This window comes from Budorcas taxicolor, chromosome 25, assembly GCF_023091745.1.
Source record: "Budorcas taxicolor isolate Tak-1 chromosome 25, Takin1.1, whole genome shotgun sequence".
NCBI classification, from domain to species: domain Eukaryota; kingdom Metazoa; phylum Chordata; class Mammalia; order Artiodactyla; family Bovidae; genus Budorcas; species Budorcas taxicolor.
Window position 1 is genome coordinate 41,022,626 of NC_068934.1, and position 54,960 is coordinate 41,077,585.

At 51.2% G+C, this 54,960-nt stretch overlaps 1 protein-coding gene across 1 annotated transcript; it reads left to right on the plus strand.

The window, feature by feature from the left end:
* The first annotated feature begins 15,235 nt into the window (after positions 1–15,235).
* Positions 15,236–51,375, plus strand: FADS2 (fatty acid desaturase 2). The gene is made up of 12 exons (XM_052662438.1): positions 15,236–15,488; positions 27,813–27,923; positions 29,388–29,585; positions 29,705–29,806; positions 35,225–35,350; positions 43,728–43,788; positions 44,174–44,250; positions 49,556–49,653; positions 49,921–50,017; positions 50,311–50,390; positions 50,838–50,963; positions 51,287–51,375. Exons 1-12 carry the CDS (start codon positions 15,282–15,284, stop codon positions 51,336–51,338), a joined length of 1,335 nt encoding a protein of 444 aa, XP_052518398.1. The 5' UTR covers positions 15,236–15,281; the 3' UTR covers positions 51,339–51,375.
* Positions 51,376–54,960: the final 3,585 nt, after the last annotated feature.

Sequence of the window (54,960 nt, forward strand, 5' to 3'; positions counted from 1 at the left end):
ATGCCGGTCTGTTTGTCCCTGATAAAGTGCAAAGATCACAAAGAATTCCTGACAAGATCCCCAAGAACTGTGGTCCTTGGTACTGCTGCATGCCAGGGTAGGGTTCTGTGGGGCTGGAGGATGCCATGGCAAGCTCATCCCTCTCCGAAATCACCCTAATTCCTGAAGGACGCTGTAGTCAGTTGGAAAACTGGGGATTTTCTCTAAGGGGACAGTCTCAGCAGTCCATCCAACCAGTGAGAGTAATGAATAATAGAGGAGGAGGTAGGTAGGGGCAAGGCAGTGATGCTGCAGGCTTCACCTTCTAAAACTCCCCCTTAGGGGAGTTCCCTAGTGGCCCCGAGGTTAGGACTTCAACCCACAGTCTTTCAATTGCAATCACACACTTCGTTTCAGGACTTAGTAAAGCTCAGACTCTTGATGTCTCATCACAGAAAGAATTCAGTGAAAAAGTGATAGGTAAGATGTGGATTTATTCAGAGCATAGAGAGCAACACAAGCCACAGACAGAGTGAGGGTTATCTCAGAAGGTGTATGGGTTGTCAATTTTTATAGGGGTGGGTAATTTCATAAGCTAATGACTGGGAAGCTCCCTGGTAGCCCAGCTGGTAAAGAATCTGCCTGCAATGCAGGAGACCCCAGTTCAATTCCTGGGTTGGGAAGATCCACTGGAGAAGGGATAGGCTACACATTCCAGTATTCTTGGAATTCCCTGGTGGCTCAGATGGTAAAGAATCTGTCTGCAATGCAGGAGACCTGAGTTCTCTCCCTGGGTTGGGAAGATCCCCTCCAGAAGGGAACGGCTATTTCCAACTGTTTTGAGTATGGGATGGAGATTTCCAGGAATTGGGCCACCTCTCCCTTTCTGACCTCTTATGGTTGGCCACAGAGCACCATGACCCTGGTAGGCATGTCATTCAGCATATGCTAATATATTACAATGAGAGTTTAATGAGGCTGGAAGTCTACTGGAAATCAGCTCACCTGCTATCTTGAACCTGGTTGGTTCTAACCAGGGTCTGTCATGTCATATGGCTATGTTACCTTGGGTTTCCCGCGTGGCTCAGTGATAAAGAATCCACTTGCCAATGCAGGAGACATGAGTTCAGTCTCTGGGTTAGTAAAATCCCCCACAGAAGGATACGGCAACCCACTCTAGTGTTCTTGCCTGGAACATCCCGTGGACAGAGGAGCCTGGTGGGCTACAGCCCATGGGGTTGCAAAAGAGTCAGACACTCCTGAGTGACTAAACAACAATGTCTATGTCCTTCTTTTAAAGGTTGTGTCTGCCCCGTTCCCTTGTGTTTCAGTTTTTTTGTCATGGCTCTGGGTTCAGTCCCTGGTCACAGAACTAAGATCCCACAAGCTGCGTGATGGGGCAAAAATAATAAAATAAAATAGAGTTCTCCCTTAGTGCAGACTCCTTCCCCTTCTCTCTGCTGGGATGCTGCAGTGCCTCTGAACGGATCTTACTTCTCGTAGGATGTCTCCCCTATATTCCACCCCAGCTCCAACTTGTCTCCCAAAGTCTCTTTCTACATCATAGATCTGGGTCTGTGATCTAAAGGTTTGCTGGGACTTCCCTGGTGGTCCAGTGGTTAAGAATCCACCTGCCAGTGCAGGGGAGGCAGGTTCAGTCCCTGGTTGGGAAGATCCCACATGCCATGGAGCAACTAAACCCAAGCACCGTAGAGTCCATATACAGCAATGAAGGATCCCAAGTGCTGCAAATCAGCCAAACAGATTAACTTAAAAATATATTTTTAAAAAAGACCTATGACCTTAAAAAAGACCTATCATAGATCATAGGTCTAGCACACTCCTACTTTAGGAGTTTCCCTGCTTCCTCCATGATACAGTCTTGCCATCCTTCCAGCACCCTGCCAGGCTTTTCCCAGTTTGAACCCTACACAGAGCAGTTCTTATCAGAACCCTCCTGGAGCCATTTCTCACTCTTCTTATATTCACTCATTCATTCGTGTCTTCATCAGATGATTTTCAGGGTCTACTCTGGGTAGTGGTTCCCAGAAATCTGCTGGGAGCCCCACCCCCTGGCCGATCCATCCTTCTTGCTCACCCCAAACGTGCTGGCTGCCTTTTAGGGCTTCAGCACCTTCTCATATGCCCCTTTCTCAGCCTGTGAAGCTCCCCCATGAGATGACCCTGGGTCTTCATTTAGCACTCCTTCCTCTGAGCTCCAGGACCTTTTTAACATTTTCATTCATCTTCCCCATGTATTGTGTTAATCCCCCTTTCAAAAATCAACAATATTGGTTACTGTTTCAGTAAACTTTTAAAAAAATATATTTTAAAATTAATCTGTTTGTTTGGCTGATTTGCAGCACTTGGAATCCTTCATTGCTGTATATGGACTCTACGGTGCTTGGGTGTAGTTGCTCCATGGCATGTGGGATCTTCCCAACCAGGGATTGAACCTACATCCCCTGCACTGGCAGGTGAATTCTTAACCACTGGACCACCAGGGAAGTCCCAGCAAACCTTTCAGTTCAGTTCAGTTCAGTCGCTCAGTCGTGTCCGACTCTTTGTGACCCCATGAACTGCAGCACGCCAGGCCTCCCTGTCCATCACCAACTCCCAGAGTTCACTCAGACTCACGTCCATCGAGTCCGTGATGCCATCTAGCCATCTCATCCTCTGTTGCCCCCTTCTCCTCCTGCCCCCAATCCCTCCCAGCGTCAGAGTCTTTTCCAATGAGTCAACTCTTCGCATGAGGTGGCCAAAGTACTGGAGTTTCAGCTTTAGCATCAGTCCTTCCAAAGAAATCCCAGGGTTGATCTCCTTCAGAATGGACTGGTTGGATCTCCTTGCAGTCCAAGGGACTCTCAAGAGCCTCCTCCAACACCACAGTTCAAAAGCATCAATTCTTCGGTGCTCAGCCTTCTTCACAGTCCAACTCTCACATCCATACATGACCACAGGAAAAACCATAGCCTTGACTAGATGGACCTTAATCGGCAAAGTAATGTCTCTGCTTTTGAATATACTATCTAGATTGGTCATAACTTTTCTTTCAAGGAGTAAGCGTCTTTTAATTTCATGGCTGCAATCGCCATCTGCAGTGATTTTGGAGCCCCCCAAAAATGAAGTCTGACACTATTTCCACTACTTCCCCATCTATTTCCCATGAAGTGATGGGACCGGATGCCATAATCTTCGTTTTCTGAATGCTGAGCTTTAAGCCAACTTCTTCACTCTCCTCTTTCACTTTCATCAAGAGGCTTTTTAGTTCCTCTTCACTTTCTGCCATAAGGGTGGTGTCATCTGCATATCTGAGGTTATTGATATTTCTCCCGGCAATCTTGATTCCAGCTTGTGCTTCTTCCAGTCCAGCATTTCTCATGAAGTACTCTGCATATAAGTTAAATAAGCAGGGTGACAATATACAGCCTTGACGTACTCCTTTTCCTATTTGGAACCAGTCTGTTGTTCCATGTGCAGTTCTAACTGTTGCTTCCTGACCTGCATACAGATTTCTCAAGAGGCAGCTCAGGTGGTCTGGTATTCCCATCTTTCAGAATTTTCCACAGCTTATTGTGATCCACACAGTCAAAGGCTTTGGCATAGTCAATAAAGCAGAAATAGATGTTTTTCTAGAACTCTCTTGCTTTTTCGATGATCCAGCAGATGTTGGCAATTTGGTCTCTGGTTCCTCTGCCTTTTCTAAAACCAGCTTAAACATCAGGAAGTTCACGGTTCACGTATTGCTGAAGCCTGGCTTGGAGAATTTTGAGCATTACTTTACTAGCATGTGAGATGACTGCAATTGTGCGGTAGTTTGAACATTCTTTGGCATTGCCTTTCTTTGGAATTGGAATGAAAACTGACCTTTTCCAGTCCTGTGGCCACTGCTGAGTTTTCCAAATTTGCTGGCATATTGAGTGCAGCACTTTCACAGCATCATCTTTCAGGATTTGAAATAGCTCAACTGGAATTCCATCACCTCCACTAGCTTTGTTCATAGTGATGCTTTCTAAGACCCACTTGACTTCACATTCCAGGATGTCTGGCTCTAGATTAGAGATCACACCATCATGATTATCTGGGTCGTGAAGATATTTTTTGTACAGTTCTTCTGTGTATTCTTGCCACCTCTTGTTAATATCTTCTGCTTCTGTTAGGTCCATACCATTTCTGTCCTTTATCGAGCCCATCTTTGCTTGAAATGTTCCTTGGTATCTCTAATTTTCTTGAAGAGATCTCAAGTCTTTCCCATTCTGTTCTTTTCCTCTATTTCTTTGCACAGGCATAAAAGTCAGTGTACTCTTCCCAAGTGTTTGCCTCATCTTCTCTTACCTTGTGACCAAGGCTTTAGGCGTGAATGTCTATGCCCAGTCTTCAATGCCAGAGAAGTCCATTCTCACCATCTGGAACTGAGACCAGCATGACATGACGTTGCTAGAGGAGGCTGACCACTGCAGGGATGGCATGCAAAGGACCCGCTGTGGCTCCCCCATTGCCCCGCCCTCCCACCTGTCGTCCAGTCACCTTCGTAGCCTCTCACTGCATCAGGCTGCACCCAGCAGTTTCCACAATGGCTCCCCCCACAGCCCTTAGGAGACAGGCAGTGTGAGGTCCATGCCACTTTTTGTCTTTCTTAAACTGCAGTCCCTCCATGTTTACGTAGCTATAACAGGGTGGATCCTGACCACCTTACAGAGTTGGGAGGAGATGCTAATGAGTGTGTGTGTGTGTTAGTCAGTCATGTCTGACTCTTCGTGACCCCATGGACTGTAGCCTGCCAGGTTCCTCTGTCCATCGAAATCTCCAGGCAAGAATACTGGAGTGGGTTGCCATTTCCTTCTCCAGGGAACATTCCTGACCCAGGGATTGGACCCAGGTCTCCTGCATTGGCAGGCAGATTCTTTACCATCTGAGGGTACCACAACTCAGGGACTTCGAAATCACCCCATTGAAATGTGAGGACCACTTACTCACTCCTAACTCAGTCCCTAAGCTGTCCTCCCTTCATCCCCATTCTTGCTACTATGGGGGAGCAAAAGTTGCCACCCCAAAATATGTCTCTTTGGCTGATTATTTTAAGAAATTGCAGACATAGGAGAAGCTCTGAAAACTTGAGTAGAAGTTACCCTTTGATAAGAGACATTCATGTGTATAAGGGAAATCTCCATTTATAAGGGTATCTCCCTCTGTGTTCTGGGAAAAGGATGATGACCTTACCTCTAGAAATTCTTATCAGTGCAGAAGAGGAGAATTCAATCTGCTGAAAAATCTAACCTTTGTTCACTGTGCTTTTCCTGGTGACCTCCCAAACTGATTCTTCACCACCAACACCTCTATTTTTTTTTTTTTTTTTTTTTTGTCTTAGCTGCCACCAAGGGCAAGAAGGATCTTAGTTCCCAGACCAGGGATCGAACATTCCCCTTGCTGTGGAGGCACAGTCTTAACCACTGGATCACCTGGGAATTATCTCTTTCAAATTCTTTTTCCCCCAACTCCTTTTGTCTTCAGCTGAAGATGATGTTTAAGATGAGGATTTCTGCCATTTTGGGGAGTTACTTATTTTTCCAGGGGATCTTCCACGTATACAAGAGGTGTTGCTGTTTTTTAGTTACTAAGTCATGTCCGACTCTTTGTGACCCCGGGGACTGTAGCCTGCCAGGTTCCCCTGTCCATGGGGTTTTCCAGACAAAAATACTGGTGTAAGTTACCATTTCCTTCTCCAGGGGATCTTCCCAACCCAGGAACTGAATTCACATCTCCTGCATTGACAGGCTGATTCTTTACCAGTGAGCGGCCAGGGAAGCCCCACACAGGAGGTATACATGTTCTTAAGCTGTTTTTGGTTTGCTTTTCTCCTGTTAATCTGTCTTGTGTGCTTGCATGCTAAGTCGCTTCAGTCGTGTGCGACTCTTTGCAACCCTATGAACTGTAGCCCGCCTGGCTCCTCTGTCCATGGATTCTCCAGGCAAGAATACTGGAATGGGTTGCCATGCCCTCCTCTAGGGGATCTTCCCAACCCAGGAATCAAACCCACTTATTTTATGTCTCCTGCATTGGCAGCTGAGTTCTTTACCACTAGCATCACCTGGGAAGCCCATTAATCTGTCTCGGTGTGTGTTCATCACTCAGTCACGTCCAACTGTTTGCGACCCAATGAACTGTAGCCTGCCAGGTTCCTCTGTCCATCGAATTCTCCAGGCAAGAATACTGGAGTGGGTTGCCATTTCCTTCTCCAGGGAATCTTCCTGACCCAGTGATTGAACCCAGGTCTCCTGTATTGGCAGGCAGGTTCTTTACTATCTGACCCACCAGGGTAATCTGTCCTACATCAGTTAAATTATTAGACTAGTCCAAGACCCTAGAAGGGTAAAAGAAAAAAATGCCTCCCCGGTAGTTTAATCTGTGTAATCGGCGGCTGCAGCTGAGAGAACCTGGGGCCTCAGGCAAAAGCTGGCAGAAATTAAGAATTCTTATCACATCAGTCTCCTGGATCTCTGCCTGCAGGATCTGATGGAAATAAGAAAGGCGAGTCCTTTTCTTTGTGTAAATTTAGATTAGCAGGAGAAAATATCCGTGGAATTAGTTCCTTGGCACTCCCGGATTTTGCTAAGAATGTTATGAATTTTCTGTTGACCCCTTTCTTTCCAGGGAGGATTACTTTTTTGTCTCTGTCATCCACGTCCTGCGCGCTGGACTTTATGCCCAGTGAGAATGTCCTGTCCAGTCTCTTGCCAGCAGGGAGGTGCACGTCCCAGTGTGCATCTAATGGACACCATATAAGCTATGGATCCAATCAGCCAGTTAGTCAGATGCTCAGGTAATGACCTGGGCTTACAAGTGGGCTCTCCACAATCTCTGTTCATCCTTGCCAGCTCTTAAACGCGACTTTGTCATAAGGTGTCCTTGTCCATAAGAGGCCTTTGTCTTGTCAACTTCTGTTACTTTGTTAGTGCTAAAAAAAAAAAAAAAAATCCATGCTGGGAGCACCTGCCAGGTGTCAAAGATTATCAGTTCCATAACCGAAGGCACCTGGCTCACTAATGGGAAAATGGAGATACATTTTCACAGCATCAGTCTTACCGCCTGTATCAACAAAGGGTTTTACTTCTTAGGCTGTCTTTGAGAATGAACTTTCTGGATCATGTGATGGCTGGATGTTTTTCACTCTCTTGGGGACGCCTCTTGCAGGAAAGAAAGGAAGGCTCGAGAAGATGGTCAGGTCCCAGGTCTCAGGCAAGTCCCTGGGATGGCTGCCAAGTGTGGGTTCTTGGCTTTGCACAAGAAACAATTCAAGAGCAAGTCATGGTAGAGCGAAAGAAGGTTCGTTGAGGGACACTCTAGACAGAGTGAGGCCCATCTCAGAAGGCGAGAGAGGCATCAGGGCACAGCGTTGTCACTCTTTATAAGGATGGGTAATTTCCTAAGCTAAAGGGTGGGAGGATTATTCCAGCTCTTTGGGGGAAGTGTTGGGGATTTCCGAGAATTGGGCCACAGCCCTCTTTTTTTTTTAGTTTGTATATTTAATCATTTCTTTTTTTTTTTTTTTTTAAACTTTTCCTTTTGTATCGAGGTAAAGCTGATTAGGGCTTCCCAGGTGGCGCTAGTGGTAAAGAACCCGCCTGCCAATGCAAGAGACATAAGAGGTGTGGGTTCTATCCCTAGGATGATCCCCTGGAGGAGGGCATGGTAACCCACTCCCATATTCTTGTCTGGAAAATCCCCATGGACAGAGGAGCATGGCGGGCTACAGTCCATGGGGTCACAAAGTCCGACGTGACTGAAGTGACTTAGCACACCTGGCTAGACAGAAAATGTGGGTTACATTTCATTTGTGGCTAGGTTCCGACCCAGTTGCTGCCAGCCCTAATTACAGCCTAAAACTACCATGACCAAAGTGGGAAATATCCTGATTAGATAAGACCATTTAGGAAGTACACTTACAAGCAAGGGCTTCTGAAATCAGTTAGAGGGATACCTATTTTAATTGGTATGTGGAAGCCTCCCAAAGGTTCCAAAATAGCCTCTTGAAAGATTTGTTGTAAAAGGCTAATGAAAAATAAAGATACAAGAAGTATCCCAACAAAAGGTTAGGACTTCCCCGGTGGCACAGTGGATTGGAGTCCGCCGGGCAATGCAGGGGACATGGGTTTTATCCCAGGTCCAGGACGATTCCACGTGCTGCAGAGAGACGGAGCCTGCGTGCTGCAGCTGCTGGAGCCCGTGCTCTGCAACGAGAGAAGCCACTGGAGTGAGAAGCTCGCACTCCGCAATGAAGAGTAGCCCCTGCTCGCCGCAGCTAGAGACAACCCACGTGCAGCAATGAAGACCCAGAACAACCAAAACTAAAATAACTAAAGAAATTAAAAACAGACAAACAAACGTAAGAAATTTAAACTAAAAGATAATTTACAGAAGGAAAAAAAAACCAAGCATGAGATTAACTTAACTCCTACTGCTCCTCTCTGTCCTCCTTTGAGTGCTTATCGTAGTAATCCTTTGCCTGAACTCCCTTTCCACTCTGAAGAGACTATTAGACAATTATTTTTGAAAATAAAACCACTTGAGGTTGCAGACAGTCTTAGATACCTTTCACTTCTCGGTCAAAGGCCAAGCTAAGGGCCATAGTTAAAGAATGCCTTAAATGCAGGAAGGATTCTCAAAAGTTTTTGTGGATTACCTCCTGAGATTAACGGTTCGATAACAAACAGAAAGAAAATAAGGTGAGAGGCCACCAGTCTGGCTGAACTCATTACAGCTGATATTCAGATCCAGCAGGAATTTTTCCTAAACTAAATGGAGCCAGAGGAAAAGGAAAACACTCCAATGTATGCAGAATCAAGGAGATTCAAGGAAAAGAATTCTGACAAATACACATTTCTGATAACCTTAAGACCATAAAACTGAACTGGGTAAGATTTAACAGAACCCTAGGGAAAAACTGGATTCATAAAATTGCTAACAAAAGATCAAGAATTAATAATATGGAATTGAATAAACTGATAAGAATGACTATAATTTTTGTGACTTTGTTTTATTGCTTTAAGGTTCTTTAAGGTTTTGTCTTTTCACACTCAGTCATCCCAGGTGGTGCAGTGGTAAAGAATCTGCCTGCCAGGGGTTGCAAAAATTTGGGCACGACTGAGCATGCATGCACACAAATTCACTCTCTCCACACTTAAGGAAACTTCTTTCTCTTAAGCTTACAGTAACTTAGTAAAATATATCTTGTGAACAAAGATGAAACATTTATGTGTTCTCTCTACAAGATCCCTCCAGAATTCAGAAACTCTTAGTTTCTAAGAATCTGTTCTCCTTATAATAGGACACAACGAGAAACATTGGTTATATTACCAAACCTTTGACTGGAATGCCATATTTGAGAGATGTGCAGAGACTCAGATTTGACCAGACAGTTTTAAAGAACTCAGATTGACTTTATGGAGCCAATAAAGCCTCTTCACAGAGCTGGCCTGGCACCTTACTTACAAGATTACCAGCAAGTTTATCAGATGAATAAGGCCTTCATCTGCCACTTCCTGGCAGGGGCAGGAATCTCATGGTATTTGGGGGAACCTCAAAAAATAGAGGACTCACTCAAAGCTATAGGGATTTCAGGAGAGTCTGATGGTGTTGACCTAAAACGAAACAGTCAGTTATTTTACCAGCAAAATGGGTGTATGTGGGAACAGCAAAGAACTGCAATTTGGTACATACAACCTATGGCAAATCACAAGCAAATCTGAAGAACAAAGCGGAGAACCAATAAGGACAGAGTAGGATAATCAAATAGTTAGCTCAGAAATCCCATTAGGCAATTAGAGAGGGAACTTTAGGGGGCGTTGGGAGACCTCAGTAAGTTAATGATCACTCAAGAAAGCAGGTTTGCGCAACCATAAAACCATGAAACAGAGGCATGAGACATGCCTCAAAACAATAAAACAATAATGGCATGAGACCCACACTCTGCCCAGTGAGCTCAGTGAGTTAATGACCTCCAGGTCATGCTCTCTGCACACATAAAAAACAATAATTTCTAGAAAGGTGACACTTCAAAGTGAAAGCTCCTCATTGTACTGAGACCTGAAATTACTTTTCCAAAGTGCCACGACAGTCCCGGCTTGACCATGTAGGGATGTGAAAACTCCACTGTCCAACGTGGAGGAGGAGCTGATGATGGAATCGTGACGTCTACTCAAGAATGAGGAATAAAGTGGTCTCCCCCCCTACACACACACACACACACTTTTCCTTTGATTATAAAACTGTAGCCCACTAAGTTCTCGGGGCACAGCATCCTCTCTCCTACCTACTTGTAAGCACCACAAGTGTCCTAATCTGATAAATCACTTCTTAGCTATCACTTTGCCTCTTGCTGAATGCCACCTAGCAGTTTCAAAATCATTCTTTGATAGAAAAGAAAGGGAAGCTGGGAGGGGCTGATATAAACAAAGAGTCCATTGGAAGAAACAGGAAGTTTGAAATGTGGTGGCTTTTCATTGGCCGAGTTGGCAGTCTCTCGTTGGCTGGGCTGTTGCAGGGCAAGGAGACGTTCTTCCTTCCTCCTGCTGGGCGCCAAGTAGTAACCTTCTTCCACTGGAGATGCAAAGTGCAAGTCGCTCAGTCGTGTCTGACTCGGCGACCCCATGGACTATACATACAGTCAAAGTGCTTTATATCGGGTTTGCAATTGACATTGAATGGTAGAGCATGGGAGCTCCCTCTTCTGACCTCCCAACTCCATCTTAAATGAGGTTTCTGTTAATTAATTTTCACAATGGCTGGTCCTTGGCTTGGCTTCTTGACCTCAAGAAACTGTGAAATTTTCCCTCTGAAGATTCCTTATGTAAAGTTCCCTCAAACCAGGTTTTAGACAGCCTACATGATCAATCACTATTCTTGCTGCACTTATGTAGATAATCTGGCCAAGCCTGATGAGGCTATATTTCCTTTGCAAACAAACGGGTCTTAATTTGTCTATCTTTGGTAGAAATTAAGATGATTTTAAGATGGCTTAAAACCCAACATTCCAAAACTAAGATCATGGCATCCAGTCCCATCACTTCATGGAAGATAAATGAGGAAAAAGCAATAACAGTGACAGCTTTTATTTTGGGGGGCTACAAAATCACTGTGGATGGTGACTGCAACCATGAAATTAAAAGACAATTGCTCCTTGGAAAAAAAAGCAATGTCAAACCTACACATCATCTTAAAAAGGAGAGACATTACTTTGCCGACAAAGGTCCGTATAACTATGGTTTTTCCAGTAGTCTTGTATGGACGTGAGAGTAGGACCATAAAGAAGGCTGAGTGCCAAAGAATTGATGCTTTTGAACTATGGTGCTAGAGAAGACTCTTGAGAGTCCCTTGGACAGCAGAGATCAAACCCGTCAATTCTAAAGGAAATCAACCTTGAATATTCATTGGAAAGACTGATGCTGAAGCTCCAATACTTTGGCCACCTGACGCGAGGGGCTGACTCATTGGAAAAGACCCTGATGCTGGGAAAGATTGAGAACAGAAGGGGGCAACAGAGGATGAGATGATTGGATGGCATCACCGACTCAATGGATATGGGTTTGAACAAACTCCAGGAGATGGTGAAGGACAAGGAAGCCTGGTGTGCTACAGTCTAGGGGGTTGCAAAGAGTCGGACACAGCTTAGTAACTGAACAGGGTGATTTTAAAGAGAAAAATTGTTTCAACAGCACACCTTTGTAGATATCAGACTCTAGTGCTGTTCATTGTCTTTGAGATTTTGTTATTTACTTGTGAACTGAACTGGATCCTGAATTCTACTAGTTTCCTTCAATATCTGGTTATGATGCTCCAAACTAAACTTTCCAATTTTCTCTCATCCTTCTGACTTGGAATCACTAAGAACAAAAGCTGCTCTTTTCCTTGAAACCCTACAGACTGAATGACTTGATATAAACTTCAGAGAAATTGCCACAATAGCTCATGTTTAGGCAATCTTCTTTGTGTTTGTTGTTGTCTGGGCCATTCAGAAAAATTCGATGGGCCCCCAGTATGCTTGATGATTATCAGACATTCAAACTGCGAATCAGGAGAATCTGATTGCCACCACTTGTCCTCCATCTGAAGATGCTTTCAGCCTGACATCTAGAACTGATGTCAGCTCTCACTGGTGGTTCTCAGGACTCAGACATTGGGTTATAACTTGCTCCAATCATTCACTTTGTTTCCTTAGAAATTCCTCTTATTAAGACTCACAAACTTGGAGAACGAATGTATGGTTGCTTGTACACGATGCTGGATTTAAACTGGATAACCAGCAAGAACCTCCTGTATAGTACATGGATTCTACTCAGTGTTATGTGGCAGCCTAGATGGGAGAGGATTTTGGGGAGAATGGATACATATATGTGTATGGCTGAGTCCCTCACTTGAAACTATCACAACATTGTTAATCGTCTATACCCCAATACAAAATTAAAAGTTAAAAAAGAAAAAGAAATTCCTCTTATTAAATACCTGATTTCCTGCACAATATAGGGCTAACTTTGAGGACCCAGTTGCATCACTTACCTCCTGAAATGAGATATAGAACTCTAACTGAACTGACCTAGTCTCACCATTGGAAACTGGTTCACCGTGGTACGGACCAATAGTTACTGGGCTGTGAGACACCTTGGAAAATTTTCAAAGGAATTTTCTGCTATACGGGAACAAAATTTGCCACCACAGAATTTAACTCTTTGGCATAGGGCTATTTCAGGCTGATTACTTTTAAGAAACTGCAGACCATGAGAAGCTCTGAAAACTGAGTAGAAGTTACCCTTTTGTAAGAGGCATTCACATGTACAGGAGAAATCTCCGTCTGTAAGGGTATCTCCCTCAGTGTATCGGGAAGAGAAAGATGACCTTATTTCTAGAAACACTTACCAGTGCAAGAGTTCAGTTCAGTTCAGTTCAGTCGCTCAGTCGTGTCCGACTCTTTGCAGCTCCATGGACTGCAGCACACCAGGCCTGCCTGTCCATCAACAACTCCCAAAGTTTACTCAAACTCACGTCCAGTGCAGAAGATAAAGCCTCAAATCCACACAAAACCTAACCTTGTTTATTGTGCTTTTCCTGGTGACCTTCCATAGGTCTCCACCCCCGATGTCTTTTGTTTGTAGTTTTAAATATTTATTTTTATTTATTTATTTGGCTGGGCAGGGACTTAGCTGTGGCATGTGAACTCAGCTTTGGCACGTGGGATCCAGACCAGGAATGGAATCTGGCTCCCTTCATGGAAGAGCGGAGTCTTGGCCACTGGACCACCAGGGAAATCCTACATCTTCTGCTTTAAATATATATGTATTTACTTTTGGCTGCACTGGCCCTTTGGTTGTTACTCATGAGCTTTCTCTAGTTGCGGCAAGTGGGGGCCACTCCTCCTTCTAGTATGCCAGCTTCTCACTGCAGCGCCTTCTCTTGTTGCAGAGCACCTGCCCTGGGCACAAGGGTTTCAGTACTTGCGGCACACAGGCTTAGCCGCTCTGAGGCATGCAGGATCTTCCCCAACCAGGAATCGAACCAGTGTTCTCTGCATTGGCAGGTGGATTCTTGACCACTGGACCACCAGGGAAGTCCCACATCTTCTTTTTTTTTTTTTTTTTTTTTTTACTGAAGATGGTATTCAGGGTGAAGAGCTTCCACCATGCAATTTTCAGGGAGTTACTCAGTTTTTCTGAGTATCTCACATGTATACAGGAGGTATGAAAAAGTGAAAGTGTTAGTCCTTCAGTCCTGTCTGACTCTTTGTGACCCATGGACTGTAGCCCACCAGACTCCTCTGTCCATGGAATTCTCTAGGCAATAATACTGGAGTGGGTTGCCATTCCTTTCTCCAGAGGATCTCGCTGGACCCAAGGATCAGAACTGGGTCTCCTGCATTGCAGGCAGATTCTTTATCATCTGAGCCTTCAGGCAAGCCCTACAGGAGGTATACATATTATTAAATGCTTGTTTTTCTCCTGATATTATCTTATATCATTTTAGTTATTAGACTAGGCAAAAACCTGGGAGGGTAGAGGAATTCAGCTTTCTAAGCCAGGCAATCCTTTCCCTAGGGCACTAATCCCAAGCAGCTTGGTCCACTGGCGCTGGGGGCCTGCACAGGACCATTCTTTTGATATCCCCATCTTTATCTCCCAGAGTCTGTATAACAGCACTGAACAGTTCATCGTATGAGGTCCTGCATTGTTTCCATAGTATTTCTTCCCAATTGCGAGATTTCTGAGTTCAGGGCCAGAACCAAGTCCTTGCGTCCCCACTCTCCCCACCACGGCGTCCCCCTCCGTCCTCTCCCCACCATGGCGCCGAACATAAGGAAGCACATCAGAGGTTCCACAATTCTTTTCTAAGATCCACTGATTACAGGCTTTGGAGCCCTGAGGAGCCGCAGGCTGGGGTTCCCCCAGGGAGGCTGCAGGAGGGCGCCAGTGTGGACAGCGAGCACAATGTGGAGATACTGGAGTCCCGATTCCAGCGGGTAGGGGAAGGCGTCACCTAACCAGGCTGGTCCCAGTGGAAATAGCCAGCCCGGCGGCTTGGCCGCGCCTGCGCGCCCGCCAGCCCGGCCTCCGGCCGGTCCCCACCGCAAAGCGCGCGGAGCCGCGCAGCCCTCTTTGTGCGGGCATCAGGTGCACACCCGGGAGCGCGGGTCGCCGGCGTGCGCGTAAGTGTCCGGAACCCCAGCCGCCGCCCCCTCTTGCCCCCCAGGCTCCCCTGGGATCTCCTCGGGCGCCCCGGGCTAGAGTGGGGAGAGGGAGGAGTTCGGACACGTAACCGGCCTCCCGGCCCCTCTGAACTCCGCGTGGCCGGGCAGGCGGGGGAGCTGGGAACCGCTGCCCCAGCCCGCTGGCCTTCGAAAGATCCTCCTGGGCCAATGGCAGGAGGGGCGACGAGCCCGGATTGGTGCAGGCGCTCTGCTGATCACTGTGGAAACCCAGGCGGAGGGGAACGCGGGAGGATGCGGAGCCCCGGGCGGGGGGAGCCGGAGGGGCGGGCAGAGGAGGCTTCGAGGCCCTGAGCTACCCAGGAGTTTTCTCTGGAGGCAAAAGTCCACTGCGAGCTGGGGGGGGCGGGGGGGAGGGGGGCGGAGGGAGGGCCGGAGGGAGGGGACCGCTTGGGGGCACTTGGAAGCGGAGAGGAAAGGCAGGGATACTCGAGAGCCAAGGCGAGGAGGCTGGGGGAGGGGACGTCGTGGGAGGAGGAGGAGAAGAAGACAAAAGCCGAAAGCGAGAAGGGCCCGGACCGCAGTGCACTGGGCCACCCGGTCAGCAGGCAGCATGGGGAAGGGGGGGAACCAGGGCGAGGGGGCCACCGAGCTTGAGGCGCCGATGCCTACCTTCCGCTGGGAGGAGATTCAGAAGCACAACCTGCGCACCGACAAGTGGCTGGTCATCGATCGCAAGGTCTACAACATCACCAAATGGTCCAGCCGGCACCCCGGGGGCCAGCGGGTCATCGGGCACTACGCCGGGGAAGATGCTACGGTAAGGGCCTGGGGCCTCTCCCGCCACCCTTCTCCGCTGCAGGAGGGAGGCAGGAGCCGTGGTCCCAGGGCGTCAGACAAGACCTCCAGCGCCGAATGGAGCTTGGCGGGGGGGGGAGGGGGGCGGGCCGTCCCGGAGGGAAGGGAAAGTGTCTACGGCGCTCACCTCCCGCTCCGAATCCAGGTCCCGTGGCACAGCTGGGTCAGCGTGCCGGGGGGTCGGATTTTGGAGCCCGGGAGGCAGATCCGAGCGGTGGAGATCCGTGCAGGATCTATCGCGCGCGCTTGGACCCTTGCGTCCGTTCCTTCCTCCGAGTTCATCCGGAGGCCGAGACCCCCCCAAAGCGGGGCGCCGGGACCCTGGGACTTTGGCGCCCCCAGCGTGGAAGATGGCCGCCCCTGGGCCCCACGGAGAGGAACGGGAGAGGAGCCAGGTGTAGGACTCGGCGCGCGTCCCCCACTCTCCGGCCAGACAAGGGGGCGGGGAAGGAAAGGTCGTCCTCGGCCAGGGCTCGCTCCTGCTGGAATTCCAGTCTCAGACTGCCCGCAATGGCTGCCTCGGAGACCCCGCCTGGTAGCTGCTGTTCCCACGCTTTCGGAAACTACCGAGACCCCCTCCTCCCCGCCCCCACCCCCGCCGCAGAGGGCGTTCTTGAACGGGAGGGAGGAGGCGGTGCTGATGAAAACTGGTAGAAAGAAAAAGGGCTGGAGTTTGCAAAGCCCAGGTGGAGAGGAGCCTCGGGACGGGACGATATAGCAGCACTAGGCTGGCTTGGGCAACAGGTCCGGCTGCACCCGAGGTTACTCTGGGACTTCAGCTCAATGGTCCTCTGTTCCCAAATCCTGCCAAGAATGCCCTTCCTTCATCCTGCCCTGGGAGAGGTAGGGGCGCCCTAGGATCTTCCCGGAGCCAGGGCTGCCCATCTCAGTCTCAACTTTAGGCACCAAACCTGCAGCTCTGTGACTGCACAGCACCCCCATCACGCTCTCTCCTCCCCCACCTCCCCCTGAACTCTGAGAGAGGCAGGGAGGAAAGAAAGGGACCACTCTTGGTGGCAGTGAGCCGGAAGCAGAGAAGTCTGACAGCGCGGAGAACTTGGGAGAGGTGACTAGGGAGGGATCAACTTGACATAGTTCATCCCACCTGGAGGTCTGGCATGCTAACCTGTTTGGGCTTTTGCTGTTCAAGCTCTATGGGCCTGTCAGTGAGTGGCGTTCTGCATCTCCCTACCTCTTCTATCTCTTTGGGACAGGGGGAGGCAAAGGATGGGGGCAGGTCAGACAGCTGTAATCTAAGCTGTTACTTGGCTCCTTGCTTTGACCAGCAGAGGGTCAGTGATAGCTTTTGCCCCCATCCCATTTTACCTGCTTGTGAACTTGGCTTAAGCCCTTGGGGCTGTGAAAGTGATGGTGACTTAAGTGGGTATAAGATTTTTAAGCACTATCAGTTTATTATTTCATTGGGACCTTTATACAACCCTGTGAGAAGGTGGCGTAAGAGGAGTTCCCAAGTAAAGACTTGACTCTTGGTTGGAGTCTTGCCATGACTTCATTAATAAGTTCTGAAGGTTCCTGCCCATGGTTGAGCCTTCACTGAAAAGTTTCCTAGAAGGAAAAGTCAAAAGCCCGTGGATTGGTCTGATGGATTGGTCTGTTTGTTCCGTTGTTGTTCTCTAGTTGCTCAGTTGTGTCCAACTCTTCTGCAACCCCATGGACTGTAGCCCGCCAGGCTCCTCTGTCCATGAAATTCTCCAGGCAAGAATACTGGAGTGGGTTGCCATTTCCTTCTCCAGGGGATCTTCCCCACCCAGGGATCGAACCCGGGTCTTCCGCATCACAGGCAGATTCTTTACTGTCTGAGCCACCAGGGAGAGGGAAGCCCATTTATTCCGTAGTGTTAAATAAATATATTTTCTTAGGTGGCAAGGCATTTCATAAACTGCAAGCATTAGATAAATGCAATGGAGTATTATTTACTGCAACATACTAAGTCTAAGCTTGTACTGCTCACTGTATGACAGGCCAGTAGTCAAGAGACAGTTGTTACGGCAAGGAATAAGGACTTTATACCTAAGGCCACCAAACTGAGAAGACAGTGGACTCCTGCCCCAAAGACCCATCTTGCCTGAGTTAGAATTCAGGATCCTTTTATACTGAAAGGGGAAGGAGTAAAGTCGAACACTTCTGGTTTCCATTAGCCTCGTGAGGGAATGTGTTAGTGTCTTCCTCCCTACAGTCATTCACAGGTTTGGTCAGGAGGTATTAATATTTTAGCTCAATGTTCATTACCTGGGAAGCAGGGTTCCCAGAAATGAGCCATTATGTATAATTTAAGTTAATAGGCAAACATCCCTTTAGTGATTAACTTGTAATAGACTACAGACAAGGGTCTTCCATATTCCGTTATCAGAGAAGTGAGTGTCAGAGTGAGGATTATGTAACAGCTGGAATGTAAAGTAAACAAAGAGGAATTTGGAGGAAACTTTTAAAAATCTATGCCAGGTCCATTTGGTGTAGCAAGAGAGAGAAAGAATCTCTATGCCCAGAGCTTACTGCCTTGTGAGATAAAACTTTTGGGGCATGAAATGCATTAATCTTGTTGAATAATGGTGGAGTGAGCAACTGGATTTCCTCTCTCCCTCTCTCCCTCCTCATCTCTCTCCCTCTCCCTCCCCATCTCTCTCTCTCTTTCGCTTGGGACCACAATTGAAAAAGACCACACAGGAAGTCTGGTGTCTCTGGAGAGGGGACTCCAGGGACACGGGAACAGGCTGGGAATGGAGAGACTACTTTCTGGTTGTTGAACAAGTGGCTTTGCCCTTGGGCGTGGACTTCCTCAGAGTGGGGGCAGTGAGAGTATTTACAGTCCTGTAAAGTTTGGGAAGGGCTGATGGGTAGATAGAGTTCAGCCTCCTGGGAGCACTCGAGTGCACCGTTCTGAGCCAGTTTAGATGCAGTAGAAACCTCACTGGAAGCTGGCAGTCAAGCAAGCCCGATAATCTGGGGCCTCAACAGGGGATTTTCCTGTTACCGAAGAGCAAGAACAAGCAGTTGTCATTTGGTCCTTCTGCTTTCAAGCATAAAAAATGAAACTAAATTTTTACAGCTCACAAGGCACAATTGTACAGATCAGGCCTGTAGTGAGTAGCTCTCATTGATCTTGGGTTTAAAAACCTTGCTCTCTTGGCAGCGTGCCTGCTAAGTCGCTTCAGTTGTGTCTGACTCTTTGTGACCCTATGGAGCTCGCCAGACTCCTCTGTCCATGGGATCCTCCAGGCAAGGATACTGGAGTGGGTTGCCATGCCCTTCTCTAGGAGATCTTTCCAACCTGGGGATCAAACCCACATCTCTTAATATCTCCTGCACTGGGAGGCAAGTTCTTTACCACTAGCACCACCTGGGAAGCCCCTCTTGGCAAAGTGAAGTCACTCAGTCGTGTCCAACTCTTTGCAACCGCATGGACTGCAGCCTACCAGGCTGCTCTGCCCATGGGATTTTCCAGGCAGGAGTACTGCAGTGGGCTGCCATTTCCTTTTCCAGGGGATCTTCCCAGCCCAGGGATCGAACCTGGGTCTCCCTCATTGCAGACAGACGCTTTACCATCTGAGCCACCAGGGAAGCCCCTCTTGGCAACACTCAGACCACTATCAGGATTTACCATCAGGGAGGCCTCCTAGCCCATCTTCCCTTCCTGCCTCCTCTACTTCCTTCCCGTTTTCACCTTGGGTTTCTTCCCCTCTAGTCCTCTGGCTCTTCTCCGGTCTTTGCCTTGCTGTGGGCAAAGGAAGCCCTTGCCTGTGTCCCAGGGTCCTCTTTCAGAGGCAGAGTCCCACCGCTGCAGAACTTTTTTTTTTTCTATTTTTCAGTTGACGTATATTTAATTTACAGTGTTGTGTCAGTTTCAAATGTACCGCAAAGTGATTCAGTTATATGCATACATACAGATTTCAGACTCTTTTTCAGTTTCTATTACAAGATATCGCATATGGCTCCCTGTGGTGTACAGTAATGTCCTCGTTGTTTATCTGTTTTATCCATAGTAGTGAGTATGTGTTAATCCCAAACTCTCAATTCATCTCAAACCTCCTTCCCACCCTCCATTCAGAACTTTTCATGTTTAACAAGACTCATCATACATATTCGGGCTTCCCTGATGGCTCAGCAGGTAAAGAATCTGCCTGCAATGCAGGAGGTTCGAGTTCAGTCCCCAGGTCAGGAAGATCCCCTGGAGGAGGAAATGCAACCCACTCCAGTATTCTTGCCTGGAAAATCCCACGGACAGAGGAACCTGGTGGGCTGCAGTCCATGGGGTAAAGAATCTAAGCATGCTATTACAGTTACTCATCACACATTTTCCCCAGCATCTCTGTAGCCCCAAGTTGGTCCTGGGCACAAAGGTGAATATCTAAAAGGTAGTGAATGCACCTGCTGGATTTGCTTCTCTCCTTTCAAACTGAGACTTGAATCTGGAACTTTTCCCTCTAGACCCCAGCTGCCCCACCTCTGTGCATTGTCACAGGGACTTTTCCTGCCCTGTCTGCATCCGTCGCCTCTGGGAACCCAGGGAAGGTGAGCAGAGGTCAAGATTCATTCCTCTTTTCACTTCTCCTAGGCTGTTCTTGGGAAAAGGTGACAGGTTGAAAATGGAATGAATCTCTGGCCTCCTCGAGTCAGGAGGCTGCAGGTTTGAAAGGCAGAGGACCTGGGTTTGAGTCCTGGCTTTAGGAATCCTAGGCAAGGCACTTAACCCTGAACTTCACTTTCCAGGTCTATGAAATGGGAAGGTTATTTATTATCAGGCTCACAGTGGCTATGGGTGGGTCATTCTTTAAATTTCAGAACACTCTACTGGTGTGCAGGGTCATTACTGTGGGACCCTTACCCTCCTGCACACGGGTATACAGGTTCCCAGCATGCATAATAGTTCAGTTCAGTCACTCAGTTGTGTCCAACTCTTTGCAACCCCATGGACTGCAGCACATCAGGCTTCCCTGTCCATCACCAACTCCCAGAGCTTGCTCAAACTCATGTCCAGCGAGTTGGTGATACCATCCAACTGAAACCGTTTACCTCAGATTGGGACTCGAACCCACATGGCTGGGACTCAAACCCTGCCAAAACCCAGTTTGGGACTTGAACCCATTTGGCTGGAATTCGAAACCAGCCAAAACCCTGCTTGGGACTTGAAACAGCCAAAACCCATGGTACCTGGTTTCAGGACATAATGAAGCTCAGGTTCTTGATGTCTCATCACAGAAAGAATTCAGTGAGAGAGAAAGTGATAGGTAAGAAGTGGATTTATTCAGATATAGAGAGAAGCACGCTCCACAGACAGAGTGTGGGCCATCACAGAGGGCGAATGCAGCCTCAAAATTTGATGTGGTTAGTTTTTATAGGCTGGGTAATTTCATGTGCTAATGAGTGGGAGGATTATTCCAGCTATTTTGGGGGAAGGGGTGGAGATTTCCAGGATTTGGGCCACCGCCCACTCCTTGGTCTTAACAGTGCTGTGGAACTGTCATGGCACCTCCGGGTATGTCATTTCACTTGTTGATTAAGGATTAAGATCTAGTCTTGTCTGCCACTTTGGTTCCATTTGATTCTAATTGGTTTATGTTGTGTCCTTGGGCTGTGTCATTCTTTGATTTTTTTTTTTTTCGGATGCAAAAGCAAGAGAGTTTTTATTACCAAGCTCGAGCTGGGGCTCCCACTGATACTGACGCAGCATGTGTCATTCTTTTAAAAGTTGTGCCCTGCCCCTTTCCCTCCTGTTACACAACCATCTCATCCTCTATCATCCCCTTCTCCTCCTCCCTTTAATCTTTCTCAGCAATAGGGTCTTTTCCAATGAGTCGGTTCTTTGCATCAGGTAGCCAAAGTATTGGAGTTTCAGCTTTAGCATCAGTCCTTCCAGTGAATATTCAGAACTGATTTCCTTTAGGATTGACTGGTGTGATCTCCTTGCTGTCCAAGGGACTCTCAAGAGTCTTCTCCAACACCACAGTTCAAAAGCATCAATTCTTCGGCTCTCAGTTTTCCTTATGGTCCAACTGTCACATCCATACACGATTACTGGAAAAACCATAGATTTGACTATACGGACCTTTGTCGGTAAAGTAACGTATCTGCTTTTTAATATGCTGTCTAGGTTTGTCATGGGCTTCCCTTGTGGCTCAGTTGGTAAAAAGAATCCACCTGCAATGTGGGAGATCAGTTCAGTTCAGTTCAATCGCTCAGTCGTGTCCGACTCCTTGTGACCCCATGAATCCCAGCACACCAGGCCTCCCTGTCCATCACCAACTCCCGGAGTTCACTCAAACTCATGTCCATCAAGTTGGTGATGCCATCCAGCCATCTCACCCTCTGTCATCCCCTTCTCCTCCTGCCCCCAATCCCTCCCATCATCAGAGTCTTTTCCAATGAGTCAACTCTTTGCATGAGGTGGCCAAAGTACTGGGGTTTCAGCTTTAGCATCATTCCTTCCAAAGAACACCCAGGGCTGATCTCCTTTAGGATGGACTGGTTGGATCTCCTTGCAGTCCAAGGGACTCTCAAGAGTCTTCTCCAACACCACAGTTCAAAAGCATCAATTCTTCGGTGCTCAGCTTTCTTCACAGTGCAACTCTCACATCCATACATGACCACAGGAAAAACCATAGCCTTGACTAGATGGACCTTTGTTGGCAAAGTAATGTCTCTGCTTTTCAATATGCTATCTAGGTTGGTCATAACTTTTCTTCCGAGGAGTAAGTGTCTTTTAATTTCATGGCTGCAGTCACCATCTGCAGTGATTTTGGAGCCCCCCAAAATAAAGTCTGACACTGTTTCCACTGTTTCCCCAACTATTTCCCATGAAGTGATGGGACCAGATGCAATGTAGGAGACCTGGGTTCGATCCCTGGGTTGGGAAGATCCCCTGGAGAAGGGAGAGGCTACCCACTCCAGTATTCTGGCCTAGAGAATTCCATGGACTGTATAGTCCACAGGATCGCAAAGAGTCGGACACGACTGAGTGACTTTCACTACACTCCTACTACTACTAGGTTTGCCATAGCTTTTCTTCCAAGGAGCAAGTGCCTTTTCATTTCATGGCTGCAGTCACCATCTGCAGTGATTTTGGAGCCCCAAGAAAATAAAGTCTTGTCACTCTTTCCATCGTTTCCCCATCTATCTGCTCTTTCATTTTTATCAAGAGGCTCTTAAGTTCCTCTTCGCTTTCTGACATAAGAGTGGTGTCATCTGCATAACTGAGGTTACTGATAGTTCTCCCAGCAATCTTGATTCTAGCTTGTGCTTCATCCAGCCTGGCATTTCGTATGATGTACTCTGCATGTAAGTTGAATAAGCAAGGTGACAACATACAGCCTTGACTGTGCTTCATCCAGCCCGGCATTTTGTATGATGTACTATGCATGTAAGTTGAATAAGCAAGGTGACAACATACAGCCTTGACGTACTCCTTTCCCAATTTGGAACCAGTCTGCATAGTAGGGAGTTCAGTAAACCAGAAAAGAACAAGCTGGAAGCAGAGGAAACTTGGTGAGCTCTTTGCTGCCAAAGGTAAAAGATATTTACATGAAACCCCTCTGTGTCTTTGCCTGGAGGGCAGCTCCACCCTCTCAGCTAGATCTCTGTGGGAGCAGTCCACTTCCTGCCAGCTGCAGCCTCCGGGAGGTCATGTACCCAGCCCCAGCATTGCTGCTATGTTCTGCATTTTACTGAGTTGTGTTTCCTTGCTGTAATCCCTTCATGCCCGGGTTGCCTGTGCCTGGCATCAGCAGGGACCCTCTTGTCAGGAGCCCTCTGGCCACAGAACCCCACCCCACCCCCACCCCAGCCTCCATTGCTTCTTTCCCTTGGAGGGGACATGGCACAGGGGCTTCCCACCCTGCCCTCATCCTGCTTAACTCTCCCCACTGTGGAAAGGAAGTCAGCATCCTTGGATCCAGCTGAGAACAAAGGGTCCCTCCTCCGCATCTCCCTCTGTAACCCCTTGTTCTTCAGAATCCCTGTGCCTGGGGCTGCTGCCTGCAGCGTTGTCTGCCCCTGGGTTTGCTTCTCCTGAGCTTCCCCAGTCCCTGGCCATGTGCCCAGAAGTAGGGAGCTGGATTAGAGATTCACCTTGCTCTGCAGAGGTGGGAGGCTTCCGAAAATTTGCCGGCCAGTGCAGGAGACGTAAGAGACGCAGGTTCGAGATCTGAGTCTGGAAGATCCCCGGGAGTAGGAAATGGCAACGCACTCCAGTATTCTTGCCTGGAAGAATCCCACGGACAGAAGACAAGCCTGGCGGGCTACAGTCTATGTCTTGTGAAGAGTTAGACACCACTGAACACACACACAGCACGCCGCAGAGGTGGACACGGCCAGAAATAAGACGTGACCCCTGAGGGTCAGAGCAGGAGCAGCTGTGAGTTCTGCTCAGCACATGGGGGCTGGACAGGGAGGATCTCTTCATGCAGAAAGGGCTGGCATGGGAGCTGGGAGATGGGGGAAGCAGGAACTGGTGAAGGTCTTTCATTTGGGAATCTGGATGTTCTGGTCCTTTATCTACAGTGTAACCTCCCTAACATCTAATACACACATCTACCCTCCTGGGGGTGGGTCTACCTCCCCTGCCGCCCAGCTGCTGGCCACTCCCTCCCCTTCACCTGCGTCCCTGGCCTTCCTGGAAAGTCTTTGGTTCCAATCTCCCTGTCAGATGAGGATAAAGCCTGCTTCCAGTTCTTGTTCCAAAGTCAACATGTGGATTGGCCTGTACTACCTTGCCCCTTGGCCTACCTTATGTGAGCCAGATGCTTTAACCGAGCAGCTGCTGGAAGCCCCCTGCAACCTTGTGAGGGGCCCCTCTGACACCTGCAAGGGGGACCACAAAAAGTGGTCAACTTTCAGGAGGAAGAAGCTCATTTTGATTGAGGCCTTTGTGTGAACAGGGCTTCCCTGGTGGCTCAGATGATTAAGAATCTGCCTGCAATGCAGGAGATCCAGGTTCAGTGCTTGAGTCAGGAAGATTGCCTGGAGGAGGAAATGGCAACCCGCTCCAGTATGCCTGCCTAGGGAATCCCATGGACCGAGGAGCCTGTCAGGCTGCAGTCTACAGGGTCGCAAAAGGATCAGACAAGACTGAGCGAGTAAACAACAACTGCCACTTGAATGTCACCTTCCCAGGCTCCAGTGCCTTGATCTGTAAAGTGGGGCTTGAAGCTTCAGGGAGGTAATGGAGACCACTTTCCTTTCTCCCCACCTGGCACGCTGTGGCCCTTCCTCTCCCTTGGCCTCTGGAGATGGCCCAGGGGTGGCCTCAGTCAGGACAGGAGTCTTATCCACTCTACCAGGTTCCTCAGTCCAGGCAGAGGCTGGGAGATGTGACTTGGACCTGGTGGGGGGAGGCAATGGGCGCTGGGTGAGAGGCGATGGCCTGGCAGAGTAGAGATTGTTTCATTATTATCAGCCGTTGTTCGTTAGGAAACTGCCATACTGAGAACTTCCCCTTTGCTTCTCAAAAGCTGTGGTGTCATTCGAGGTGAAGCAGTGACCGGGTCTTTCTCAGCTCTGACTTTGGAAGGCTGTGCTCACTGCAGGCTGGCTTCCCAGTGTCTCAGTGGTAAAGCATCTGCCTGCAATTCAGGAGCTGCCCGGGATGCAGGTTTGATCCCTGGGTTGGGAAGATCCCTGGAGGAAGGCATGGCAACCCACTCCAGTATTCTTGCCTGGAGAATCCCATGGACAGAGGAGCCTGGTGGGCTGCAGTCCATGGGGTCACAAAGAGTCGGAGCTGACTGAAGCGACTTAGCACGCCCGCACACTCACTGCCTTACCACCAAGGCCAGTGGCGGCTCCTGATGAGCGCTTTCTCAGGCCCTTGGAACTGTGGGGCGGGAGGGTCCTCACATGCAGAGGAGATGGAGATAGGGGTGGGGTGGAGGTGGCTGCTGGCCCAGAGCGGACCCGAGGCTCCCTGCAATAGCAGCCCATCTCTCCTCTGAAGGGGTACTTGCTCTGATCCTCTGCTTACTACCCCTTTTGGTTCAGCAAGGTAGGGGTGCAGACATTTTTAAAAGGCTCCAGGCCCGGTTTTCCTCTGCACAAAGTGTTGCTTTGTCAGTCTGTTCTAGACACAAATAGAATAAAGACCAGGCAAAAGGGCTTGATGCCAGGAAACGGACGAAGACTGGCAATTACCCTTGTGAGATACTTGGGCAGGGGGGCTGAACACACTTTTATGAGTTGTCAGCATCTTCCTCATTTCTTCCTTGTTTTTTCTTAATTTTTGAAAATTTCCAAATATACAGAAAAGTTGAAAGAACTGAACACTTGTGTATCCTTAACCAAGATTCACTAATCTCAGCATTTTGACACATTCACATTCCTCTTTATGCATATCTGCATGTTTTTTGCTGAATCATATGAAAATAATATGAAAATAAACTGCATCATTATTAAGCCATTTCAGAATCCTCTAAGAACAGGGACATTCTCTAACATAATCACAATACTTTGGTTACATTTAAGAAAATGAATACTGATGCTTCATTAATTTTTAATATAATTTATTTATGACTGTGCTGGGTCTTTGTTGCTGCTTGCCAGCTTTTCTCTAGTTTTCAGGTGTGGGCTTCTCATTGCAGTGGTTTCTTTTGTTGCAGAGCAAACTCTAGGGCCTGTGGGCTTAGTCGCCCAGCAACATATGGAATCTTCCCAGGCCAGGGATCAAACCCGTGTCCCCTGCACTGGCAGGCGTATTCTTAACCTCTGGACCATCAGGGAAATTCAACACTGATTCTTTTAACATGACCAGATATCTTGTCCATATTCAAAATTTCTCATTCCACCCCAGAATGTCTTGGAGAACTGCTGGGTTCCCCCCACCCCAAACAGGAGCCTTTCAAATCAAATACTGCAGTTTTATAGCCTGTTGTTATATCTTTTTCTGCCTCTTTTAACCTAGGGCCCCTGCTTCCCCACACCTCCTGCACGCACAGAGGCATCCTCACTTTTCTACAGCTACATTGATCTTTCCCAGTTGTTTCTCATGGTGTCATTTGATTTGTTCTTCTCTCCAAGCGAAGTCGCAAGACTTGATTTTTTTTTTATTTTAAGTTAAAATATAGTTGATGTCCAGTATTATGTTGGCTTCCCAGGTGGCTCAGTGGTAAATAATCTGCCTGCCTCTGCAGGAGATGCATAAGATGAAGGAGACATGGGTTTGATCCCTGGGTCAGGAAGATCCCCTGGAGGAGGGCATGGCAACTCACTCCAATATTCTTGCCTGCAGAATCCCACGGACAGAGGAGCCTGGTGGGCTATAGTCCCTGGGGTCACACAGAGTCAGACATGACTTATGACCGTGCAGGCACACACAGTATTAGGTTAGTTTCAGGTGCACCTTGAAGCTCAGTTTGATGCAAGATGAACATTGTTTATCACTATGTCCACATGGGGGTGGGGGACTCTGTTGTCAGCTCATCTCTAAAATAAATGCTATATCTGTTTCATGTAACTTACATAACATGTATAGGAGAAAAACTGGGGAAAAAATATCCTGATATATTAGCAGTGGTGGTCATTCTCTGAATGGTATTATTTTCCTCTTTATTCTTCTGTACATTTTGTGAATTTGCCAAAATTATCCACATTGCTTAATAATTGGAAAAAAAAAAGATTAAAAGGCACAGCATTCATTCTTTTAATTTTAAAAGCAATGCAGCAGTATTAGAGTTTGGAAAGTTTGCAGATAAAGCAAGGCCTGATGCCACAGGCTTAACACATAACAGTTTAGAGATCTGCATAAAAGAGCTTTCATAATCTTCGTAATTATTTTCATACCTTTTAGAAATATGAAAAAGCTCCTCTCACCAATGCTTTTATGTAATCATGTATTTGTTTTGGGTATAGCATCATCTAAGCACATTTTACATGCCTGTGGTAGGCTCCAGGCTTGTTCTTTGTTGACAGCCGTGTGCACCGCGTGGTGGGTGGCGTAGTTTGCCAGGAACCAGGCAGCTGGCAGAGTAGCCCTCAGAGAATTTGGTTCCCAGCCCTGCCCAGCCTGCATCCCTGGAGGGGCACGTTTTTTGGTAAACATCCTTGGCGAGCTCAGCGGCCCCTCATCAGGGTGCAGCTCCATGTGGCATCCCCATGGGAATCCGGCGCCGAGGGACCTGCCAAGAGGAGGCTCAGAGAACACTTGGGGTCGGATGACGGATGCCCCGTTTGGTGTCCTGGGGTCCTAGTGGCACAGAGCTTCTCCTGCCCTCCCTGGGTGGGGAGGCGCTGTCGGAGCTGCAGTAGAGGTCCTTGTACTCACCACCTGCCCCCTGCTCTCCAGGACGCCTTCCTGGCCTTCCACCGCAACCTTGATTTTGTGCGCAAGTTCATGAAGCCCCTGTTAATTGGCGAGCTGGCCCCTGACGAGCCCAGCCAGGACCGTGGCAAGAATGTGAGTCTGACCGGATGAGGAAGGAGGGGAGGGCTGGGGTGGCGGGAAGGGGATCACCCCAACATGGTGAGTGTAGGGTGCCGGGTAGGAGCCTTTGTGCCCGTCCAGGGAGAACCATTGCTCGTCACCTGAGGTCAGGGAGGACTCCCCTGGCCCTAGTGAGCCCGCCTCCTCCTGTGCCAGCTTGGGCTTGCCCCCCACCCCCGCCCTTGGAGTAATTCATTCCTAGCCTCTCCACCTGTGGGGCCTCAGTGGTGCCAGGCTGGGCACAGAGGGTTTCCCTCTTGCCCAATCTCTTGCCCTTATATCTGGGCTTTCTTCTCCCTCATGCCCTGCCCCTGCCTCCTAGCTTCCCTCTTTCTCCCCTTGATACCCTCTTTTCCAGACCCACCCTTGACTCTGCCTCCCATGTGCCCAGCACACTGAGCCTTCTCCTGTCTGATAGAGAGTTCAGAACAAAGGGTGCATGTCAGGTAGTAGAAAACATAAGCTTTTTAATAATTTAATTTAGTTCATGTATTTGGCCACACCACATGTGGGATCTTAGGTTCTCTGACCAGGGATCAAACTTGCGTCCCCAGCAGTGGAAGCTTGGTCTTAACCAGTGGACCTCCAGGGAAGTCCCTAAGCTTTAAAAAAAAAAAAAAGGTATAAATTAGACAAAACAAAACCATTTTAACCTTTCTTAAATAAAATATTTATTTTATTTTGGCTGTGCTGGGCAGCTTGCAAGGATCTCACTTCCTTTACCAGAGATTGAATCGGGGCCCTTAGCAGTGAAAGGATGGAATCCCAAGCACTAGGCAACCAGGGAATTCCCCATTTTAACTATCTGGAAATACACAGTTCAGTGGCTTTGAGTACATTCACATTGTTGTGCAACCATCACCACCATCTGTCTGTAGAACTTTGTCATCACCCCACACTGAGACTCTGTTTCAATTAAACATTAACTACCCATCTGTCCCTCCCAACAGCTCCTGGTAAACACTATTCTTTCTATTGAAGAATCTCTTCTAGGTTCCTCATAGAAGGGGACTCATAAGTATTTGTCTCTTCATGTCTGGCTCAATTTTGCTTAGCTTAATGTGTTCAGGGTTTGCTCATTAGCAGCGTGTGTCATCACTTCCCTCCCTTTTGAAGACTGTGGAATATTCCATTGTATGCATGCACCACGTTTTATTCAGCCTGTTAATAGAATTTGGGTTGTTTCTGTCTTTGACCTATTTTGAATAATGCTGCTACCCGAAATGGACAGCATTTTGAGTGAAATCCTTTCTTTGCCACTGAACTAGCTGTGGACGAACACATAGTTCCAAGGCTGTGCCAGCTCCAGGCAGGTATAGAGCAACAGGAGCTGCTATAGTGCATAGCAGCTGGGCTCCTCCCGAGCTTGAGTGTGTGGATTGGTACCCCCTGGAGCAGCTGGGCGGTTGACTCCTTCCTCGTGCTCTGGCTCAACAGTCTCAGATCACCGAGGACTTCCGGGCCCTGAGGAAGACTGCTGAGGACATGAACCTGTTCAAGAGTAACCAGCTCTTTTTCCTTCTCCACCTGGCCCACATCATCGCCATGGAGAGCATCGCCTGGTTCACTATCTTCTACTTTGGCAACGGCTGGATTCCAACCATCATTACGGCCTTCGTCCTTGCTACCTCTCAGGTGAGGTGTGACACCCTCACCTGTCACTTGAAGCCCCTGCCCCCTGCCTCCCCCAGCTGGCAGAGGCCTGGTGCCTAGGTGCCGACGCTCTGAAAGCCTCCGTGGCCCTCTCTCCCCAGGCCCAGGCTGGATGGCTGCAACACGATTACGGCCACCTCTCTGTTTACAAGAAGTCCATGTGGAACCACATCGTCCACAAGTTCATCATCGGTCACTTAAAGGTAAATGTCGGCCACCCTGGGGATCCATTCCATCAGCTAGTGGTGGGCACAGTGCCATCTCGCTTCCCTCGGAGCAGGTCACCTCTCCGGTCAGTGTCCTGGCTGAGCTGCAGGACCTGCTAACCCTCTGCTTCCTGAGCTTCCAAGGCCTGTCTCCTCACCACACTAGACACACAAAAAACCAGGGTATTGGTTGTAAAAACAGGCACTTGCTTCTTAGCTGATTACATTTATTTCCTTACCTAAGGGCTTACTGATAAATTCCTTTCAGTTTGGGGCCAGTAAAGAAGCAGTCTCTCTCGCTCTTTTTTTTTTTAAATTAAAGCAGAGTTGGTTTACAAGGTTCTGTTAATCTCTGCTGTACAGCAAAGTGATTTAGTTATATATGGGCTTCTGGTGGGCTTCCCTGGTGACACTAGTGGTAAAGAATCCGCCTGTCAATGCAGGAGATGTACGAGAGGAGGGTTCGATCCCTGCTTCAGGAAGATTCCCTGAAGAAGGAAAAGGCAACACACTCCAGCATTCTTGCCTGGAGAATCTCATGGACAGAGGGAGAAGCCTGGCAGGCAATAGTCTATAGGGTCACAAAGAGTCAGGCATGACTGAAGCAACTTAGTATGCAAGCGTATATACATTCCTTCATTCCTTTTTCATATTATTTTCCATTATGGATAATGAATACAGTTCCCTGTGCTACACAGTAGGTCCTTGCTGTTTATTCGTTCCATATATAATAGCTTGCACCTGAAGAAACACTCTCTCGATACATCGGTATGCTTCCTGCATCAGATGATGTTTTATATCTGAGACATCGTGTTTCTCTTAAGTCTTTAGATAAGGGACTTCAAACAGTGTACTGAGCCAAAGGGCAAGAGTTGTGTAAAACCCAGAAGGGCAGGTAGCTGCCTCATCGCCGTACAGATCAGGAGGCAGACCTGCAGCAGCCTTGTAGTTTGGCAAGTTTGTACAAAGACGAACTGGACTTGCCAGCGACCTTGTGCTCACGTGATAGGCGTTATCTCTGGTTTTGGAAATAAATCCTTGCCAAGTCTCCCTTCAAAACAGATTCTCATTCTCCTGCCCAGCCCTACCCCAGCAGCATCCAGCTGCAAAGACTCCCATCCCTCCCTACCTTGGCTTGGGAAAAGCTATGTGTCTGGGTTAAAATGTCAACCCCTGCAACCCGACAACATCCAGTCTTCCACTTGTCAGCTCTGGATCTGGTTGGGAGTGAATTACCACTGAACTGGTAACCAGTTCCTTAGCACGCAGTTTGCCTGGCCCTGAGCCTGAAGCTGTCTGAGAACCTGGTTTCTTTCCAGAATTTCAGGGGTGAAGGATGCACATAGTAGAGCACTTTGTTTCATTTTATGCCTTTTTCTGTTGGAGAAAACCCTCCTCGGTGTTGAAAGTAACATTTCACTCCAGACGCAGGTTATCCCTACACACTTAACAAAGATGGACTTTGTCCTGTTTCCAGATTCTGGGTGGGAGCCGGGAGGGCCTGTCCCTCCTGGTGTCCGTGTGTCCTTGAAGGGCTCTGGGACACAGCTCTTGTGTCAGAAGATGAGGTTGGGACAGGGGATTGGCCTTCTTGTAGAACGTTGATTTGTGAAATCTGGAGCGACGGAGTACTCGGGCTGGGAGGCTCTAGGAGGTCAGGGCCCTGGGTTCTGTTGATGGCTTGCCAGCTCCCTGCTAGCTGTGTCTGTGCTGTGTCCAAGCCAGTGGCATAACTGGGCAGCTCAGTCAGGGGAGCCCCAGAGCGAGGAGCATCCCGGGCTTCACAGCATCGCTCTGGCACATGGTGGGCACATGGCTGCAGACAAGCCTGTAGGTCCAGCTGTTCCTCTGGTCCCGTTGCTGGGATAGAAAGGAACTGGCCGGGGAAGGTCTTCAAGGACCCCGCCAACCCAGATGTCTTAGCTCAGCCCACTGAGGGTACCGAACGGGGCGCCGGGAGCTTCAGGATGCTGGGACCCGCTTCTTAATGCCAGCCCGTGCTGCTGTGGGATTCCCCGGGCGAGACCTCAACCTCCTGTCTATGCCTTTTCCTTTGGTCCCCATCACTTCCGGTGGCCATTTCTTCCCATGTCACTTCCGGTGGCCATTTCTTCCCGGGGTTAACCTTGTACAGACATGGTTCTGTGAGGGTGAGCCTCTGTTTGGCCTTGCACCCAGGATGAAATGCAAACCGCTAGGCCTGGCACCATCTAGGGGCCACTAGGGCTGGGACTAGGGCGAGGCAAGTGAGCACACAAGTGTGTGCCAGGAACGCAGAATTTAAGCAATGACAAAAAGAATCAGGAATGAAATAAGTAGCATTTTAATGCAATATTTTAAAAGCTTTTAAATTTTATTTTGGGGTATAAGCTGGTTAACAATGTTGTGATAGTTTCAGGTGGACAGCAAAGGGACTCAGCCATACATATACATGTATCCATTCTTCCCCAAAGTTCCCCTCCTATCCAGGCTGCCATGCAATATTTTTTTTAAGTAAAATTAATGCAAAATTTTAAAAAAAATCCACAAGTAACAAAATACCAACATTTTAAATAAAGATTAGGACTTTGAGACATATTGGAATATGAAACTGAAGGACAACTTGTATCTTACATACGTGTTTTTATGTGTTTGCTCTCTCTCTTTTTTTTAATTGGTTGAATTTCATTCACCAGAGCATTAAAGTAGTTGAAAGCTACTTAAAATTTGGAAAGGTGGTATATAAAAAGTCCCAAGATGAAGTTTAAGTTTATTATTTATACTGAAACCAAATTTATTATTATTTTACTTCAGTTTAATTAAAAATTACTTGACTGTCGCTTGGTTGAGAGAGATTGTCAAACTTGGCAGTTCTCTCATTTCAAAACAAGATGAGCAAAAGGGTGATAGATTTTTGAAAATATTGTTAATGAGGCTCTACTACGGCTCTCCCAGAACTGCTGGCGCCAACCAAGGAGGCTTTCTCTCCGCTTCTGTGATGGCCCACGCTCCCCTTCCCCCAAGGCCATCACCCGGCCTCTGTCAGAACAGGGACCCTCGCTCTGTCTGCCCCCTCCTAGCCAGTATGCTGCCCAAGGGCAGACCTTCTGAGTGGCCTCCCAAAGCTTTCACAGCCCTGTCAGCGCATCCCAGTGTGGAGTGAGACCCCTCAACCCGTGTGGAGTGGAGACCCCCTCAACCCCAGTGTGGGGTGAAGCCCCCCTCAGTGTGGAGTGAAGCCCCCTACCCATGTGGAGTGAGGCCCCCTACCCCAGTGTGGAGGGAGGCCCTACTCTCCCTTGGTAGACAGTGGCTGGCCTCCTTCTCTGTTCCATCCCCAGGACAGGCACCATTGAATCATGGCTCCAAGGCAGGCAGGGCTGCCCTGTCCCAGGAATGGTGTGTAAAGTTGGGCCTAGTAAAGAAGAATGGAAGAGAATCAGCAGAGAAGAGCACCATCAAAAGCTATTTCATCATTACACCCCATGCCAAGTTTGGGGGTGGCCCCACCTTGCCACATCTCATCCTCATGGTGCCCACAGCCCGCCTTTCTTTCCTCCAGTTATTCATTCAACAAACATCTCTTTGTTGGTGTATTCTAAACCTCATGTTTCACTTACCTTGCCAGGGACTCCATTGTGCTTTTCCCAGGAACTTGGCTCCTTTTGGCTAGAAAGACCAATGTATCATCTCATTTCCCAATCCTCTAAGCTCTCATTTGCTGTTATTTTTTATTTTTGCTCTGTTGGGTTTGGAGGCCCAGGGACCTGAGGTCATCGCAAAGGCCACAGCTGCTCAGAGCTGTTCCCACCCACGGCCCTTAGGGTCCAGAGACTGTGTTTGTACCCAAACATCTTCCAAGTGAAATGTTTGTTTTTGCAATTAGGCCTTTTTGTAGATGGCTGGACCCTAGGCCAAAACATTGATTGATCCAGCAGCTGTTCACCCGTGAAACCCTCATGCTGACGAGTCAGAGGAGTTTTGTTTCCTTCTTTGTGTGACTGGGTGACTCCATGGAGGGACATGCCCTCAAAATACATCCGGAGTTGGAGCTGGTGAGACAGAAATTCATGGCCTTGAAAGAAATACTCATGTAATGCTTCTTGTCTCCTAGAGTCATAATTTTATTATGACTTTTATTACAGTTTTTCGTTATTTTTGGCCACATTGTGTGGCTTGTGGGATCTTAGTTCCCTGACCAGGGACTGAAGCTGGGCCCTCGGCAGTGAAAGCTTGGAACTCTAATCCCTGGACTGCCAGGGAATTCCCTGGGATTATCATTTGCCTGTTAGAACCAGAAAGCACTTACCTGCTTATGTTGGTGACTGTTTCTTAAGCTCCCCCAAGCTTTTGGCTATGATGTGACTCGCCCACATGACTCAGCGGTTACCTGGCTGTGGGGCTATCTTGCCAGCTACTCTCTGGGCCCTCTGAAAGCAGGAGCCATTTGTGGTCTTCATTTCTTTTTTTTTTTTTTTTTCAAGCTTTCTTGATCTAATTTACAAGCTCTACAGTTTGCCCATCTACATGTGCAAATCAATGACTTGTATATTCACAGATTTGTGCACCCTCCATCACAATCAGTTTTGGAACATCTTCATCACCCCTAAAAGAAACCCCACACCACTTAGCCATCACTTCCAAACCCCTCATCCCAACCCTGGAACTGGGTAACCACTCATCTTTCTGTCCATGGATTTCCCCAGTGCTGGACATTTCATATAAATGGAATCACAGGACACTGTTAATAGACTCCTTTGAGGCTGGTTTCTTTCGCTTGGCATCATGCTTTCCAGGTTCATCCATGCTGTAGTGTGTGTCAGCATGTCACACCTTTTCATGGCCAAACAAGAGTCCATTTGGATCTTCCACACAGTGTTTATCCACTCTTCAGTGCATGGACCTCTGAGTTGTTTGTGCTTTTTGGTTATTTTAAATAATGCTGCTGGGAATGTACAGGTTTTTGTGTGGCCAATTTTTCATTTATTCCGGGTACACATACCTAAGGGTGCAGTGCTGGGTCCATATGGTTAGGACCACTTCTTACTGTTCCCCGAATGGAATTGTTCCCCTCTGCACAACAGGCGCAAATGAGAGACAAGCAGACGATGAGGGGTGTTAGTCTCACCCCGGGACTGGCAGACAGCTGAGGCCCCCCTGTGTGCTGAAGCACTTTCCTCTCCATCTATGGCCAGCACTGTCTTATGATCAGGGAGACAGGCCTGGAAGGGTGGAGTGAGCTGGCTCCATGCAGAAGTCCTGGCCAAGGGGCTGCCCAGCACTCTGGACTTAGCATTGGTAGAGTCAGTTTCTGACTTTTGGGACCTGAGTATTGGACCCGCTAGGAACTGGTCCCAAGACGTGCGGGTCATGGGCACCACCCCCACACCCCCACTGCCAGGATTGCCCTGCTCATCCCTGTTCCTGCCCTGACAGGGTGCCTCTGCCAACTGGTGGAACCATCGCCACTTCCAGCACCACGCCAAACCCAACATCTTCCACAAGGACCCGGATGTGAACATGCTGCATGTGTTTGTCCTGGGCGAGTGGCAGCCCATTGAGGTACAATGAAGGGGACGGGGTGGGCCCGGGAGTGTTGGCTCACGCAGGAATTGGGAGGGACTGTAGGGTGGAGAGTCACACACACGTGTCTGTGTCTGATATTTACACAGAAACCTTTCGTGGACACCCTGAGTAATTCCAGCTGGAGTTTCTATGGAATGGCCTCCTGGTTAAATAACGAAGGCAGCTCCTTATCAGAGTGTTAGATACCTCCTTGATGCCCACGGCCTAGGGAAGAGCATTTCCTAGCTTATTCCTTCCAGTTTGGCAGGAAGGCACAACTCCAAGGCTCACACTTGGTTCTCAAAGACCAGCTCCAGGAAACCTTACTTGGAGAGTCACAGTTGCGACGTGAGGCTCAGCAGGAGCGGGGCATGTGGTCAGGCTTACATTGTTTAGTGGCTGTTCTAGGATGAGGCTCCGGATCTGACAACTGAGCCATTTCCTTCCACTCCATCACACTGCCCTGTCTTTATTTATTTAATTAACTAATTTAATATATATATTTTTTAATGTGGGCCATTTTTAAAGTCTTTATTTGTTAGAATATCGTTTCTGTTTCTTATGTTTTGGTTTTTTGGCCACAAAGCATCTGGAATCTTAGCTCCTGGACCAGGGATCAAAACTTCACCCCCTACACTGGAAGGCAAAGTCTTTTTTTTTTTTTAATTTTTGGTTGTGTTGGGTGTTTGTTGGTGCACACTGGTTCTCTCTAGTTCCGGTGCTGGGGGCTTATTCTCTCTCTCGTTGTGGAGCAAGGGCTTCTCAGTGTGGTGGCTTCTCTTGGGGAGCATGGGCTGTAGAGTGCGGGCTTCAATAGTTTCAGCACGTGGGTTCAGTCGCTCCATGGCGTGTGGGTCCCTTCCCAGGCCAGGGATCAAACCCATGTCCCTTGCACTGGCAGGTGGGTTCCCAATCCCTGGACACCAGGAAAGCCCCTGCCTTGTTTTTAATATTAGTTGATTTTTTATTATAAGTATAGACATACCTGTTGTAAGTATTTAAGTAATAACAGTAATTGACCAGACTGAGAAGCGAGTCGCCTGTTATCTCCCCCATCCCTGCTGTGCCTCCAGTTGTCATGCCCCTGACATTGATGACAACTGTTGGTGTCAACATTGGTGACCCCTGTTGACAGCAGTCTCTAATCCTGCCAGGTATTTTCTATGTGTGAAGAAACATAGACACACATATCTCTTTTAAAAACAGAAATCCAAACTTCGATCGTTTTCTTGCAACTGGCTGCTTCAGCACATGTGGGCCTCTTTGCAGGAGTCCAGGCGCGCCGGCCTCATCTGGGGCTGTCCAGTCCTCTGTTGTGTTTCTAAGACAGGAAAATTTGGTGTTGCTGAGTCTTTGAATAAAGCCATGCCCAAGGCATTTAAAGAATTTTAAGACTCTCCTCATTTTCCTTTTTTTAAGTAGTGCTTCTAGGTGAAAAAGAAAAGTTATAGAAGCTTTACTTTTCTGAAATACATTGATGATGTAAACCAAAGTGTAGAAGATCCCTGTTGCTTTTATGTAGATCTTAAGTGTGACCAAACTGTGCACAGATCGCTTCCCTGGTGGCTCAGAGAGCGTCTGCCTGCAATGCAGGAGACCCGGGTTCAGTCCCTGGGTTGGGAAGATCCCCTGGAGAAGGGCATGGCAACCCACTCCAGTATTCTTGCCTGGAGAATCCCATGGACAGAGGAGCCTGGCGGGCTACAGTCCACGGGGTCACAAAGAGTCGGACATGACTGAGTGACTTCACTTCACTTCACTTCAAGCATTTGCCAAGAGAGGCACGTTTACCCTCCATGAGGAACAGTGTCTTGAACTGGCTGTATTCCCAGAAATGTTGGCATCCAAGACTTCAAAGAGGAAGAGGAGGGAGACTTTTCCCTCAGCTCTGGTTGGTACCCCACTCCTCCCATCTCATATCTGCCCAACAGAATATTTGAGCAGAAACATAAGTTTTCTGTGACATTGTCAGTTCAGAAGAAATTAGCCAAAATTTGGTTCTTTGGGCGTGTGGAGCCTCTCTGGCTGGCCAAGGACTTTGATGCTGTTGTTCAGTTGCTAAGTCGTGTCCCGCTCTTTGCAACCCCATGGAGTGCAGCGCACCAGGCTTCCCTGTCCTTCACTATCTCCCGGAGTCTGCTCAGACTCATGTCCATTGAGTCAGTGATGCTATCTAACCATCTCATCCTCTGCTATCCCCCTTCTCCTTTTGTCTTCAATCTTTCTCAGTATCAGAGTCTTTTCCAATGAGTCAGCCCTTCACATCAGGTGGCTTCACATCAGTACTGGAGCTTCAGCATCAGTCCTTCCAATGAATATTTAGGGTTGATTTCCTTTAGGATTGACTGGTTTGATCTTGCAGTTCAAGGGACTCACACGAGTTTTCTCAAGTGCAAGGATTTTCTTTGCCAAAATACATGCTTGCATTTTCCTTCTTGCAATGAGTTTGTTTGCTTTGATTTGAGGTGTCTAGATAGTAGGACTGATTAAGTGGAGTCAGTCCACTTATGTATTTATCGTTAAGTGATAAAAAGACAAAGCTTCCCTTTCTAGGTGGGGAGGCTTCGTGTTGTAGAGCTGTTGACTGGCTTGACAAGCTCTCTGTGTTCCTGACAATAAAACCTAGTCTCACCAGCGATGCGGCCAAGGCGTCTCTTTCTGTGTGGTGGCTGTGAAACTCCTTCCAACATCTCTCCCTGGACGCCTCTCAAGTGCTGACTTGGGAGGTGCAGTGGAAGTTTGGGGGATCTGGCCATCCCATTGCCATTGACTTAAGGCCATGACCGCAGCGCTCCATGAAATCCTCTCTCACGTACTCAGGAAGAGGCCAGTTGTTCCTGGATTCCTAGTGTCGCCAGGACCATGCTCCTTGGAAGGAATCTTTATTTTATGCTTAGGAAGTGTTTCAACAGATCTTTAGTGTTTTATGGTTTCACTTTTCTTTTTAAAGATGTCTTTCTCTTTTTTTTTTAAGAACGTGGACCGTTTTTTAAAGTCTTTAAAAGTATTGCTTCTGTTTCATGTTTTTTTGGCCATGAGGCCTGTGGGATCTTAGTTCCCTGACCAGGAATCAAGCCCACACCCCCTGCATTAAAAGGCGAAGTGTTAACCGCTGGACCACCAGGCAAGTCCCCAAACCTTTCTTTTATGCTCAGAAAGTTCTTCATATATTTTCAGTGCTTTATGGTTTCGTTTTGGGGGGCCCTGTGGCAGGTGGGATGGACCACCAGGAAAGTCCTTAGGTTCACTTTGGAATGCTTGACTTTGGCCACGTGAGGCTTGGCTAAGATGATGGTCTACTTCCAGAACTTGCAGGAGTCAGCCAGGTTTCCTGGTTTCCCCTTCCCGGCTCATGTTGCCCCTGATGAGGGGTGAAGTGTCCTTTCCTGAAGCCCAGCACCTGGTCTGGACTGAGTGTCAGTGCAGGACACTGTCTGGGTGACTTGGGCATCCATGGCTCCTTATAGCTCCCTGAGAGCTTGTCATGGACTGACTTGCCCCTTCCAGAAAAATCTTTACATCTTTACATTCAGTCTTTCCATCCAGAAATATGACATCTTTCTCCATTTACACTTGAGTCTCTTTTTTATACCTCTTAGAAAGGTTTTCCTCTTCTTTATATGTCTTGTGGCCATATTTCTTTCAACTGAATCCTAGATAACGTCTATATTTTGTCATGACGATAGGGATTTCTGTGGTATTCAGGAAAACTGTTGCCATTTGGCGAGTTATCTTATGTCCAAGTAGGGTCCACTGATGTCTGCTTATGATTCTAGTTGTTTTTCAGTTGATTCTTTTGAGTTTCCTAGGTAGACAATCATATTTTTTGGAAAATAGTGAAAATTTAGACACTTTCTAATAGCTCTGCACTCTTATTTCTGGTTTGGTCTTTATGACGTTAGTGGAACTTCAGGACAGAATTGAATAGTGGTGATGTCGGGAGTAGTCTTGTTTTTGCCCCCCACCGCCCACTTTTTTTTTTCTTTTGCTGTATTGTGGAGGAGAACCATGAGGCCATCAGCCCTGGAGCTCTGTAAATGGATTCTTAGAAGCCAGGAGTGTTTTCGCCCGCCTCTGGGCCTGAGAACCTGCTTTTCTGACCCCATGGGAGGCTCTCCCTGCCCCATGGCCTGTCAGCAGCTGACCCTCCAGACTACCTTTGCAAACAGGCCAAGTATTCCCTTGGAGCAGCCGGGGGGCCCTTGGGCTGGAGTCTTGCCATTCCTTGCATGCCTGCCGTGGCCGGCTCCTCATTTCTCTGCCTGTGAGTCTGCACTTTCTCAGAGGCAGGCAAGGCTCTCCAGCTGCCCCCCTCCCCCAACCCTGAATGGACAAGGCAGGCCCTTGTCGGTGCTCAGACATTTTGTTCCAAGGCTGAAAAGTCCCCTGTACATGCCCCTGGCACCCCCTCAGCCCGTAATCCAAGCCGGGCCTTGTGGTCCGGGGGAGGCGGAGCACCGGGGTGTCAGCTGGCCGGGGCCCCAGGGTCGTAGGCCTCCGGGACGCCAGGCCGCCAGGGCTCCCCCTGCCTCTGCCTCTGACCTGCGTCCCTTTCAGCTTCAGCTTGCTGCTGCTGGTGCTGCTGCTAAGTCGCTTCAGTCGTGTCCAGCTCTGTGCGACCCCATAGACGGCAGCCCACCAGGCTCCTCTGTCCCTGAGATTCTCCAGGCAAGAACACTGGAGTGGGTTGCCATTTCCTTCTCCAATGCATGAAAGTGAAAAGTGAAAGTGAAGTCGCTCAGTTGTGTCCGACTCTTAGCAACCCCATGCTCTTCAGCCTACCAGGCTCCTCCGTCCATGGGACTTTCCAGGCAAGAGTACTGGAGTGGGGTGCCGTTGCCTTCACCGCAGCCTCAGCTTGAGGACACGTCAAAATGGGTCCTGCATGTGCCGCCGCACCTCAGGGTCTGGACACGGCAAACCACCCGGAGCCTCACCCGCAGCTCGAGTCTGCCTTTCCTCTGTGACCATCCCAGAGCCCAGGCTTTCTTCCTGTGTATCGTGATGAGGACTCTTCTGCAGGGGAAAGGAGTGCAGCACCCCACCTCCCAACCCTAAGCCTGCAGGCCCCGTGGGCAGGAAGGCTGACTCTTGCTTAGTCCCTGGGCCCAGCACCGTGCTGAGTACCACATGTGGGGCATCACTTAATCCTTGCTTAACCGGGAGGCAGGGTCTCTCATCAAGCCCACTTTATAGATGGAACAGCTGAGGCTGAGAGAGGTGAAATAATTGGCTCAAGGCTACAGCTAGAAAAGGCAGTGCCACCATCCAAACCCTGGCTGAATGACTCCCAGCCAGGGCTTCCTGGTCCTGCAGGGCCCTGCCCGGGGCCACCACCTGCTGGACACTAGGGGCCTGTGTTTCTTGGATCCTTCCAGCTTCCTAATGTATTAAGAAGCCAAGAGCCCCTCCTCCGAGGGCTTCTTATCCTAAGACACTTATCCCCTCCCTTCCCTGTACCCATGGCATATAACCGAGGGCTGCAGAGAGCTGAGCGTGGGAAAGTCAAGAAACCAGGTTGGGCCCACGCCTCCCTTGGCATCCCCGAATCTCCGCTGCGCTTGCTGGTTTTCAGAGGGGAAGCTAGCACCCTGGGTCAGCCTCACGCTGACAGGCGATCTTGCAATCCCCCTAACTGAGGTCATCAGGATGGGATCAGACGCCCTGTGATGGTCTGTGTGTCGCAGCACACAGACGCCTGTGTATCCGTGACCTGCCTTCCGAAGGGCTTTTGTCGCCCGTCATCCACCGGCCCTCAACAGCTCTAAGGAGTACCCATAACGAACCCAAATCTCATGGCAGGGGAGGGGGGCTGCTCAAATAACCAATTGCTTCCAAATCTGGAGCCCCCCACCCCAAAGCCAGTGCCCTCAGGGGTGGGCAGAGGGGCCAGCCGCTGCCTGGGGGCAGGGACCTGGCAGCTCCCACAGGGCAGTCTAGGGCCTTGAAGGGATGCACGCAGGAGCCAGTAGTGCTGACCTGCCAGCGAGCATTAGCCAGGGAGCATTAGCCCAGTAATTTCCTGTCACCCCCTACAGGGCACCACAGATCAGTGCAGACAGGGTGCTTGCTGTGCAAACGCAGCTTCAAACCAGCTCCCCAGATGTGCCCACTGCCAAGTTCCTCTGTGACCCTCTGCCAGCCTATCCTGCCCCTAGTGCTCACTCCCAGAATAGAGCTGAGCCAGCCTGAGGTTCCTCTGGGCCTGGGGCTGTCCCTCGGGACAACCTGTCGGGCAGAGGGGTGGTGAGGAGGGCACCTGTCAGGGCCGGAGAAGCCTGCAAAGTCTGGGCCTGTTTCCTGGCTTCTAGGAGGAAGAACAGGAGCTCGGGGGGGAGCAAGGGGACTATTCTGTGAAGCACACGCTCCCCAGAACCCAGACCACCAGACCACTCACTTAGGGGGATGCCTCTAATCCCTCCCTCCCCTGAAACATTGTCCAGGGCTGTGTCTGGGGTGCCCTGACTGGGATCTCTCCAAGCCCTGCCTCAATCTTTTTTTTTTTAATATATATGAGTCAAGATTGGTAGAAAGAAAAGTTCCTTTTATTTCAGAGGCTGGCCTAGGGGGTGGGGTACAGAGTGCAGACTCCTGTCCAAAGGCTGACTCCTCCTGACTGACAATCAGTAGGCTGGAGCTTTTAAATTTTGTTTATTTATATTTGGCGGGGCTGGGTCTTCATTGCTGTGCATGGGCTTTCTCTCGTTGCGCTGAGCAGGGGCTACTCTCTGTTTAGGATGCAAGGGCTTCTCATTGCGGTGACTTCTCTTGTTGCTGCTCGAGGACTCTGGGCACATGGGCTTCAGAAGTTATGGCACACGGGCTTAGTTGCCCTGATGCATGTGGGATCTCAGTTCCCCGACCAGGGATCGAACCCACATCTCCTGCATTGGCAGGTGGATTTGTAACCACTGGACCACCAGCCTCAGTCTTAACGACAGCCTTCATGCAAAGGATTTGTGCATTCTGGGGATTGGGTGAGACCTCTATCAAGGCACAGGAGGCCACACGGACCAAACAGATAGATTCTGATGGTGCTTCAGCGGGTGTGCCAGCCCCGTTGTCACTGGTGCCAAGGTGAATGCCGTGGGGCCAGACTTGGCTCTGCTCTCACCCAGGGCTCCTCCGTGGGCCCTCCCTGTGATGCTGGCTCTCACTCCACCTCTGTGTTCTCACCTGGAGAATGGGAGCATTGGTCCAGAGGACATCCAGGGTTCCTCCCTCTGTAACATGCTTTGATCTCCTGGCTGCAATAAGCAGGAGTGGACGTCATGCGATGAGGGTGGCACCGACCTTCGGAGCTGGGGGCGGGAGGTAGGGGGCAGGGGAAGAGCCGTGTCCCATGGGTCAGCCCCTGGCATTCATGCCTGTGTTCTCATTGACTCCTCTTAGCTGTCAGTGATTTTGACGCCAAGCAGGGCTCAGGCAGGCTAAGTGACCTGTGCAGGGTCTCAGCTGGTAAGAGGCAGAGCAGGCCCCCCTCTGTGAGCGACATCTTTTGGTCTCATTCCCCAAGAAACAGGGTGGGCTGGTCCTCGGGGGGCTGGACTTTGGAAGTAAGGGGCTTGCAGGAACCCTGTGGGGCCGTAGGTCCCCCACCCCAATCCTGGCTCACACTCGCTTTGTTCAGTGAGGATGTCCACACCCCAGCCAGATCTCTCAGCCCTCCTGAGTGGCATACCTGGGCATCAGAGTGCCCGGGGTAAGACCAGGTGACCAGGTATGTCCTGAAGAGTCCGTGTGGTGACTCCCCCTGGCCTGGAACCTCAAGTGTCAAGTCTCAGACTGGAAACTGCAGGCGGCTTGAGGGACTAGATGCTTGACCTGGTGACTGGTAACAATTTCCCGAGCCCTTAACCTGGGTTCTCCCAGCCACTGAAGGCTCCAGGGAGCTCCTCAGGAGGACCCAGGAGCTTTTCTCTCTCCAAAGGAGTACAAGCTGGCCAGGGAGCTCCGAGTGCCTCTACACACCCCCCCACCCCAGTTCCTTGTTCCGTGGTGCATTCATTCAACAAACATTGATCTGCTGCCTGTCTCATGGGCTCTGAGTCCGCTTTCTTGGGTTCAAATCCTGGCTAGCCCGCTTCTTGTGTGGCCGTGGGCAGTGACTTGACCCCGAGCTTCAGCTTTGGAAGCACCAGGTCACAGAGGAGTACCTGAGCTGAGAGGCCAGCTTGGGATTGGTGCACCTAGCAAGGGCTGAGGAAGTGTTGGCCAGAGCAATCGGGAGCCGAGAGGGGCCCCGGGTGCAGAGGGACAGAAAGCTCCCCTGGGCGGGAGGGAGGGACAGGGACTGCAGAGCAGGTGGAGGAGAGCATGGGAGGCGGGGGTCCGAGGGGTGCTGGGGGCTCACAGTTTCTGCTTCTCTCCTCAGTACGGCAAGAAGAAGCTGAAATACCTGCCTTACAACCACCAGCATGAGTACTTCTTCCTGAGTGAGTGCCGGGGCGCCCCACAACCCCGACCTCCTTCCCACCCCAATGTGGCTATCCATCCCTGCTCCCACCTGACACCCTTCCAGACCCAGAAAGTGACACCAAAGCTGTCAGAGCAACAACAGCCACAAAGCCATCATGGCCTGTGATACACAGAAGGGACACTGGCCCAGACACCCAGATGCCACATTCGGGCTTCCTGGGCAGGGTGCCAGCGGGCACTCCCAGCCCCCTTCTCAGGGCGCCAGTCTCCGGTCTCCTCTGCCCAGGAGCTACAGAGCTGGCACCACATCCTGGCTTCTGCCCCCTGGTTCCTCCGCATCTTCCAGCCCTGCCGGGTGGGACAGGCCGCTCCAAGCCCCTCTCCTGTCTCTCTCTCTTGCAGTTGGGCCACCGCTGCTCATCCCTTTGTACTTCCAGTACCAGATCATCATGACCATGATCGTTCGCAAGGACTGGGTGGTGAGTCCAGGGGACCCAGGAGTGTGGGGAGGAGGGCGACTAGACCCTGGATCGGCCCATGTCCCCGGGCATCTCCCGGTGTGACTGCCTTGTCACTCTCAGGAAGGGACTTGTTCTGAGGCCAGCAGGAGCCAGAGAGGCCATAGCACCCCAGCCCGAAAGATCCCGCCATGCAGGGCGTCCACTGGGAGAGCCCCTGCCTTGGCAGAGCCCTTCAGAAACTTCCTGAAGGCCGAGTGATGAGTCACACGCAGTCCTCCCATCCAAGGCTCCAGCCAGTACCCTCCTGAGTCCCCGTGAGGCCCATAAGAGCCAGTGGACCAGGTCACACTGCTCTCCGGTTGGTAAATGGAGAGCAGCCTGGCGCTTAGTTTGCTAAATCTGCGTGAGAACGTGCCGCAGGCACTTCTGTTAAACGACAGGATCACATTGTCTCACAGCTCTGGAGACTAGAGTCCAAGATCAAGGAGTCTGCAGGGTTGGCCCTTCTGGGGGCCGGTTTGGGCCGGCCTCTGTCTCTGACACATGGGTGGCCAGCGTCTTCTCTGTGGGTGTTTCTGTCTCCGGGTTTCCCCTCTGTCTTAGGACACCAGTCATGGGTGAGGGCCCTCCCTAGTGACGGCATCTTCACTAATGACACTGTCTCCAAACAAGGTCCCACTGTGAGGTCCTAGGGATGAAGACTTATTTTAGGGGACACAATCCCGCCCATCACTCCAGAGAGAGAAGGGGACCCTGGAGAGGGACGGTCCTTGGCTTGATGTAGACACGCAAGTGTGGTTCTCGGAAGAGGACAATATGCTCGTGATGGGAGGCCCTGGGGGAGGTGGTTGCCCTGGGCAGAACCTGCTTTTGGCAGAACAGGGTTTACTGGGACTGGGATAGGGACAGGGGCAAGACACGTGCCTTCCAGACCAAGCGGACACTTAGTCAGTATCGCTGGTCTTTTTTTGTTTTATAAAACCCAGGTTCGTAAGATACTGAAACTCTCAGAGTTTGGGGCTTGCCCAAGGTGACACCAAAGGGTGGATCAGGCATGAGAACCTCCCAGTGCCACCACCTGGACTCACCCCCCTCCCACACCCTAGACACTGCTTTCTCAGTAACAGGCCCTCGTGTTTGTATAGCAATTGAAGGACTTCAAAGTACTTTGTCTTACACGCTTCCCTTGGTGTTACTGGCAGAGGTGCCTGTTGATTCTGCTAAGAGGGCCAGCCTGGAACTCAGGAGCAGGTTGGGGTTGTTCGGGGAAGAGGAGGGATTTGGAAGTCCTTGCCAGCCCTGTGCTAGTAAAACCTGTACTACACGCTTGTAGGGCATGCTTTTTATCAGTACCCACTGTGCTCCAGGAACAGTTAGGCAGTGCCACCCACGGTGAAAGTCATTCAGTCGTGTCCGACTTTTTGCAGCCCCATGGACTATTCTCCAGGCCAGAATACTGGAGTAGGTAGCCTTTCCCTTCTCCAAGGGATCTTCCCAACCCAGGGATCGAACCCAGGTCTCCCACATTGCAGGCGGATTCTTTACCAGCTGAGCCACAAGGGAAGCCCAAGAATACTGGAGTGGGTAGCCTATCCCTTCTCCAGTGGATCTTCCTGACCCAGGAATCGACCCGGGGTCTCCTGCATTGCAGGTGGATTCTTTACCAGCTGAGCTATCAGGGCAGCCGTGTCTGGCCATTAAGGCGCATCTGGGCTGGAAGGAAGGAGTTTCTGGGTCATTGAGGGGGTGGGAACTGGAACCCAGCTCTCCTGCCCTTGTGGTGACTGTTGAGCCCTGGCTGCTCGGGACACTCTAATCTGCTTTCATGGCAGATGCCTGACATGAATATTTAATCCCTTTTTTTAAAATTTTCACTGTGTGTGTTCCCTGAAGGACAAAGCATGAAATAGGCACAGTGGGAAAGGGAATCAGACTTTATACCTGAACCGGCTCAGGTGGCCCAGCCTGGGACATTTGATCAGGCCCTTGGGGGCAGGGCTCTCTTGCCAGGGAGTAGGGTTCAAGCTTGGGCTTCTACTGCACAGCAGTAGCTGACTGTACCAGGCTTAGCGCCAGACGAAAGTGCACCCCTCAGAGGCCCGCATGGCAGAAGCCTGCCCCGTGCTGTGGTTTTCTGATTCATGGTAACTGTGAGCTTAGGTGCCACGTGCAGCTGTGACCTGGGGTGGTGGTCCTCAGTGGGAGCAATTCTGTTGAGCCACTGGCAGCATCGGGGAGAATTTGGGGATTTTTTTGGCCGCACTTCACAGCATGCAGGATCTTAGTTTCCTGATGAGGGATCGAACCCGGGCCCACTGCCGTTGGAAGCACAGAGTCTTAACCACTTAAGCCGCCAGGGAAGTCCAGGGAGACATTTTTGATTGTCACAACTCAGGGAGGATGGAGTGTACCTGCCCCCTCGTGGGCACCATGCCATGCCTGGGACAGCTCCCCCAACCCCTACCCCCCACACTGCTGAGAACTGTCCAGCTCCAAAGGCCAACCAGCATTGCCAGTGGCTACATCTTGGGGCTGTCCCCAGGCCTCAACTTCCTGGAGGTCCGTTGCATCTGATCCCACTATCCACTCCTTGAAATTCTCCCTGCCAGCTTCCAAGTCCAGCCTCTACTGGTTCTCCTCCACCTCTGTCTCCCTGCACCTCCTTTGCCCCTTCACCCCTGACACCAGTGGCCCATGGTCCTGTATCGTTTTGCACCACAGTTAATAAGCACACACCTCCGTTAACATATGTGTACATACTGCTGCATTGCAAACACACAGAAAAGGAAATAAAATGAATGTGATGAAAAGTAGAAACAGAACTTAAAGTACTGGCTTCCCCCACCCCCTTAAGGCTCCCCTGGTGGCTCAGATCGTAAAGGATCTGCTTGCCGTGTGGGAGACTCAGGTTCGATCCCTGGGTCAGGAAGATCCCGCGGAGAAGGGAATGGCAACCCACTCCAATATTCTTGCCTGGAGAATCCCATGGACAGAGGAGCCTGGCGGGCTATAGTCCATGGAGTCGAAAAGAGCTGGACATGACTGAGCGACTTCTTAGTCGCACACGTACCCTTAAAGAGCACCTCAGTCCTGAGGTCTTGCCGTCTGCCCACTGCTGGCCCTTCAGACCCCTCCCCAGCCACTCTTCCCACTCCTTCCCTCCCCAGCTGATGACACCGACACCGGGGACCAGCCTGGGTTCACCATGACCAAGCAGTCTCTGCACAGAACTGCCCCCGCCTCCTAGAGTCCTGGAGACTGTTGCCCTCTTGGCAGGGCCGGGGGTCCTGGATTGGGCCTCCCTCATTTCATCCCTGAGCTCCTGGAATAACCGAATCTCCTCACCTTCAGTTGGCAGGGACCTATTTTTAAGATTCGAATGGAACCACATTCTTGTCGTTTAAAGCACAGTGGGTCTTCTTCCTTGCCGCCAAAATAGAGGCCAGTCTCCCCCAGGCGGATGTGACCTGGCCACCGCCTCTTGCCCCCACCTGGAGTGCTTGGGCTGGAGTATATGGAGCATGTAATCTACATGTAAACACAGCCCCTGCCTGCTCGCCTCTCCGGACTTCTCTTCGCATTGTCATTTCTGCAAACATCCATCCTCCTGTTCTTTGCTTGGCCAACCTTCACTATATCCCAGCCCGGCTCGGGCACCACCTCCTGACGGGAGTCTTTCTAAATCAGGACAGGGTTGGGACCGTATGCCATGCTGCCATCACCCCTGTAACTGTGTGTCCCCTTCCATATGCTATGGAAGGGATCTCTGTCTAAAGTCTGTCCTTCCAGACAAGGGGTTCTCAAGCACTCCCGTTTGCCTCCAGCACCTAACTCAGCCCCTGACACAGGGAAGGTGTTCACTGAATGCTTGTGGAGATAACCGAACAGAGCTCCGATGAAGGATGTTTGCTGAGCAGATAAGGGGAGGAGCCTCCGGGCAGATCCAGCTAGGCACAGCACGGCCTGGCTGGGCCGTGGGAGACGTGACAGGCTGCAGGCAAGGCCAGGATGGTGGACAGGCATGTGAGGGACCCGTGCATCCTACTGGGAGGCTGGATTTTGTCTTTTATCCCCCGACAGGGCAGGAGGCTTGTGATGGCTTTGGGGATGGCAGTGGCATGATCCAGTTTGCATGTCGAAGGTCTCTATGGCAGCAAACTGGTGCCGGGACTGGAGTCGTTAGAGCTCAGACTTGCAAGCTCTGCTTATTGTTGCCACACCTTCAGGCCTGTAGAACCTCGGGGGGATATTCTTTTCCCATACTGAAGATGGAGGATCAGAGGCACAGCTCAGAAAGTTACTTACAAGCTACACAGAATAGCCACAAGGGGCACTAGTGGTAAAGAATGCAGGAGACAGACACGGGTCTGATCCCGGGGTCCTGAAGATCCCCTGGAGGAGGGCGTGGCCATCCATGCCGGTATTCTTGCCCGGAGAATCCCATGGACAGAGGAGCCTGGTGGGCTATTCAGTCTATAGGGCTGCAAAGAGCTGGACGCGGCTGAAGAGATTTAGCACACACAGAGAACAGGGCGGAGCCTGTGCTCTCATCGCTATCCTGCCGAGGGGGAGAAGTGATGCGGGGGTGGAAACAGTCAGTGCAAAGGCCCTGAGGTGGGAACAAGCTGGGGCAGGGTGGCTGAGCAGAGTGCTCACCAGTCCCTGTGGCTACTCTGGGTGGAATGGGAGGGCTTAGCAGGGGTAGACAGAGTGGGCTTGGAGCCAAGACAGTTCACTCCGGTTGCCACGGTTGCAGGGCCTTGGAGGCAGTTGAGGGAGTGGGGGCGGGGGGTGCTTTCCCAGGAAGAGAGAGCAGAACGGAAGAGGGGCTGGGAGGAGACGTGGGTGTGGGGAGAGGGCCAGCACTGTCAGGCTGCTGGCAGTGTCCTGAGGTGGGTGATGGACGGCGTCCTGGCCTTTGCCGTGCTGGAGTAAGGACCCCAACTCATTGGGTGCCAACGAGCAGTCTGTGAGCCTGCGGGTGTCGGGGGCGTGTGCACGTTGTGGTACGCCTCCAGAATCCCCAGGACCAGGGTGCTAGTCCCCATCCCTGCAGGTTTCCCTAGACGCAGAGCCGGTAGCCCCTCCATGTTGCTAAAGCCGCTCAGCCTTCTCCTAGATATAAAGACTGTCATATACACCCTCCTCTGGCAGGCCTCGGATCCTTAGCTGGACCCAGTGTCCAGCTTCCTGGAGGCCCGTAGGGTTTCTTGGCTGCCTTCACTCAGCGGTGAGCTGGGCTTGCTGTGTACACACCTATGGTTGGGACCCCGTGCCCAGGAGGGCAAGACACTCCCACGTCTAACTGTGTTTCTCTCCGCAGGACTTGGCCTGGGCCATCAGCTACTACACCCGTTTCTTCATCACCTACATCCCTTTCTATGGTGTCCTGGGATCCATCCTTTTCCTCAACTTCATCAGGTGCCTGAGTTTTGCTGGCTACAAGCCCCTCGGCCCCCAAGCACTGGTGCTGATGGGGGTTTGATGTGAGGCCCCTCCCGGCCGAGGAAAGCCTCAGAGGTCCCACTTTCTGCCCGGGCCCCTCATCAAGGGGCTTCACTCAACCCCCTCCACTTGTACCCACCTTGCCCCGTTTGGGGTTGGGAGAGACACTCGGTTCCCACCGATTCCCCAGACCCTGTGGAGCCTGAGCCGCCAGGCTGCACACTGAGCCGAGCCCCCTTCCAGGTTCCTGGAGAGCCACTGGTTTGTGTGGGTCACACAGATGAATCACATCGTCATGGAGATTGACCGAGAGCCCTACCGCGACTGGTTCAGCAGCCAGGTGAGGGCAGCCAGCGCTGGCTGCCAGGGGGGCCCCATGGAGCCCAGGTCCACGTCCCCAGGAGTGTGGCTGCCCCGTAGGCCCTGCGCTATCCTGCCCTTCCCTGGGGCTGCCGGTGTCCTTCCACTGGAGAGGGCCAGGGCCAGGCAGGAGAGGGTGGCCGGGAGCTTCTGGAGGGGCCAGTGGGAACTGGGGCAGGGTGGTGAGACCCAGGGAAGGCTGGGCCTTGCAGAAAGGAGAGGGGTCCCTTTGTGCTTCCGCTCCCAGCCACTCACCCCCCTTCTCCCCAACAGCTGGCAGCCACCTGCAACGTGGAGCAGTCCTTCTTCAATGACTGGTTCAGCGGGCACCTCAACTTCCAAATCGAGCACCAGTGAGCACAGGCGTGGGCAGGGAGGGGGGGAGGGTGGAGGGCATACAGTGGAAGCAAGTTACCACCAGCTTCACCTGGCAGAGGGCAGCAGGTGGGGGCTCCTTCTGTCTGTCTTTCCCCCAACGACTCTAGACTGTATCTCCGCCCCCCGACCACCCGCCAGCCCCCTTGAGGCCTGGGTTCTTGTTCCCCGGGCCACATGATCACAGAGGCGCCCACCCCTGCACATGGGCCCTGGCATCCTCCTAGATCCCGTGAGCCTGGCAGGATGGGCGACTGGTCCCTTTATTGACAGGAAGCCTGAGGCCCAGCCCTTTCCTGCTGCAGGCGAGCCACCCTGCGGGCACGCAGGGAGAGGCAGACAGGGTCTCCCGGGCCTGGCCAGCCTCCGTCTGGGCAGTGGAGACGGTGGGCCAGCCCTCAGGCCTGCCCCCGTGCTCTCCCCAGCCTTTTCCCCACCATGCCCCGGCACAACCTGCACAAGATCGCCCCCCTGGTGAGGTCCCTGTGCGCCAAGCACGGCATTGAGTACCAGGAGAAGCCGCTGCTTCGGGCCCTGCAAGACATCATCGGGTAAGGCGGGCGGGCACAGGGGTCGGGGACCCCCCAGGTGCCCAGGGGACAGGGAGAGGATTGGGAGGCACGTGGTCGTGGGACTGCCCGAGGTGGAGACCAGAGGGGCCCTGCTGGCACGGGTGCCCCCACCTGGCCCCTCTGTCGCTAGGGACTGCCTGGCCTCTGTCTGGGTTGGACGAGGTCCCTCCCCGGGGGTCCCTGGGCTCCTGATGAAGAGCTGAGAGGAGGCCCCCCCGCCGGCAGACCCTGACTCCCTGGGCTCCCTGGCCCCTCGGCCCCGTCGACCTGCTCCCTGACTGTCTGTTTCCTCCTCTTCCCAGGTCCCTGAGGAAGTCTGGGCAGCTGTGGCTGGACGCCTACCTCCACAAATGAAGCTGCAGCCCTCGGGGCGCCCACGGGGACGGTGGGGGAAGCAGGTGGGGGTGGTGGCTGAAGGGGAGGGCGGGGTTCTGTTCAGAGGGGCATCAGGAGGCTGTGGTGCATGGCCCACAGACTTGAGGCTCGGCCTTTCCTCTCTTGCTGTCTGGTTTCGAGGCGTTCACGCCTCCCTCTGACACCCTCCCTCCTGGGTCCTGCCCCGCCTCCACCCCCTGTCCTGAAGCGTCAGCCAGACCAGACTCGCACAGGTGCAGCCTGTTAGCCCCTGCAGCCTGGCCTCCAGGCTTCACACCACCCTCTTTTCTCCCTGCTCTTGAGATCCGCAGGGCTGGGTCCCAGCCGGCAGGTGGGACGGCTCCCTGAGCCTGCAGGATGGCCCCACCGCCTCGGACGGCCACCCACCCTCTGCCCTTCTGTGGGGTGATGGTGTGCTGGATTCCCCGGGTCTCCCTCCCACTGCTGGGTCGGTACTGGCGGCGCCCCTGCAGGCCCCACTTTCTCTTCAGATGTCCAGGGCCCTGGCCCTGATGCCAGGCTCCCTTCGCCCGTGTTACAGCCAGCTCAGGCCTCCAGACCCAGGGAAACGTCCTGGCCCCACCGGAGCCCTCTGACCCAGGGCTTGAGCAGTTCCATCCTGCCGCCTCCCAAGTCCAGAGCCTGTGACCTCGGGTCCAGGGGGGCAGGGCCACAGAAGAGCTCAGCAGAAGCAATGGCCAGGTCAGGGGTGAGCCGGCCTGTAGGCTCAGATGTTTGTTCTGGTTGGGAGACCCAAGATTCTGGAGCAATCGGATTGTCCCCCCAGAGTGCTCCGTTACTGCCAGGCAGTGCCAGCCAGTCCCTGGCAACTTGGCTGGTGCGGACTTAGGCCCTCCAGGTTGCGAGTGGGCACTGGAGCCCAGAAGCTCATCACAGCACCTCCCCACGTTGGGGCTGCCCACGTAGACACGCTCCTTCCCGGTCCATCACGCTCTTGTGTCTTTTAGAAGTTTTTTAACCTTTTGCTACAGGATGCGTTCTGCCGGGGGTGGCAGTGGGACTGGGCCTTGGGACGATCTGCCTGTTCCCACCCCCAGCCCCTCTGCAGCCTTCCCAGGCCCCACAGTGGGCTGAGCTGGGCTCACTTACTGAGGCCTCCGTGGCCCTGACTGTCAGGAGACAGAGGGAAGGAGTCCCAGAGGAGGGTGACCCAGAGAAGCCGGGGACTTGGTGGGGGTGGGGGTACCCAATGGGACAAAGAGGGGTTGGGGCCGAAGGCCAGACAGCTGAGGGGACAGGAAAGTGAGAGGGTGGGGAACCTGGCGGCCACTGGGAGGGTTCAGAGCGGCTGCATCTGGAAATTAACCCACTAACCCGTAGATAGCTCCAGGGGAGGGTGGGGCAGGAGGGACCAGCTCTGACTGGTGATGGACCTGACGGTTGCTATGGCAACGGGGGATCAGACTGCCTGAAGCCCTCCCACTGAGAACAGGCCGGCCCAAAGAGCCACTGCCCCTCCCCTGAGGCAGAATGGATCCATAGGGAACTGACCTTAATTTTTATTATGTTGCTTCCCCACCTCTACACTTTTGGAAATAAATGAAGTGATTTTATTCTGACTTCCTTGTTCAGCGCTGGCCTGATTCTCCTCCACTTCCTGTTTGCTGATGCTGGGTGGGGTGTCAATGGAGTATGGAGAAGGGGGTCTGCTTTGCGCTGGGAGCACTTTCCTCTGTCCATCCCACCCCACCCCACCTCCACACCTTTGCTCAAAGAGAACTTCCTTTCCCCTTCCCTAAAATGCACATCAGGCCAGGAGTTTTGGGCAAATGGCTCAGATTAGTGAGCCCTCCTTCTTCCTGGGGACTCTCTGTGGAGTGAGGCTTTCTAAAGGTCTCTGGGGGGCACAGGCCACCTTCTTGACATCCTCATTCATTATCCCCCTCTTGAGGGACCACCCGCAGGCCCCAGGTCACTTGCTTCTGCCAACCTCAGCCCTACCCCTTCCTGGTCAGTGTACCAAGCCCTAGGGGCAGAGTCTCAGAAAGGGCTGAGGGGAGCCCTGGAGATCAGGTGTCTTGTGGCCCCTGTGCCCATGCAGGGGCTCATTGGGTCCCACAAGCCTGGAAAAATTCCCAAGGAACATGCCAGGGCAGTGAGCCTCCTAGTGGCCCCTACACTGCTCTCTATGCCCTCCCCTCTGGGCTGGCTCAGCTTGGCAGGTCAAGCTGGGAGTGCCAGGGAAGTGCCAAGAGGTTTCCAGGAGCCAGAACCTCAGAAGCTCCCCACCTGGCCTTGCGTCTGCTCCCAGCGGGGGCGGGGAGGGCTCGAGAGGACCCCTGTCCTCTCCGCTCCTTCACCCGTGACCTCAGTGTAGCTGGCAGGGACACTCAGCTGATCCGGCTAGCATGTGTGTTATTCCCCGGTGGGCACAGGTCATCTCTCAACAGCCTGTGAGCCTTTGGCCTTGCCCTGCCCTGACACCCATTAGAGGCCCTGGAGTCTGGGGGGTCTTGGGGAACATGCCTCCGCCCCCCTTACCTGTGCCTGTCTTCTCTCTCCTACCTGGGCCGGGCCCAGCACTGTCACGCTCAGGATGGTACAGTAATAGACACACACCCAGCCAGCTGTAAGTGCAGTGTCCATCACCAGTGACAACCAGTATTCCAGCAGGGGGAGAGTGGTGGGAAGGATTCTGCTGCCACTCTGAGGGCGTCGGGTAAATCCTGGCCCAGGCTGATGGGGGCCTGGTCCTTCTGTGACTTCTTCCCCCCCACTCCCAGCCTTGTCCACCCTTGGGCCCGGGGACTGGGGAGACTCACTCCTGCTCTCTGCCTAACTGCCCCTCCTTTCCCATACTCTGCTGAGGCTCTTGCCCAGCACGGAATCATGGGCTTCTGATCCCCACCCTTTGCCAAACTCATAGCCCCCCAGGTGGTCACAGAAGCAAACCTCAATTCACAGGGGAGGAGGCTGAAGGACAGAGGAAAGGACTGGGCAGCTGAACTCCAGCTCCTCACCCTCCCCTTCCCCGGCGGGGCGCCCCACAAGGAAAGGGCCGTTTCCCAGAGCCTGGGCTCTTCTGCTCCACAGCAGTGTCACATGGCTCCCCAGAGGAGCGAGGGGCTGGGTGGAGTGGCTGGAGACGAGGGGAGTTAGTCCCTGCAGAGGGGATAAGAGCTCACCACGGCAAGGTGTCTACCCTGATAACAGTGTACCTCAGCGTTGCAGGTGGCGTGGGCATGTGCTAGGCACCGGGCCCAGAGGAGGGGCCTGCAGGGCAGTCCGGGCTGGGTGTGGACCTAGAGCCCCAGCGGTGGTCACTGGCCTGGCAAGGTCCCAGGCTTCCAGTGGGAAGGGACACGCAGACCCTCTTGGCCCACTGGGAGTCAAGAGGAGGCCTTTGGTGAGCCAGGCGGGGCAGGGCGGAGATGGCAGCCACCTGGACTGGGCATGGGCTGCCCCGGGAGTGACAGGCCACTGCTCATGATACAGAGCCTTGGGGCAATCAAAGCTCAGTTGTCCCAGCTGTGCCATCCCTGGAGAGGTGTGCCCCTCTGGACAGGACGCAGCTTCTCCAAGAGCCCTGTGGTCCGAGTCTGAAGTGGAAAAGATTAGCTATGGATCCAGTGGGGTACCT

Coding starts and splice junctions, on each gene's coding strand:
- FADS2 (XM_052662438.1), top strand. CDS start 15,282: ATGGGGAAGGGGGGGAACCAGGGCGAGGGGGCCACCGAGCTTGAGGCG. Junction 29,807..35,224: donor TCATCATCGGTCACTTAAAG/GTAAATGTCGGC, acceptor CTGCCCTGACAG/GGTGCCTCTGCCAACTGGTG. Junction 50,391..50,837: donor AACTTCCAAATCGAGCACCA/GTGAGCACAGGC, acceptor TGCTCTCCCCAG/CCTTTTCCCCACCATGCCCC.